This window comes from Miscanthus floridulus, chromosome 18 (genome assembly GCF_019320115.1).
Source record: "Miscanthus floridulus cultivar M001 chromosome 18, ASM1932011v1, whole genome shotgun sequence".
NCBI classification, from domain to species: Eukaryota; Viridiplantae; Streptophyta; class Magnoliopsida; order Poales; family Poaceae; genus Miscanthus; species Miscanthus floridulus.
In genome coordinates this window covers 12,508,211-12,580,260 of record NC_089597.1, presented here as the reverse complement: position 1 = coordinate 12,580,260, position 72,050 = coordinate 12,508,211, and the positions used below count along the sequence as shown (strand labels likewise).

The following is a 72,050-nucleotide window of genomic DNA, read 5'->3' as shown; positions in this document are numbered from 1 at the left end:
AGAGCTCAAGTGATGAAGATGATGAAGAAAGCCTTGCCCTCATGGTGAAGAAGACCACCAAGATGCTAAAAAGGCTAAACAAGAGTGGCATCAAGTTTGATGGCAAGAATAAGAAGTTCTTCACTAGCTCAAGAAGAAAGCCAATCTCCGAGATGGATTGCTACAATTGTGGCGAACTTGGTCATCTAGCTCATCAATGCACAAAGCCCAAGAAAGACAAGTTCAAGAACAAGGGCAAGAAAGATGATTCAAGTGATGAAGATGAAAAGAAGAAGAACAAGCCATACAAGAAGAGAGATGGCAAAAAGAGGGAGTTCTACAAGAAGAAGAAGAGTGGCAAGGCCTATATTGTCGGTGATTGGCTCACGGACATTGATTCATCAAGTGGATCATCCGATGATGATAGTGACGATGAAAAGGTGGCCGCCATTGCTATTGATCTTGCATCTTCACCACCACCATCGCCATCATCCTCTACACACCTATGTCTTATGGCCAAAGGTGAACGCAAGGTAACTAAGAGTGATGATAGTAGTGATGATGAACATGCTAGTGATGATGATAGTGATAGCGATGATGATGACTCACCTACTTATGATGATCTTGTCAAAATACTAAGAAAATATACTAAGATCATTAGAAAGAGTAGAGCCACAAATGAAAAACTTGATGCTAAAAATGACTCACTCTTAGCTAAATGTGACACATTAGAAAAGGCTAATGATGAGCTCAAAGAAACAAATGATTCTATATCATCCAAACTCAAGGAGCTCAAATCTTCTAAGAAAGAGCTTAAAGATAAAAATGATAAACTTGAGTGGGTGCACAATGAGCTTATCACTAGTCACAATAAGCTAAAAGATGAATATGCAACTCTAAAGATCAATTATGATACCCTTATTATTGCACAAGAATTCTTACCAAATGGGCCACATGTTGCTACTAACCATGTTGTTAAGATTGATATAGCTACCTCATGTGATGATTTAATTGATGAAAGCATTGAGCATGGATCTAGTAGCAAGGGCAAGCAAGTGGTTGAGTGCAATGACTATGATGAGTATGTCAAGCTCAAGAGTAACAATGAGAAGCTCATGAAAGATCTTGAAGAAATGAAAAGTCACAACACCATTGTGCTAGAAACTCTTGATCATGACAAAGAGGTGATCCTTGAAAATGAGAAGTTAAAAGAAGAAGTCAAGAAACTCAAGGAGGAGAAGAACAATGATCTTCTCAAGGAAGAGAACAAGAAGCTCAAGATGGAGAAAGAGCATCTCAAGGTGGGATTGAGCAAGTTTGCTAGAGGCAAGTATCTCCAAAGTGAGCTACTCATGAGTACCGTCATGAAGATGGATAGAAGTGGCATTGGATATATGGCAAGTGTAGAGAAGAAGAAGGCTCAAGCTCAACACCAACAATCAAAGCCAAAGCCAAAGCCAAAGAGATGTTTTGAATGTGGACAAGAAGGCCACTTTACTCATGAGTGTCAAACTCCACCGCCACAACCCTTGCCCAAGCATGCTAGACCCTTTGCTTTCAATGCTCACTACATGCTTAGAAAAGATTCGAGTGGAAAGATGAAAGTCATGTTCTTAGGTCCCCCCAACAAGAGTAGGCCTAAGAAAATTTGGGTGGCTAAGTCACTTGTTGAGAAGGTGAAGGGCCCTCAACAAGCTTGGATCCCTAAAGCTTGAATCTCTTGTGTGTAGGTGAACTACAAGACCGGTGGAAGTCATTGGGTTATTGATAGTGGTTGCACTCAACATATGACCGGTGATCCTCGTATGTTCACCTCACTAGATGAAGAGGTAGATGGACAAGAGAAAATAACATTTGGAGATAATTCAAAGGGCAAGGTTAAAGGATTGGGCAAAGTGGCAATATCAAATGATCACTCCATCTCCAATGTGCTCTATGTTGCTTCATTGAGCTTCAATTTGCTATCCATTGGGCAATTGTGTGATCTTGGCTTTCAATGCTTATTCACCGAGAAGGAGGTTGTTGTATCCAAGGTCGATGACAATCAAGTGATATTCAATGGATTTAGATACAACAACTTATATCTAGTTGACTTCACCTTCGAAGATGCAAACTTGAAGACTTGCTTATTCACTAAAACAACACTTGGGTGGCTATGGCATAGAAGGCTTGCTCATGTTGGGATGAGCTCACTCAAGAAGCTTATGAAGAATGATTTGGTGAGAGGGTTGAAGGATGTGAAGTTTGAGAAGGACAAACTTTGTAGTGCATGTCAAGCCGACAAGCAAGTTGCAAACACTCATCCAACCAAAGCTTTCATGTCAACCACAAGAGTGCTAGAACTCCTACACATGGATTTATTTGGACCAACAACATACAAGAGTTTGGGAGGAAATCTCTATTGTCTTGTGATTGTGGATGACTATTCAAGATATACATGGGTGTTCTTCCTTCATGACAAATCCGAAGTTGTATCTTGCTTCAAGAAGTTTGCCAAGAGAGCTCAAAATGAATTTGAAGTGAAGCTCAAGAAGATAAGAAGCGACAATGGCAAAGAGTTTGACAACACAAACATAGAAGCTTATTGTGATGAAGTTGGAATCAAACATGAAGTCTCCACAACCTATACTCCTCAACAAAATGGTGTAGTTGAGAGGAAGAACCGGACTTTGATCACTCTTGCAAGGACAATGCTAGATGAGTACAACACCCCCGAAGCTCTATGGGCGGAAGCAATCAACACCGCATGTTATGCATCCAACCGCCTATTTCTTCAAAAGTTCCTTGTCAAGACACCATATGAGTTGCTCAATGGGAAGAAGCCGGACGTCTCCTTCTTTAGGGTGTTTGGTTGCAAGTGCTACATCTACAAGAAGCGGCAACACCTAGGGAAGTTTCAAAGGCGTTGTGATATAGGTTTTCTTGTTGGTTACTCATTGAAGTCCAAAGCATATAGAGTATTTAATCATGCCACCGGCTTGGTTGAAGAAACATATGATGTGGAATTTGATGAATCTAACGGCTCCCAAGGAGCACATGAGAATCTTGATGATGTAGGTGATGAACCATTGAGGAAGGCTATGAAGAATATTCCGGTGGGAGACATCAAGCCAAAAGATGATGAAGATGATGTACAAGTCATTAACCAACCTTCTTCATCAAATGTACCACAAGATGGTGAAAAAGTTGGGAGAGTAGAAAATGAAGATACTCATATCTCCCATGAGCAAATGGCGGTACAAGCACAAGATGTTGATGCCCCACAACCTCCTCCTCAAGTGGTCAATAGAAGAAATACACCTCTCCTACAAGATCATCCTCAAGATCTCATCATAGGGAGTCCAACAAAGGGGGTGATGACTCGATCTCAAAAACTTACCTCATTTATTGTTCATCACTCTTTTGTCTCTTGCTATGAGCCTACCAAGGTAGAAGAAGCTCTCAAAGATCCGGATTGGATCAATGCCATGCATGAAGAGTTGAACAACTTCACTCGCAATGAAGTTTGGAATCTTGAAGAGCGACCAAAAGGTGCAAGAGTCATTGGAACGAAGTGGGTGTTCCGCAACAAGCAAGATGATCAAGGTGTTGTTGTGAGGAACAAGGCAAGACTAGTAGCAAAGGGGTTCTCTCAAGTTGAAGGTTTAGATTTTGGAGAAACATTTGCACCGGTTGCAAGATTAGAAGCCATCCGTATCCTTCTTGCATATGCATCACATCATGAAATGAAACTATATCAAATGGATGTGAAAAGTGCATTCTTAAATGGCTTTATTAATAAACTAGTCTATGTTGATCAACCTCCTGGGTTTGAAGACCCTAGATATCCTAATCATGTTTATAGGTTGTCCAAGGCACTATATGGGCTTAAGCAAGCCCCAAGAGCTTGGTATGAGCGCCTTCGGGACTTCCTTATTGAGAAGGGCTTCACCATTGGGAAGGTCGACACCACACTATTCACCAAGAAGCTTGATGGGCATATCTTCATTTGTCAAGTATATGTTGATGATATCATCTTTGGATCATCAAATGAAGACTCATGCAAAGAATTTGGTGAATTGATGTCTAAGGAGTTTGAGATGTCAATGATTGGTGAGCTTACATTCTTTCTTGGTTTTCAAGTCAAGCAAATGAAAGAAGGCATCTTCATCTCTCAAGAGAAATACACAAAAGATCTTCTCAAGAGATTCAAGATGGATGAATGTAAGCCAATCAAGACCCCAATGTCTACCAATGGACATCTCGACCTAGATGAGGGAGGTAACTCGATTGATCAAACTCTCTACCGTTCCATGATTGGAAGCTTGTTATATTTAACCGCATCTAGGCCCGACATCATGTTTAGTGTGTGTATGTGTGCTAGATTTCAAGCTAGTCCTAAGGAAACTCATTTAATTGCCGTAAAAAGAATCCTTAGGTATCTTAAGCACACACCAAGCATTGGCCTTTGGTATCCCAAAGGAGCTTTATTTGAATTAATTGGCTATTCCGATTCGGATTACGCCGGATGCAAAGTTGATAGAAAGAGCACATCCGGAGGGTGCCATTTGCTTGGTAGATCACTTGTGTCTTGGTCCTCCAAGAAACAAAATAGTGTGGCTTTGTCCACCGCCGAAGCGGAATACATTGCCGCGGGTGCTTGTTGTGCACAAATATTATACATGAAACAAACTTTACTAGACTATGGAGTAGCTCTAGAGAAAGTACCTCTTTTGTGCAACAATGAAAGTGCGGTAAAACTTGCAAATAATCCGGTTCAACACTCTCGCACCAAGCATATAGATATCCGCCATCACTTTCTAAGAGATCATGTAGCTAAAAATGATATATCACTAGAAGGTGTAAGATCCGAAGATCAATTAGCGGATATCTTCACTAAACCGCTAGATGAGGCTACATTTTGTAGATTGCGGAACGAGCTCGATGTACTTGATTTTAGTAACTTCACTAAAAATTGAGCTTGTGTTGTCCCTTGCATTCATTGTAATATACAACATGTTTAATTTGTGGCAATGCATATAGGGCTTGTCTAACATGGTTAAGATAACCGCCGAAAAGCGTGTGAAGAAGCTTAACCTTGGATCAAACTTGACAAGCAACTAGATTTACTTACAAGTATTACATATGCATGAATGTTGTTTTGTCGTTTTGTTCCATTTGCCCTCTTGTTGCCTATTTTCTTAAAAAGAATTATAGCCTAAGGCAAAAATATTTTGAAAAATATGAGGGTTTGAGAGAGGTCACTCACATCAGTCCCAATTGGTGTTTATTTGGATCTTATTCAAGTTGGGACTTGATTGGGAACAGGTAGCGCGAAGGAATGTTGAAGGATTGCTGTAAAAGGTGCACCGGACGCTGCACCGGACGCTGCTGTCCAACGTCCGGTCAGTTCACAGGAGGTGAACTGCTAATGAAGGAGTGACCGGACGCTGCGTCTGTGCGTCCGGTCAGGAAGGGTTCTGCGTCCGGTCATGGACCACCGGACGCGTCCGGTCGCGATTCCAGAGGATTTGGACCTCTCTGGAATCGACCGGACGCTGGGTGGTAGCGTCCGGTCGCTACCACCGGAGCGTCCGGTCAGTGGATCTCGCGCGGCTTTAAGACTTTTTTTCCGTTTCCTTTTCTGTCGCGTTTTGGGGGCTATTTATCCGAACCGTGTTTTTCTTCTTCCTTGATCTAAGCCTGAACCGCAGCCGTGCCCTAGCCCACGCGCCACCAAGCCGCGCCGCCGCTGCCTCGCCGAGCCGCCGCTGCCTCGCCGAGCCGCCGCAGCCTCGCTCGCCAGCCCTAGCCCGAGCAGCCGCATCGCCGCCTCCTCGCGCCTCTCCTCACGCTCGCGCCTCCGTGCCCCTGCCCAGCTGCACCGTAGCCTCCTCGTGCCCTGCAGCCGAGCCCCCACGCCAGCTCGACTCTGCAGCACCGCGCCGGCCACCTCGCGCCGAAGTTCGCCGCTCCACCGTTGCCAGGCTTGCTCGTCTTCACGCTAAGTGCTCTTGCCCTATCCTCCCATTGGTTGGTAAGGCGAGTTCTGTGTTTCAATCTTGATCTCCAATTGTGATCTAGATCAATTCTAAATGCACTGATTTCCAATTGCATTCAGGGCGTTTGACCTAACCCTAGCCCGGTTCCGAGGATCCCCCGCGTGACATCTTATCTCTTCTCGGTTCGCTGTTTGTCAGGTAGAAAGCCATTCGATTCAATTTCGCATCTACATTGCTTTCTCTGCTAGGGTTTCGTATCTATTAGACATATGGTATTTATTTGTATATCCATCTATTCTATCGTGCAGCGAGTCGGTTCCGTTGTGGTTCAATTGGCAGTTGGCAGTTAACTCGGAGCCAAGCTCGCGAGTAAGGATCGAGGCCAAGCCTCGAAAGCGGCAGTTTGACAGTTGATCTTCATCAGCGACAGTTCACCATCTTGTCAGTTCAGATGGCTCGCACCAAGAATGTTGGTGGTAGCCCAGGTGATGATGATCGGAGGCCCCTGCCTCGTCAGCCAGTTGGATCCAAAGGCAAGTCAACCAAGCAGCTGACATCCAAGAAGCGCAAGTACCCCGACGCCGAGACAGCGAGAGCAGCAGCTGTTGCAGAGGCCGCAGAGCGTGCCGAGAGAGGTGGTACCCGCAGCGGAGTTGTCATTGCAGATCAGCCAGTTTCACCCGCAGTCAGAGCTGCGATTGAGGAGGTTGAGCGTCGTCATGGTAGTCCAGCTGGGACTGCCACGTTTGCAGGACGACGGGCCACCATTGAGGAGGGTCCGTCAGCACAGCAGCAGCCTCCACCAGCAGAGCCTCAGCCAGCCCAGGAGACTCAGGAGAGTCAGGAGACCGAGCCGGCACCTCAGCTACGCCGCTCGAGTCGTACCAGTGCTGCAGTTCCACCAAGGCCAGTTACACGGCGCAGGGGTTCACGCCCTCCGCCCAGACCACAGGGTCCGCCTCCAGTGGTTCACCTCGACTTGAGGGCCGCTACAGCCAGGCAGGTTCAGCAGCTGCGTTTTGTTGAGTTTGAGGTTTGGTTTCCTCCGAGGAGGGATGAGAGAGTAGCTGAGGGGTTCTACACGCCACTGCAGGAGGATTTCTACAATGCATATCTTAACAGTGGGACAGTGTTCAGATCACAGAGGGTCTGTCAGATAGAGTCTATTGTGGCAGCAGCCGGAGAGGGCATTCGGCAATACTTGTCATATTTGCCAGGACTGTCAGATCTGATTGGACGGACAGGGATATATGTACCTTCTTGGGTCCGTCAGTTTTATGCCTCGCTCTACATCGATCCTCATCACAGATTCATTCACTTTGCTTTCAACGGCAAAGACCACAGAGTGACTAGTGGCAGAGCCAGGGAGATACTGAGACTACAGGAGCAGCCTATAAAGATGCATGAGGTTTGCTATAGACATCAGGAGCCTCCTAGGTGTCCTCATGGAGGGCAGGTGCCCCCTACAGATCTAGTGCGGCATTGCTTCAAGGAGCCGTTCGGTGAGGGGTCGAGCAGGAACCCCAGTGACTTGACTCCTACAGCGAGGATACTAGAGGCCATCATCAGGAGGACACTGCTTCCCAGGTTGGGATACAGGGAGGGCCTGACTCGCTTACAGCTCTGGCTTCTCAATGCCATCATGCAGATGACAGTGTTTGACATCTGGGACCTCCTTCTTTCAGAGATGGAGGATACTATAGCTGAGGGATTCAAGGGTCGCAGGCAGCTTCCCTATGCTCACTGGATCACGTTCCTCATCCGCAGAGTTGTGATTGATAAGCCCCCTGGCATGATGGATGAGTATACAGGTGCCACTACAGAGTTCCCAGCTTACAACCTGTCACAGAGGATCAGGCACGCCACTCCTCAGGCACCCAGTCAGCCTAGCCGTCGCCCCGATGTGCCAGAGTCTGCAGCTCAGCAGGACGAGATCATCAGAGGGATTGCAGCCACTGAGGAGGAGGAGCTAGAGGCACAGCAGGGAGTGAGTGAGTACAGTGACAGCTCTGACGACGACTACCAGCCTATACCTCAGATGCCTCCACGCAGACACGATGCAGAGGCCGGTAGCTCCAGTTCTGCTCCACCTGCTCCACAGACAGACCCCGCTCTCATTGCTATTCTTGAGCGGATGCAGCAGGATCAGACACGACAGGCACAGGAGACAGCTACAAACTTCGCACAGTTTCAGGCTCGTCAGGACGAGTTTCAGCGGCAGCAGTAGCTCCTTCAGCACCAGCAGTTACTTATGCAGCAGCAGCTCATGGGATTCATGCAGCATGTAGTGACAGCCATTGGGATCCCACTGCCATAGACTTCGCCCCAGCTTGCACAGCCACCCACCACTTCGACAACTCCAGCAGTACAGCCCATCGGGCTTCAGAGTCAGGGACAGCCTCTAGCTCAGTTTACCTCACCTCCTGTACAGGTGTCCCAGTGGTTAGCTTCACCTGGTGTAGCCCCGCAGTTCACTCCTTATCACACGGGTTTCTCACCAGAGCAGACTTCCTCGCTATTCATGCCTGAGTCGTCAGTCTCCAGGAGTCTTGGAGCATCATTCAGCGAGTTGACTGGCATGCCTACTCCGCCTCACATGCATTCTGCCGGTCCGTCTACAGCAGCTCCAGCTATTATGACCACTCAGAGGCTCCCCTCGTCTGTCGCCTCGTCAGATCCTACGACGGACATACTTGCAGCATCACAGGCAGCACCAGCCCCAGCTCAGACCCAGACCGTTTCAGCGACACTTCCTGCTTCAGAGGGTCAGTCAGTTTAGAGCTCAGGGTCAGATGATGATGGCGCCCAGTTCCATCTTGCTCCACGTACTTCAGCGCCCGACTCGTCCGCTGCAGCCCCGCCGACCGACCCTTAGGTTTTGGTGCTTGACGCCAAAGGGGGAGAGGGTTTGAGTATGTAGACTTAGGGGGAGCGAGCTTTAGGGGGAGCTAGTTATCTAGTATTAGCTTATTATATACATTTGGAGTTTTATTTGTGTGATACACTATTACTTATGCATTCGTGTGTTTACTTTCATGCAAACTATTATATATATGTGATAGTGCTATCTACATGGTTGTGATATTTGACATGTGTGACTTCTACCTTGCTTTATCTATATGTCATATCACTTGGGTAATGCTCATTTGCTATTGCTTCCGCGTTTATATTTCGAAGCAAATGAGCTTTGTTATTTGTACTCATGCTTAATTCATATCCTTTGAGTACATTGTGTTGGCTTGGGTCATATAAGCTTGACTAACTCTTTTTGTTCTTATTGACAAAAGCTTATATGAACCAAGCCCGTCAAAAACCTCACTCCATAACATACTCGAGGTGGTATTGTCATCAATCACCAAAAAGGGGGAGATTGAAAGCATCTAGGCCCCTAGTTGGATTTCGGTGATTAATGTCAATACAAGTTTACTATGACTAACGTGTGTTTTGCAGAGGCAATTAAGTTAGGTCATGGTAATGGAGATCGATTGGGCAATCGAGGTTGTCATGCCCCTACGATGGAAATCGTTTCGGTTTTCAAAGGATGGACGACAAGGTTAAGGATGACTAGTTCTAAGTGTCGATTGGAGTTGGAGAGACACTTAGAGTAGTTTAGGACTTTGTTTTTCCTTTGGCCGTACTATGAAGGGGGGTATGAACGGGTAGCTTGACCTAGTTGAGTCTAGTGAGTTAGGTGTGGTGCACACTTGTTAAAACTAGCTCTAGGTAGCTCCTATGCATGCCTAAGATCCTTTGGAGCAAACTTCATTCACATATGTTCGAAAGTTGGAAGTGAATGGAGGGTCAAACACTGACCGGACGCTGGCTCCGGTGCGACCGGACGCTGGCCGCAGGGTCCGGTCAGTTCGTTTGACTGAGATGGTTAAGTCTGTTGTGACCGGACGCTGGAAGGTCTTGTGACCGGACGCTGAGGGCTAGCGTCCGGTCGACTCCAGTAAGGGTCCAGACTTGGAAAAGAGTGACCGGACGCGTCCGGTCAGTGCTGACCGGACCCTGAGGGTTCAGCGTCCAGTCGAGTCCAGTAAGGTTCCAGTAAGGGTTTTATGCGACCGGACGCGTCCGGTCAGTGCTGACCAGACCCTGCCAGCGTCCGGTCGACTCGTTACTACTGGTTCGCGGGTTGAACTGACCGGAGCGTCCGGTCATCACGACCGGTGCGTCCGGTCATCCCGCAGAAGCTCATAACGGTTCGTTTTTCAGGCTGGCTTATAAATAGAAGCTCCACTCGTGAGTGGAGTATCCTTTGCTCATTCCAACAGCTGAGAAACACGTTTGTGAGTGCCAAGAAGAGCAAGATCCTAGTGAGGTGTTTGTGATTTGAGAATCCAAGAGAGTAGCCTCACTAGCAAATCAAGAGTAGCAAAGTGTGCATCCATCTTCTCATTAGGCTTCGCGTGGTCAAGTGAGAGTTCGTGCTTGTTACTCTTGGTGATCGCCATCACCTAGACGGCTTGGTGGTGATTGGGAGTTTGGTGTTCACCCGGCGGAGCTTGTGGGTGACCCAACTCAAGTTGTGAGCGGCTTTGGGTGATTCGCCGCGACGGAGTGTCGAAGAATCAACCCGTAGAGAGCACTTGATCCTTGCGCGGATCAAGGGGGAGCTACACCCTTGCGCGGGTGCTCCAACGAGGACTAGTGGGGAGTGGCGACTCTTCGATACCTCGGCAAAACATCGCCGCGTTCCTTTCCCTCTCTATTTACTTTAAGCACTTACTTTGAGTATTTACTTTGAGCAATTCAATACTTGTTTTACATCCATAGAATTGCTTGCTAAGAGTAAGGTTGGAACATAGGTTGTGAGTTCGTTGTGCATTCGTTTGATAGAAACACTTTTCTAGGCACAAGGGGTTAATTGGGCTATCCATAGGATTTGTTTATTGCAAGAGAATTTCGAATTAGCCCAATTCACCCCCCCCCTCTTGGGCATCTTGATCCTTTCAACGCTCTAGACAAATCAATCATTAGCTCCTTTTGTTTGTAAGTGATTCTTACTTTTATTTAATAAACTCACTTCCATGTGTACGTGTATATAATTATCCTCACATGTAACTTATATTTATATACAGATTCCAGATGTCAGAGCTCCAAAGAATACAAGACACTAGTGTTGGCTTCATTGATCCTTATATCGTATTTAAAACCGATATTATTGTCAAGGAGCACTGGGTATCTGAAGCACAGACGAATATCATGAAGTTCTTTGTGAAGCAGCACGACAAGACAACAATACTTTTTCCGTAAAACTTTGAGTAAGTGTTAATAATAATGTAGTCTACACATTTTATGTAATATCAATACAACTTATATGCATGTACGTGTGTGTATAAACCAATGCAGGTTTCACTGGATACTCATTGTCATTGAGTTAAACTCAAGTCGGTTAGTAATCTTGGACTCATTGAGAAAAGAGCGGGCACTATACCAAGATATGATAGACATTATCCAGGGGTAATTTTGATCTCTCGTGCACAACTATTATTGAATAGACTTTGCCATAATTTATTAACGATCGTACATTATTGGTCGCACAGGGTTTGGAAAGAGTTTATTCGGCAACACCGCAAGGATTGCAAGGCACCACTTAATGTAGTTGAAATACCAGTAAGTTATACTATATATACTTCCCCACGTGTTTAATTACTATATCGTACTTCAATTTATGTGTGAGATGATGAGAATAATCTTCTTCTCGTACAGTGGTGTTTGCGGCAGCAACCAGGTAATAACTTGTGTGGATACTACGTTTGTGAATTTATCACTACACACATAAGAAGAACTCCTGAAGATGTCCTCAGAGTACGTATATATCAATTTTTTATTTATTTTTAAATGAATATATATATATATGTGTATTAATACTTTTCCTTTTATTTCAAATGCAAGACTGAATGATTGAAACGAAGGGTCATGCAAAAAGACCATCTGAAAGCAGTTCAAGAGTCAATAGCAGGATATCTTCTAAAAAAAGTGCTAAATCCCAACGGCGAGTTCTACTTTGATCCTAAGTAACTAATGATATAAATTAAATGTTTATTGATATCATTATTTTCGAGAACAAGATTATGAAAGTGTTGTATATATACATATATATCTATAATATATATAGTTTCATACTTTATTCGAATATAATAATGCTCGAGATGAGAATTAGATGTAATTATATGCGTGCGTGTATTTATATTAGCAGCGTAGAATACGTACATAAAAACATATTATATATTAAACAAATATGTGTAACTGAACTGAAAACAAATTAAACAAAAAAAAGAAAAAGAAAAGGAACCTTTAGTCCCGGTTGGGTTACCAACCGGGACTAAAGGGTGCGGCCATGTTTGCTCGGCTGGAGGGCCTTTAGTCCTGGTTGGTAACACCAACCGGGACTAAAGGTCCCTCTTTAGTTCTGGCTAGATGACCCGGGACTGAAGGTTCCACCTTTAGTCCCGGGATCGTTGTCCCGACGCGGTAACCGGGACTAAAGGCCGTTACCGCCCGGGACAACAAGTCCATCCTGTAGTAGTGTAGAAGGTACCGACTCAATCACTCATATAGAAACAACGATATCCAATCCTCACGTGGAACAAAGCAAGTCTAAGGTTTCATTTGTTGCATGTCCACCATGAATTTCAAAGTGGTGTATGGTTACCAAGATGCAGGCCGTCACAACAAGTTTCCTCATCCTTGCTACCTCAAAGTAAGGTGGTGATGATCGCCGCCCCACACTTCTCATGGGTCAAGCAGCAAAGTGCCCAACATTTTCAATGATCTTGACAAAAAAATGGTGTGGACCTCGTGCCTAACGCACTACCCACATCAATATCATCCAACGCCCTCTCAATCTAATAGGCAACACGAATTTTCAGTCCTCTAAAATCTCAGCTCAACTTTGTTTTGAGAACCTATAAAAATAATGAATTATAGCCAAGAGAGGTGACTCTGCACGGAGTTTCATCTAATCTCACGTCCTCATGGAAGGTAGAAAGAGATATCAACCATGCAAAAGGGGCTACAGGGTCATGCAATCTTGAGAGGCCAAAATTGTAACACCCATAGTATTACAAGCTTGTTTAACACCTAAGTTAAGGCCTAAGAGAAATTAGCAAAACAAATTCTCGAGTTTTAAAAATTTAAAACACACATGAAATGATAAACAAACCCTGTGCGACTCACTTTTATGGTTGAAAGAAATCAAATAAATATCTAAGTTAATTTACTCAGTGCGTAAAAGTGCTAATGAAAATCCTAACAAGAAGAATAAAATAAGTAGTTTTAATTGTTTGATACGAAAAACAATTTCTATAAACAAAAATAAAATATAACTTGTGTATAATGCTTATGTAAAGATGATGAGCAAGTGGTGTAGATGAAAATGCAACTTTAATTTTTGGAAAATAAACATGTTAACTAATGTTCTTGGGAGCTCCAAAAATCAAATTGGAAATTAAAATCAACCTTTTCATTAAGTCGGCAAAGATATGAACTTATGTTAAAGTACTATTTTTGGCAAGTTATGTTAAGCAAAATAATTAAATAGTGCTTAAATGTTTTGTTCCTATGGTTTAGTATAAAGTATGGACTATTGCATGAAGTATTTGTTAGTTGAAGTTAACAAGGTTTAGGCCTTTTAAAAACGGTGACAAAAGAGTTCATGGCTACTTAGTCCCAACTGAAAACCCATAACTTTTCTAAGTATGGAAGGGTGGTAGACAATGCTATTTTGACGTTTAAGTTCTAACTAAAATACTTAAACACTAGTTTCTTGTTTTTGTATTGTTGGTTGCCCCTATGTGAGCACTTAGGCACGGTGTAGGTCGTAGGTGTGTCGAATGCCACGTTGCCCTCTTTAAAAATTGCTTAACTTCGTTGGGACATGCTGTAACCTAGTTGTTGGCGCTCTGTTCGTGCACCGGCGTTCAGTGCGATGATCTTATCTTGGTGTCTCTCCATCTTTCTCTTGGGCCATCCTCTGGTCGTAAGCATTGCTTCGCTAGTTAGCTGTTAGCACCAGCTATAGGTTAGTGGAATTGGTTGAGTCTTAATCAAGACACTAAGTAGTTTGGCTCGCTTTAAAAACCATGCTTGGCACCATTTCGGCCGCTGGCCCCGTGGGCGCAGTCACCACGCATGCGTGCGCTATTGGCGCTGAACTCAGGCCGTGGCCGGGCTATTGCCGTTGGCTAGCTCGTGTGCCCGGTCGGTGCCGCGCAGTGCCCTTGGCCTCACGTTGGCCATCTCGGCTGGCTATGGCCTGGCTCGCTATCACTATGTGCGTGCACCACCCTTTGGCCGCCAAGCCACGCGCGGGGTTGAGACGAGGCTGCGGCTATCATTGACTTGCCATCATGGTGCTCGCCTCACCCCTCATTTCACCTACCGCGTTGAGCCTCTAGGCAGGTGCCAATGCCGTCGCGTCTGGGCCAATGACCTCGGTCATAGGGGCGATGGTGATATCTCTCTACCGTGCTTGCCCCCACTAGCCGATGTCGATGCGCTCGCTTGGGTCTGGCCATGCCATTTCGAGCGCTTTGTGCCAAGCCTCTAGGTCTCGTCATCTGTGCGCACATGCTCGTACTGCTACCATCAATCAGGGTCACCTCATCTTAATCCGCTCAGGCTCACTCATGTGACCTCCCCACAACCGCACCCTACGCAGAGCCACCATTCCTTCCTCTTTCTAATGGCTTCGCAGAGCAATTCCCTGCATCAGTGGGTGGCATAGGTAGTCAGCTAGGCGCTATGTTCTCCTTAAGCCCGACCGATCACTACCAACTGGCAATTTGGCATTTTGCTCGCCGTTGGTCAGGTCCGCTGCCGAGCTAGTAGGTTGGGAGGTAAGGCCCGTAGGATTAGTAGCAGTTCAGCGGCTCGTACCCTTGAACTCGTCTTGACTTCCTCTGTCCGGTGCTCACGCTATTTTACCCAGGGAACTCGTTGGTGATGGGGTGACGCATCGGTGTTCGGCTCGGGGTGTCGCCGCTATGCCCGGGCGCACGTGGCTAGACCTCCTCGGCCCTCCCTTGCTTCAACCGTCACTATAGCGTGCACCACGGTGAGCTACTGATGCTTCCTTGCCATCTCTACCTTTCCATGAGGACGTAGGCTCGTCGGAACGCTCGTGCCACCGTACGGATCCACCATCTTTGGGGCTAGGGTTGGGTAGTACACCGTTGGACCTTCCGTTGCCTCCCACCATTGTGCGTTGGTCCATGGGTCGACGTCGGCCTAATGGACGCGTATTTTTGGCCCTTGGTAGGCCGGCGTGGCCATGTTGTGCCGGCCGGAGCCGCGCCATCATGCACAGCGTGTCGGGGACCGAGTCAGTGAGAAGGTAGGGGTTTTGGGGGTGCTCAATGTAAAACGTATCTCCAGTGCAATAGTGCTCGGAATCACCGCGTAGTAATCTAATAAGCTGGGGACTCTTTTGCAAAATGCGCGGACGTGCTCGCATAGCGGACCAGTTGGGCCGACCTGCTGACACGCGATCACGCCCCCGCGCGGGCTAGAGTGGGCTGCTGGGTTGAATTGTGGACGCTGGTTCTCCCTTTTTCTAAAACATTTTTAATTTAGTTTCTAAGGCAAACTCATAAATTCCATATAAATTTGTGTAGTTGACCAAAAGTTGTGAAACAAATTTTGTTAGGTTCCTAAAATCCTGATCCATCTGCCAGTATGTCTTGTTCATATAGTTTCATAGTATTTTCAGGAGTTGTCTAATGAAATTGAGATGCGTAATATTGTTAAAATATAAACTTGTAGAAATTTTTATGATTAATCAGTGCAAGTGTTAATTCTAGAAATTTCACAGTAAATTCCTAATATTATGAGGTGCTCGCTGTAATTTTGTAGCTCCATAATAATTAGTTTGCTAAGATAACTAAGGAGCCCTTGTTCGAATATAAATTAAATCAATGAAATAAAATAAAGAAACACCCTGAGATTTTAGAACTAAAACGCTTGTCGGGAAACAACGCCTTATTCGACAACATAGACACATAGCCTAGTACGTTAGCTATTAGGGCTAGCTTGTTAGCTTGAGAGGCGTCAACGTACTTTAAGAGTTGCGGTTGTCATTGGTTAATTACGTCTCTGTGTTGCATCCACGTATATAATAGGAACGATGATGGATCGTGGAGTCATCTGAAGTAGCAGAAAAGATAGTGCCTTGATGATCGTGTCACCACGACGGAATACTAACTTTTTGTTATATCTTACCCAGGCAAGCCTCAGTGCATAACCCCTATTATTCTACACTTTATTTTATGTTTGTGCATTAAGTTTTAAGGAGTTGAATGAAACCCACTTGCATATATATCCTTATCCTATGAGTCTTACTAGTATGGTAGGATCATGTAGCTGCTATGCTATAGGACCCCGGTAGAAGTCGAGTGATTACCTGTCACTCGCGAGAGATAGGAAAGATATTATTGTTATTATTATCATATTACTATCACATGGAATATATATGGATGATTATTGGAGACCAGGCGGGATTGTACATTGGATTTGAACTTGGTTAGGCAACTGAGCGAGGCTCCGGTTGCATTTATCCCACCTGAGTCGATTGAGGATTGTCCGTTGCTGTGGATGGTAGTCAGGTCACAGACTTATTATCCTGAGCACATACTTACTTATGAGAGCAGAAAGACTTGTTACTCTCTTGTCATGGGTTCCGGCTATTTCTATACCGGCTTTTAGGGGTGGGTACTAGGTGGAGGTCTAAGCACCATACTGAGATTAGGTCTCAGGTGTTGGGGCTTGGAGTCCAAGTTTGGACGGGGACCTGGACCCCGTGACAGGAGTGAAATGGGTTGGTCTCGTTTGTGCCTGAGGTACAAGCAAGGCATGTGTTTTAGGGTACCCAGCTGTGATACATTGATTCACGAATCGCCATTTCTGTGAACGGTATCGACTTGGCTATGGTCTAGCACCGTAGTAAGAACTGGAACATAGAAGGTGATAAAATAATTATGATTGCTACCACATGCTTGAAAGTAGCATAGGTGCTTACATAGAATAGTTAGTTAATGAACTAATAATGACTGCTAATAAAAGTTTGAATATAAGGATGCACGTTTAATAATACTTCTGCAGATGCAATAACCCACGAGCCAGACAATCTTGCATATCTTTGGAGTCTTTTACTTCCTCCTGTCAGATAAGTCTTGCGGAGTACAATTGAGTACTCAGAGTTTGTTCTACCCTGTTGCAGGTGACAGGAACGGTTGAGCTAACACTTGTGTGTGGAACCCTCCTGGTGGGCTCAACGAGGGTTTCCTTTACGTTGTGGACCTAGAGTTATTTGTAGCTTTCACAAAAAATGTTTTACAATGAAAAGACCTACAATTTGTCATTACCTCATGTACATAAGTGTTCACCGTGATGAGATTTAAACTTGTCATTAACTAACTTTCTTTTCCACTGAAACTCTGATCACATGTTTAATTCCGCTGATGCAATTGTCTTGTGTATAATTCCTCTATTGTATTAAGTGGTTTAAGAAATGGCTAAAAATGTTGTAAGCTTTATCCTCTCATTTATGATCCTGATGGAAAAATGTGGATTTTTGAGTTCTCCCTTGGGGTGTGCTCGACAGAACTGCATAGTTTGGTGCACTCTCTTGGCTATTTATTGTCTAATAAAAGACAAGTACTCTTGGGAGAGTATTAGATTAGGCGGTTTCTGCCACAAAAATGTCCAGTTAAATAGACAGTTTTAGTGACTACCTTTCTTTGGGAGTGGTGTAGTGAGTACCACTTATGGAGTGACATGATGCATGAACAATATGGTTGATCAGCATGGCCATTGAGTAAGGAGAGCATGACACTGTAATACCTCAACTCATTTATGCTCTGGTTTGATCCCATTGTGACTTATATGTCTATTCCGATGGAATTAGTCCCAGTTTGATTGTTTAAATATGTTTGGGTCAACTCATAATCCTTAACTATGGTTCCAAACACTTCTCCACAAAGCGAAGATGGAAGTGTAAAAGGTATACTATACAGGGGGCCGTAGTGATAAACTCAACAATAGAGGTGTTGCTACAAATTAAATTGTGTAGTAGTGATAAACTCGACAACTAGAGAAGCAAAAGAGTACAAGGCTTTTAAAGCCGAGCTGATAGTCCACGGCAAGCAACAACTCGCCCGGATCATGAGGGCACAATGACTGACTCATAAGCTAGCTCTAAGTGTTTTTTCATATTTTAATAGAAGTGAGAGAAAAAATAGCTCTTGATTAAGAACTAGGCTCATATATACACACATTCTAAGATCATGTGAAAAGCTATTCATGCTATAAGCTATATGATAAAAGTTAACAATATTAAAAAAAAAAAGTGAGCTAGTAACTAGCCTATGCGATTGCGGGTGCCTAAGCCATGCGCTCCACCAACCGTCCACTTGTTTGTTCACGCGTACGTCTGCCAAAAGGGCTCCACCATCTGACCACGAGCCACACCGCCTCCACGTCGTGGCCTTGCATGCAGATGCTAGCTTCTCGCCTTAATTATTCGCTAATGGCACATTAGCACAAACTACTAGCTGACTCTACGCGCATGTGAGTGACTCAATGCATGCCATGACTAATGACGTCAACCACAACTAATGACGCCGTGCCACAAACTGGATCATGCATGAAGACTAATAAAATAAAATGCATGACTACCAAAACTTCGATCCTGCTATATGCAAGATAATGACATGCAAGTGAAGATTAGTGCTAACATCTCTGCTGGGACCCGGCCCGCTGTAACGACGACTCTCATAGCTCACGTGGTGCCGGGAAGAATAGGACAGCGCGCTTTCGGCTGCCAGATGAGTAGATGACCACGGGACGTCGTCGTTCATGCAGTGCTGAATTGAAACGCTGGAGGAGAAAGCAGAGAAACTAGCATTTACTAGCATGGTCATCGAGTATGAAGAGCATGGAAGAATACTTTAGGGGAAATGATTCCGTAAACTAAGGAGGAGATTTTCGGTTGTAAGTCCAATACAACAAGTGTGATGCTCAGTTGCTCAGTTGTACTGTCTTTACCATTGTGGTCATTTAGCACCGTAGCCACTAGCATAAGCGTTGCTCCCACTCTCCCACAATAGCTATAATCTAGATTTAGTAGATTAGCAAAAACATTGTCACGTGAAACAGAGCACGTCTAAGGTTCCCATTTCAATTTAAATGTTTTGTGTGGTACCTGAGAGTTGTATCTCTCTTGACTTCTTCTTAATGGAACACATGCTAAGCACGTTCTCAAAAAAATTTTAAATGTTTTGTAAGTCCACATGAATTAGAAAGTGGGATGACAGAAGCAAACTGAATATTATGTATGAGGTAAAATAGTGTAGGGATACAAATATGCAGGCCATCATTGCGAGTTTCCTTGTTCTTGCTACCTCAAACGGCCGTGATGATGGACGCGTGACGCTTCTCATGGATCATTCAGCAAAACACCCCACCATTCTAGGTAATCCTGACAAAAACAGTGTGGTCCTTGTGCTTTACACCACTACCCACATCATTTACCAATCCTCCATCTGATAGGCCGCACCAATTTTCAGTTTTCTCTAAAATCTCAGCTCATAATAACTTTCTTTTGAGAGCCTATGAAAATATTGAATTATAGCTAAGAGACGTGACTGTATGCAGAGTTTCATCTAATCCCACATCATGATGGAAGGCAACAAAACATATCAAACACGCATAAAAGGGCTACATGGTAGTGCAATCTCGAGAGAGCAAAATGTCTAGTTAAATAGACAGTTTGTAGTGAGTGCCTTTCTCAGTGTAGTGAGTGCCATTTATGGAGTGACATGATGCATGAACAATTTGGTTGATCAGCATGACCATCGAGTAAGGAGAGCATGCCATTGTAATACCTTGGCCCACTAATGTTCTGGTTTCAGCCTATTGTAGCCCATGTGTCGTATTCTGGTAGAATTAGTCCCAATTTATTATTGTTTCAATAGGTTTGGACCAGCTCATAGTCCTTGTTATCTCAAACATAGTACCTTTTTGGTTAAACCTTTTACACGAAGAAAGAACAAAAGTGTAAGAGAGATGCTATACTATGCATATATGGGCCCGTTCCACATAAGGAGCCAGATTGTAAATAGATTTTTGGATGGGGTGTTATAGCCATTTCCTATGATTGCTTGAATTTACTTCACCATGCTTCGCTTGCTAGTTGTTAAGATCACATTTTTTTCATTCATGTATAAAAAGCTTTTATGCAAAATCAAATGCAATCTTTGCTAACAAACAAAATGCATTATCCTCGTATTTATATTGGGTAGGTCCTGTTGAGTATATTTGAGTACTCACCCTGTAATTGCTGAGTTTTGCAGGTACCCCCGCTCTAGTCTATGGCTTTTTCTACATGCCAGTCCTCTAACGACCAAGATTGGTAGAAACTGCCTTTGTTGACGTAGAATGCATGGAGAATGGCACGCCCATGTGTTGTATTAAAAAAAACTTATGTTGCTTTCGTTAAAAGACTTCCACTCATACTCTGTGATGTTGGTGTAATGAATTTGGCCCCGTTCGCTTGGAGGAATTTGGAGGAATCTGAAGGAATTTGTGAGAGGAAAACAATGTTCCGGATAAAAAAAGAAGTGGATCAAGCCAGGTTTAAGGGCACGCGAACAGGGCCCTAGGTACTCCTTTTAATGTGATGTGAACCTGTTATGGGTTGTAATAATCCTTTCCGTCCACTTGATCCTGGATGAAGATTGGTTTAGTTTACAATATGGGTAGTGTACTGGGATGACCAATTAGGTTCATTATCTAACTAATGATAGTCAATGAAAGACTATCTAGTTAGCTAATCAACTTGAGAGGGAGGAGATCCTGACGGACCTGCAATGAACAATTTAATAAGAAGATTAGAAACTCATATATATTTATACTTTCATAGTTGATGGACCTAGGTGACAACACCTCCTAAGAGCGTCTGCGTCTCTAAGAGTTTGTAAGACCCACTCCCAATCTTGAATTTTTGGCAAGGTTGAAAAAAAACTGCTCTCCAACAACTCATAATCTTTCACACTTGGGAAAATCGATCCAATGGCATGGAAATATACGCGTGTGTATTAATCGGCCAATCTAGATATGGGAGAATGTGGGGAAGAGTACTAAGGAGTAAGGATATGATTCTCAATGCAAATGTACAAGAGAAAAAATATAAAATAGTTGGGTGATTTAGAAATAGTCCGAGATTCTCGCTGCAAAATGTCTTCTATCTTTTAGGAGCGAGATTTTAAAAACAGCTAGAGCCACCCAACAAATATGTTTCCAACTTTTTTGAGCCACGTAGAAAACTCATTAATTTAACAAAAAAATTTTGAAAATTATTGGAAATGCTCTAAGTTAATAGATAGCAAATGCATGCATTTTACTGTCTATAAATCTGAAAATCCAAATAAACATAGATAATATGAGATACTGCATTCTACGAATCCCTGACCAGTCAATCCAAAGGGGACAATAGTAAATATAAAAGCAAAAAAGGTTGGGACTTGAGAGGTAATCATGTTCTGCTCATCTACTTTTCAGCCGGCTTGTAGTTATTTCAGCTTATTCTATCTCACAGAAACATTATTGAATCAGCCGAAATCATACGAAATCACGAGTACTAGCAGACCATGGGATTTGGAATGTAAAGTCTACAGAGGGAAACAGTGCTGCGTTTTGGCGCTATAGTTGTGATTAGCAAGGCGGGGCTGTACCAAACCGACCACGTAAATATTCCAACTGGCTTCCCTAAATGCAAACTCAAGTATCGCATTCACAACACGCGTGCATCCCACCGCGTCAGCATCCCACGTGGACAAAAAAAAGCGGTGCCGCAGGCGACAGCGGCCGCATCCCACCCGCCCCGTCCGTGTGGCGTGGCCCCACTGCCAGGCCCTGCCGGATCACGTGGGCCCCGCGCGGCTGTCCACGTGGACGGCGTGTGGGGGTGGAGCCCCAACGGTAACAAGGAACGGGGGCGGCGAGCCGGTCGTCACGTGCCGCGCAGCTGACTCACTCACGGCCTCACGCCTCTCCACGGGGCACGGCCACACGGCGTCAGAGGCAACGGTCACATTGACCACAGGCGGGGACAGGCACCCCCCCCCCCCCCCCCCCCCCCCCCCCCAACGGTCACATCCCGGACCACCCTGCACGCGCAGCACAGCCGTCCGGTCCGGATGCGACGGCGCAGGCAGCGTCTCGGGATTCGCCACCTGCCAGAACGGCCGTTTCGCTCCCCCTGGCCCGGGGCTTTCTTCTCCCTTCCCACCCTCCCCCTTCCACCAGAGAGAGAGAGAGGTGGGAGAGGAAGAGAGCCAGCCACAACAGAATAGTGAGAGTGAGTGGGAGAGGAGGAGAGCCAGAGTGCTCAGCTCATGGTGAGGCAAGAGGATCAGTAGCTGTAGGAGGATCATCCATTAGGAATAGGAACACGCATTGCATCCCCATCTCGATCTCCATCGCCATTGCATCGCATCCCCATATCTATCTTCATCATCCCCTGATTCCTGGTTTCTCGGAAAAGATTTCTTGTTTTTTCTTCCGTTTTTTTCGTTTGGGCAATGGAGGCGCTGGGGTTCGCTGCTCGCAGCTGGCTGGGTTCCGCCGTCGCCGCCGCCGTGCGGGCTCTGCTGCAGAGGGTGAGCCGCCCCGGCATTTCCGCCCGGTTTTTCTAGATGTTTTAGGCAGTTTCTTCTTCCTATACTACATTCTTTGATTCTTTTGTACTACTGATCCCCATTCTTTCCTGCATATACAGCATTGACATACACATACCCATCTCTTATAGTCATAGACATTGATTTGTTCTTTTCTACCCAAAAAACGAAGTACCTGACCAAATTCTTTCTTCCGAGAAACAAGATCCTCTGGTTTTAGAACGAGCTCTCCTCTTACGTTTGTACATCGATTCGTTCATTCATTCATATACAGCAGCAACTCACCTCACAAAGAAACAAGGAAAGAAAGATCCTCTAGCCGTAGCCAGATAGCACAGAGAGACAGTGAGGAGACCAGTGAAAGGGAGTGAGGAGTGAATCGTCAGAGAGGAGGAGATCCACGAACAAGACGACGAAGCAGAGCAGAGGAGGAGAGTAGGTCTCTTCTTGGCACACCGCGTCCGGCCACGTCTCCGGGATGTTGGCTGGTTTCTCCTTCTCCTCGTCGAGGCATCAGATGAGCACCGCCCAGCGATTCGACATCCTCCCCTACGGCTTCTCCAAGCGGGCGACCAACCGCGGCGACGGCCCCGGCGCCGGCGCCGCGCCGCGCGTCGCGGCGGCCGACGCCAGGACCGGCGGCGGCGCCGCCGCCACCTGCTCCTTCCGCGCCCACCCGACGCCGCCGGTCACGCAGGCCGTGTCCTGGGGCGCCAAGCCGGAGCCCGGCGGCAATGGCGCCGGCGCAGTCTGGGAGAGGAGCAGGGCCGTTAAGCGGGCCCATGAGGAGGACGCGGGCGAGGACTACGGCGCCCCCGTCGTTCGCGCCAAGCGGACGAGGATGGGCGGGGACGGAGATGAGGTATGGTTCCATCGATCCATTGCAGGGACAGTGCAAGCGGCGGGGTCCGGGGACGGAGAGGAAGCCGAGGAAGAGAAGGTCTTCCTGGTGCCGAGCGCCGCGGCTTTCCCCCACGGCATGTCCGCCGCCGCGGGCCCGTCGCTGGCCGCGGCCAAGAAGGAGGAGTTCAGCAAGTCGCCGTCCAACTCGCCGGCCTCGTCGGGCGGCACGGACGGCGGCTCGTCGGCGGTCCGGCCGGAGCAGCTCCACGCGCATAACGGCCCCCCGGCGGCGCGGGTGGAGGCCATGGAGCTGGTCGTCGCGCTCACCGCCTGCGCCGACTCCCTCGCCGCCTGCAACCACGACGCCGCCAACTACTACCTGGCGCGGCTGGGCGAGATGGCCTCCCCCGCGGGGCCCACGCCGATGCACCGCATGGCCGCCTACTTCACCGAGGCGCTGGCGCTGCGCGTGGTGCGCATGTGGCCGCACGTGTTCGACGTCGCCCCGCCGCGCGAGCTCACTGACGGCGCTGTCGCCGAGGACGACGACGCCACGGCGCTGCGGGTGCTCAACGCCGTCACCCCGATCCCGCGTTTCCTGCACTTCACCCTCAACGAGCGGGTGCTCCGCGCGTTCGACGGCCACGACCGCGTCCACGTCATCGACTTCGACATCAAGCAGGGGCTCCAGTGGCCGGGCCTCCTCCAGAGCCTCGCCACGCGCGCGGTTCCCCCCGCGCACGTCCGGATCACCGGCGTCGGTGAGTCGAGGCAGGAGCTGCAGGAGACCGGCGCGCGGCTGGGGCGCGTGGCCGCCGCGCTCGGGCTCGCGTTCGAGTTCCACGCCGTGGTGGACCGCCTCGAGGACGTCCGCCTGTGGATGCTCCACGTCAAGCGCGGCGAGTGCGTCGCCGTGAACTGCGTCCTCGCCGCGCACCGCCTGCTCCGCGACGAGACGGGGGCCACGATCGCCGACTTCCTCGGGCTCGTGCGCAGCACGGGTGCCGCCATCCTCCTCCTGGGCGAGCACGAGGACGCCCTCAACTCCGGGCGCTGGGAGGCGCGGTTCGCGCGCGCGCTGCGGTACTACGCCGCAGCGTTCGACGCCGTGGACGCGGCGGGGCTGGCGGACACGAGCCCCGCGAGGGCCAAGGCGGAGGAGATGTTCGCGCGGGAGATCCGCAACGCAGTGGCGTTCGAGGCCGGGGACCGCTTCGAGCGGCACGAGACTTTCGCCGGGTGGCGGCGGCGCATGCAGGAAGGCCGGTTCCAGAGCGCCGGCATCGGCGACAGGGAGGCGATGCAGGGGCGCATGATCGCGAGGATGTTCGCGCCTGGCAACTACAGCGTGCAGGCGCAGGACGACGGCGAGGGGCTCACGCTCCGGTGGATGGACCAGGCCATGTACACCGTGTCCGCGTGGACGCCGGTCAGTGATGCCGGTGGCGGAGGCAGCACGGTGTCTGCGTCCGTGTCCACCACAGCATCCCATTCTCAGCAAAGCTGAATGGGGGGAAGAGACACAAGGTTAAGTGAAGAAGAAAAAGAACACAGGGTTTTTCAGTGGTTCTTTTGCTGTTAGTGATCATTCGTTAGTTCATTATACAGTCTGACAATTCTTTTATACATTCAGAAGAACAAAAAAAAACAAAGGAGAAAGAAAGATTTGTAGCTTTGTTTTTATAGGTGATAGGATGAAAGATGCAATTGTTAGTAGTTGTAATTCTTTATTCTTTTGGCTGCTGAGTCTTTCCTGCAAAAGTTAGCTGCATAATGTAGAAGAAGCAAAGGAGTTGTAGATGTTGGGCTCCAGTTACAATACATCATATTATTATTTTTTACTTGCCATTCTTTCACCATGGGCCTTGTTTAGATACCCTCAAAATTCCAAGTTTTTTCACTCTCTCTCCATCACATCAATTTTTAGCCATTTGCATGGAGCATTAAATGTAGGTAAAAAAAATAACTAATTGCACAGTTTAGTTGAAAATCACGAGATGAATCTTTTGAACTTAGTTGGTCCACGATTGGACAATATTTATCAAATAAGACGAAAGTGCTACTATTCATCGGTTTGAAATTTTTTTCAATCTAAAGGCCCATATCTGTTTAGATATTTGTAACCTGTAATCTCTATTCCGAGTTGGGCAATGCTAAGGTAGGTACAAACTTTACCTGAGGAGGTAATATTTCAAATCAATCTTAGCCATTGATTTTTCATATTATATAAAGTACTTAATAAATAAAAAAATCCAGGAAAATGAAATAAAACCTTACCATCCCCCTAATGACGGGAGGAAACTTCCTTTAAATTTGAGACGTGCCGATTCCCCCTAATCAGTTAAATGTGAGGAATTCATGCCGATTCCTCACATGCTTGCCGATTCCCCCTAATCAGTTAATCACGGACTAATCACGCAGCAGATACGGAAGCGATTGTTTCCCTCTCCGTGCGCGCAAATTTGATAATTTTCGTATGAATTTGAGACGTGCCGAAAATTTGAGACGTTAGCCTGGGCCTATTGCAATGATACTTTTCATATGAATTCGAATTAAAATCAATTAAATGGTGCTATCCAAATTCGATTTCACACATATTTGATTTCTCTTGGTCAAGAAAAAATAGTGTCACTTCTTGGGGAGTCAAATAAATTCAAACTTGATCAAACTTATACTTATGACGTTGAGTAAGTATCATCGAATAACTATAAAATATGTTTTTATATTAAATCTATTTCAACATATAATGATTCATATTACTTTGTATACACACACGCTAACCAGGCTAACCACGTGTACACACACGCTCACCACACACACGCTAACCAGACTAACCAGGCTAGCCGCGTACACACACGCTACACAGGCTAACCACACAAGCTAATCACGTACACATGCAAATCCTAACACATACAAAATCATATGGTAATCAAAATATATCAAGTAAAAGTTATAAAATAAAAAAGATTTACCATATCAGTCAGAGATCACGTATGCATCAATCAAATCTAGAAAAAAAGATTTTTCTATCTAAAACTTTCCTTATTTATCATTTTTTATAAAATAAAGAATAAATAAATATACATTTCATCTATTACCTAGTTCATCGTGACCGTCCTATCGAAATCAATGAACGGCCCATAGTCATTTGGGGTACCGCAGCAAAGCCCTTCCGAGTTAGAAGGAAATGGAATCAAACAACTATGGTTTTCATTCATGAACATTTGTCAGGTGGGAAAACGGTTGCTCTTACTCTGTTGTTGTTGATGAATGGTATTGCTCTTGATAAATGGTATTCTGATGTCGGATATTTGAATTAATCAGAATGCATTATGATCTGGGTCTTGAATCGTGCTGTCATCTCTATTAGTGATCTATCTGTGTTATAGTGAGATTGCAATCACCATTGTCCGGGTCTGAAATGCAATGAAACTATGGGAATTATTGAGCATAACCACTCACATTTCTCACTGAATTCTCTGCCAAGCAACATTGGAGGCCCGTCAACGGAACCGGCTGAAAGATCAGCCCATAGGCATGCATAGTCACCGACGGCCGATCCTTGGCCACACGATGACACAAAGCCCTGAAACTGCGAGATGTGCCTTTTTTTACATTGCAAGAGATGTGCTTACTTAACTAGAAATCTAAGCTTTAATTAAATACATACAAGTGAGCACTAACTGTTGAGCCCATACAGCCAGACCCTTTAAGCAACCAAGAAGGTTTAAGGAAAACCAGGAACAGCACAAGTAAGCAGGAGTAAGCTGAATCATTATGCGTAGAATAAGCTAATGAATCATGCCATAAAATCAAGGGGCTATTTCAACCAGTCTGCACACACACATTCAGCCAGTCTTAACTCTTAAATTCTAAGATATATGAACTAGTATAGTAAATCAAGGGCACAAATACAATTCAACAAGTTGCTTCCGATTGTTCACCTGGATTGGATACACAAAATCAACTGTACAAAAGCTATCATAGATCGGCTTATACTGCTACATGTATACAAACCGCTCATCTACCTGTCATGATCGGCAAGACCTACACTAGGAGGAGGCAACATTCTAAGTCTATAATTAGTGGCTAGTAAAGGACAATAGACCGATTTGTTATAATTTAGCCTTAATAGATAGTTAGGCTATTGGGCCAGGCCCATTAGTGATTGTAACCCCTTTATATATACGGGGGAGACGCTTAATGAGAAACTAAGCAAGTTTAAGGTTAATCCCTTCTCCCTTCCCCTTCTCTCCTTGCGCCGCCCTTCTCTTCTCTTCCCAGCCGCCGCCACCTTCTCCAGCTAGGCCACCGCCCCTCCCTGCCAGACTACCAACCACAGCAGCCAAGCCGCCGGCCACCCTCAGCAGGGCGGCCACACAGCACGCTGCCATTGCCCAACCCCTCAGATCGGCCCCCATCCGATCCTGCAACAGTTGGGGATCATCAGGCGTGTTACATCTGGTATTTAGAGCCACGTCGTGATCAACTCCATGGAGAGCATCAGCGATATCACCGATCGTTTGGAAAAATATTCGAATTTTTTTTCTCCAATCAGGAGGAAGAACAAAAATATGTGCCACCCTCAAAACGGTCCATACTACCAACTCCTCCACCAGACCAGAATCCGCTTCACCGCCCAGAGCCGACCAACATCGTGCAGACCACTTCGCTGGAGGCACCCCTCCAATCCCAGCTCAACAAGGATTTCCAGAAAGCAGATCAACAACAGCCGAGGTGATCATCAAACTCCCACAAATTATCATTCCCTGAATACAACAAGAATGATGAACCTTCACAATGGTTGTACAAATGCAACAATTTTTTTGCTGCCTAGAATACCAAGGAGGAGGAACGAATGCATCTAGTGGCGTTTCATCTGCATGGCAATGCTCTAACTTGGTTCATTAGATGGGAACAGAAAATAGGGCATCCAACGTGGCCTCAATTTTCTCAAGCCATTGACAGGCGCTTTGGCCCACCAATACAACACAACGACCTCGGCGACCTTACTTCAACCCATCAGACAGGAGAATTGGATGACTACACAAATCAATTCCTCCTCATGGTAACCAAGGTAACAGGGTTGTCTACCGCTCAGCAAGTTATGCTTTATATAGCGGGACTGGCATCAACATTGCAAATAGACATACAACTTCAGCAACCACCTGATCTGGAATCGGCGATAGCAATGGCCCGTAAATTTTATATATCGGACAAACAAAAAGAATTCTCACATTCCTTATGCAATGAAAGACACGACATCCGGCCCGTCACAGGGATCACCACCAGCCAGACTATGCAGGTACAGATCTCCATCAACGGCCGTGACTTCCTAGCACTACTGGATTCAGGGTCTACACACAATTTCATTGGCTCTGACACAGCAGATGACCTTCAGCTGCTACGGACAAGAGCACCAAATTCCCTATCAATGACAGTAGCAAACAAAGACGACATTTCTAATGTGGGCATATACAATAATCTCAGAGTGCAGATTGACACTGAAATCTTCAATATTGATTGCTACAGCATCAAATTGGGAGGGTATGACTTCGTGCTTGGCGTCAATTGGGTGAGTTCACTTGGTCCAATCATATGGGATTTCAACAACCTCACAATGAAATTTTGGCGCCATGGACGTCAAATCATCTGGACCAGTTTGGGCAAACCGCGCCCTGATCAACCACGGCTTCACACACTCAGTCCTACAGCAACAATGGAGGCACTACTGACTAGTTTCTCACATCTCTTTCGGGATCCTCAAGGGCTACCATCCCAACGTCGATATGATCACCGAATTCATCCGAATGATCCCATAAACCCATAGTTGTTAGACCTTACCGCTACCCGCACCTCCAAAGAGCTAAATTAGAGAAACGGTGACGGGATATGCTGGCACAGGGCATCATAAGGTACAACACCTCTCCATTTTCATCACCAGTACTACTCGTCAAAAAACAAGATGGATCATGGCGTTTTTGCGTGGACTACCAAGCACTCAACGACAACACCCTCAAGGATAAATTCCCAATACCGATCATTGATGAGTTACTCGATGAATTGGAAGGAGCCAAATTCTTCACTAAATTAGACCTACGCTCTGGGTATCACCAGGTACGCATGCACCTAGATGATATTGAGAAAACAGCTTTCCGAACCCATCATGACCACTTTGAATTCCTGGTTATGCCATTCGGTTTGTGCAATGCCCCTTCTACGTTCCAAGCACTTATGAATGATATATTGGGTCCCTACCTCCGAAAGTTTGTCCTGGTTTTCTTCGACGATATCTTAATTTACAGCAAAACCTGGAACCAACATGTGGACCACATACAAAAGGTATTCTCAATCCTTCAAAAGAGTGCAGTATATCTCAAAAAATCTAAATGTTCATTTGGCCAAACAACGGTGGGATACTTAGGCCACATTATATCAGACCAAGGAGTGGCAGTCAACCCAGAGAAAATACAGGCTATCTCCTCTTGGCCCCAACCAACAACAGTGAAACAACTCAAGGGATTTTTAGGATTGGCAGGATACTACAGAAAATCCATCAAAGATTTTGGCGCCATTGTCAGACCTCTCACACAGCTATTAAGAAAGGACTATTTCAGGTGGACAGAATTGGCAACAACAGCATTCGAGCAACTGAAATAGTTCTCTCTACAGCACCGGTACTCCAGCTACCAGATTTTAATAAACTATTTATTGTCGAATGTGATGCCTCTTCGGTGGGATTTGGCGCTGTGCTACATCATGAAGCAGGACCAACCGCTTTCTTCAATCGCATGATTGCTCCACTGACATGCTAAATTAGCAGCCTTATGAAAGAGAATTAATTGGTCTAGTCACAACAGTTAAGCATTGGAGACCCTACCTTTGGGGCCACACATTTATAATCAGGTCAAATCATTACATCTTAAAGTACATCCTGGACCAACGACTATCAACAATCCCACAACATCAATGGGTCAGTAAGTTATTAGGATATGATTTCTCTTTGAATATAAACCAGGCAGACACAATATAGTGGCCGATGCTTTATCCCAGAATGAGACTGCAGCATCACTAATGTCATTATCAGAGATCCAATTTCCAATATTCAACCAGCTCAAAGAAGAAGTATCCACTAATGAGGAGGCCGCAAAAATTGTTGTTGTCATCAGCAAAGGACTCTCTCCATCTTGAAACTGCAGGATGGCCTCATTCTTTACAAAAGGCGGGTACATGTTCCTGCATCCTCTCCAATTCTTCACGATATACTTCACGCTATTCATGATGCTACTCACGAAGGATCAGAGAAAACACTCCATAGATTCAGACTGACTTTGCACACTCCCAAAGCGAAACAGACTATCCAACAATTCGTCAGTAATTGCGTGATATGCCAGCGCAACAAGACGGAACATCTTCATCCAACTGAATTATTACAACCACTGCCAATACCAGAACAAATTTGGGAAGATATATCCATGGACTTTATTGAGGCATTACCAAAGGTGTGAGGTAAATCGGTCATCCTAACAGTGGTGGATCGTCTATCCAAATATGCTCACTTCATCCCCTTGGCCCATCCATATTCAGCAACCACAGTAGCTCACACCTTCTTCTCAGAGATAGTTTGACTCCATGGATTACCCCACTCGATTGTTAGCGACAGAGATGTGGTATTCACTAGCAGGTTGTGGACAGAACTCTTTCGGTTGTTAGGAGTGAAATTGCAGATGACATCAGCCTACTACCCACAATCTGACGGTCAATCGGAGGAAAATTATTACTATGTATCTTAGATGCTTAACCGGTGACAAACCCAAAGACGGGATACGATGGCTTCCTTGGGCGGAGTTCTGTTATAATACAACATACCACCAATCCATCAAAACAACACCATTCAAACTGGTTTATGGAAGAGATCCTCCACAATTGAAATTGTACAAACCAGGTGATGCTATAATACAATCAGTTGACGATCTCCGTGATAGATTTTTGGAACAAACCAACTCCGCCTACAACAGTCTCAGGATTACTAAAGCAAGCACTATGACCGAAAGCATACTGACCGGCAGTTCAACATAGGCGATTGGGTATGGCTCAAACCGATGACTTGGACAGCAGTAGCAATAGCCACAATACGGAAAGGGAAGTTAGCCCCTAAATATTTTGGGCCATTTCAGATCAGCGAGTGCATCAACTCTGTTGCTTACCGCCTCAACCTACCTGCCGACACTCGAATTCATAATGCTTTCCATGTCAGCATGCTTAAGAAACACAATGGGCCACCACCAACAGAACCAGCACAATTGCCAACCCTGCATGAAGGCACAGCTGTTCCAGAACCAGAACTCATGTCGAAATCCAGAATCTACCGAGGCCAACTGCAAATATTGATCAAATGGAAGAACCAGCCAGCAGCCAAATCATCATGGGAAGATGCTGAGCTGTTTCGGGAAGTCTACCCAGAATTTCAGCTCGAGGATGAGCTAATTCTTCAGGCAGAGAGAGATGTCATGATCGGCAAGACTTACACTAGGAGGAGTCAACATCCTAAGTCTACAGTTAGTGGCTAGTAAAGGGCAATAGGCCAATTTGTTATAATTTAGCCTAAATAGATAGTTAGGCTATTGGGCCAGGCCCATTAGTGACTGTAACACCCCTTATAAATATGAGGGAGACGCTTAATGAGAAACTAAGCAAGTTTAGGGTTAATCCCTTCTCCCTTCCCCTTCTCTCCCTGCGCCGCCCTTCTCTTCTCTTCCCAGCCGCCGCCACCTTCTCCAGCTAGACCACCGCCCCTCCTTGCCAGGCCGCCGACCACAACAGCCAAGCCGGCGCCGGCCACCTTCAGCCGGGCGGCCACACAGCACGCCGCCGTCGCCCAACCCCTCAGATCGACCCCCATTCGATCCTGCAGCAATTGGGCAGTTGGGGATCATCAGGCGTGTTACACTACCATTAAAGCAATCTTATACAACACATGGGTGAAATCTTTCCTTCAGTAGATCTTATGGCTGCTCTATGAATTGAAGCCGCTTGATCTCCTTCATTTTCACCATCTTCCCACCACCTTTGCTTCACTATTATATCCAACCTATCCATAGTTAAAATCTCCAATGCAGGAGCATTTTCCACCATGTACAAAAGGAATTCAAGCTGGCCACTGGATCCTTCAAATCCAGTAATGAATAGGTCTTTGAGATAATTGTGTGGACGCTGCGGAAATCTCGTGATCGGTTCATCTCCCACATATAAAGGGGCAAATATGCTAAACTGCAAGTTGGAATAACAAAATTAAGACCTTTTGGAAGCTTAACAAGAGCTCTTTATGTACCCAAAAATCAAAGGCAGTAGTTTAAAGGGGAAAACAATAAATAAGAGGACGTGATGGAGAGAAATAAAACATTTCATCCTGATGATCTCTGAATCAACAAAGCAGACATGTTCACTCAATCAAATTTCACAATACAGTCTCTGAGCAAGCCGATGAATGCTGATATACACCTTGTTAATGATTTTACTAGTTACAGCAGTGTGCTTGGGAGTTATAACGTTAGGGCAGTGTGCTCGGGGGTCTCCCCTTTCCGGTCCCCATTATAACGTTAGGGCAGTGTGCTCGGGGGTCTCCCCTTTCCGGTCCGCATTCGAATCCTGGTACAGCTTCTTATTAGAATGCACCAGGGGGTGTCTTCCCCTCTATGGTCGAGTTTTTTTTTAACGATGTTACTCAATTAAAATTTTAGCCACTGAAAAAAAAATCTATTGAACAAACCAATAGAATGGTTTTCTCTCTCTTTCAAGACACAACAGTTAATTTCAAGCAAGGATGGTGCATTTAAACCCCAAGAAGCGTAAACAAATCTACAGTTCCATCTGCATCAATCAGCTCTCTCCTGCACCTTCAGTAAAACCTGTTGGGATATACTTGGTATCTGCTGTAACCTTTCTGTTGATATTATTGACAGATTCTATACCACTAGTCATTCATCCCCATCACACAAAAACGTTGACTGATCAATATTTGGTGTCGGCATATTGGATTCAGAGGAATATATGCTCTATGATAAAGCACTTCCTATCAAGCATAGATGGAGAGAATGCTCATTGAAGACATGTGTCTGCTATAGGAAAGTCTCTAAAATGCATCCAATTTTTAATTGACTATTTGAAATTAGGATATGGAGAAGGGACAAGAGATGAATCCTTAATGGCTGAGGCTTGAAATAGCTACTTCAGTAATATGAATTAGTAGTATAGTACAAATACATTATATGGCAGTGCCATGGAATAATAGTCACATATACATTAGAGGAAACCAGAGCACTTACATGCATCTCAAGCTTTTCAATGAAAGGAGCAGACCTTAGGAAGGAGATCAAAGAAAGGGTGCCAACATCTTCACTAAAGAATAACACCAATTTTAAGAACTTCAGGTGAGAAAACTTGCATCGGTGATCTATTAGACAGGGTAGCTGCAAGACAGTAAATCAAACATCACGGTGAAAAGGAGAAACAATAAATCATATCTGAAAGTGTAGAACAACAAACCTCTGGTGGTTTACAGGAAGTATCAAGGGTCAGATTCTCCACATTTATAAGCACATTAGCAAGTTCGGTGAAAACTTGCTCAAGAGCAACTATATAGATAGACACGTCTGCAGTTTTCAGTTTTGAAGATTTATTGAGGTCAATAGGCACTGGGCATCCATCGTACACAAAATGTGTGAGTTTCGCAGCATGTATTGCTATGCTTGTTATCTCGCAACATGCAACGTTCAAGTATAGCAGGTGTGGAAGTGGACCATTAACCTTTAGTTCATCACTGAGATGGCATCTAATAATACTCAACCACTCCAGGTTACGACACTTTGACAAGAAGATTTCAAGATCTTGTCCACTAACATGCACCGGTGCAGATCAAGCTTTTTAAGGTTCATGAAACCACTGAATTTCATTGGTGGCTAGATATATCCAAAGCTGAGTTGAAATTGCTGCAAACGGTATAGACATCCAATGTCTAAAAGTTCAAATGGAAATCTGTACCGATCGACACGACCGCGAAATTTTTCAGGTGTCAAATCAAAAGCTAGGGACTTTGTCCATGATGATACAGCAAAACTAATCTAGTTATTTAGATGTTCTACCAGCATGGAGTCAAAATCAATTTCTACCGCAAGCTCTTCTACCACTGTGCCATGGCATTGTGCCAAGACTGCATTAGTATTACTGATGAACTTTTGGATATATTGTTGTTTCCCACGCATACTCTTGCTACGTATTGTAGTCCCATCAAATCTCAGCTTGGGACAGACTGTCCATGAGCATTTCCATTTCCTTGAAAGAGCACTAGTTCTTACAACCTCTTTCAGAGATAACTTTGATAAGATTGTACAACGGATGTCCTGCGGAAGAAACAATATCATAGTAGCACACAGGCTTTTTTTTAGATAAAGAGTAGCACACAAATTTAACAATGTAATATGCAAACCAGAGAAACCATGAGAATTGAACATTAGCATACCTCTGGAAGGTTTTCAAATGGATCACTTGCTATGTCCTTTTTGTTAATTTGTTCATGATGGACGTAATAAGATACAAGAACCGTGATCAGAACAGCATACAATTGATTGTTCGCTGCACCCTTTTCATAGGTTGATTTACGATGGGCATGTTCTGAAATTGCACTGCAAAGGAGAATACGCCACAGTTGAAATTTGCAGTCTGCTGGCCCATCTTTAAGGTTTAACTTAGAACGGATGTGTTCTGATATAGCTCTCAGAATCAGAGGCCTACAACGTTGAAATCGATCACTGTTGCTCTGTCTTGGCAGATTTGTTTTGCATGGCAGTGTTCCATTGTAGTTCTTCCAAGCATGAGAGTCAGAGTGTTCCCCATTCTAGTGATGAATAAGGAGAGGTCCATGTTTAGATGTAATGTAATCTAATATTACGATAACAGAAGTGGGAAGTCGTATAAACAAAGCAAATGACATGTAGGCCTATTCAAGCAGGGTACTCCACAAAACAATTGTTTTACTGTAGGTACACCTGTACAGAAGTTTGGTTACCTTTGGACATCTTGGGCAACTAGGTGATAATCTAGTATAGTATAACAAAAGGCCAACGGCTGAAATAATTCAATGTTGGACTGTGCACTTATGTTTTCTCTTCAATCAGGTGTAAAGAAACAACGTATGGGGCAAATGCAATGATTTGTAACCTATGCATCTTCTGAAATAACATAACAATAGCCAATGGTAGGAGCCCATACAATAATTCCCCAATGAACTGGGAATAAAGTTGCTTACTTTACCAAGTAACAGTCCCTTAAAAATAAAAGCCAATGTACATGTTGAAGCATTTACTGACTCTATGAACTATGAAGAAGGTCCAGAAAGTTAAAACGTACTAGGGGAGCGCTAAAGCATCAACTAGTGTGAGCAGAGAATCAAACAGAGCAAGAGCAAGGCACTGTGAAGAAACTAGCAGAGCAGAGGAAGAACACGGAGGAGAGCGAGAGGGTGCATGGACTCACCGTCGGAGGTGGGGGACGGAAATACGGGGTCCAGCGGGTTTTAGAACGGCGCCGCCGGGCGGAGGAAAGCTGACGCCGGCTTGAGGAAGGGACCCGCCCGGCTGTGGCGATTTGGCGGCGGCGGGGCAGGGATTGCGGACAGGCGACGGCGGCTACGTATGGCCCGGCGCGTCTACAGCGGCAGAAAGACAAAAAGGAGCGCTTTGGTTGAAGGCAGGCAAATCGCGCCCGGATTCAGAGCTTTCCGCGCGCCGCCACGCACCCGAATTCCGAACACAGGTGGATCCGTGGAGGAGGAAGCCTAAACGGAACACAGGTGGCTGGCTGCTCCCCGTTCTGGCTCAGATGCTCGCAATCGTCCGTAGCCTGCGGGCGACGTCGCGGATGGGGAGGTCTAATCTGCTTCATCAACTGCCGGGAGAGATGACTTTAATACGTTTTTTTAGTGCTTATTAGATAGATACGTATGTATGACGTGATATATAGCGATTCCTATATCAATATCAATATCAATATATATTTTGTACGTATTTGATATAAAATAGATTTCAAAAGATTGTCTGCAGCTGCGGTTTGATGACGTAGCTAAACTATTAACAGGAATAATACTCGTAGATAGACAGATCAGAAAAGATTGTCAGTTGCGGTGAGGAGTAGTGAAATATATTGCACAAACAACTATACGTAACACTCGTCAGCAGATCTACATTTCCTAGACTGAACAACACATGCAGCTGCCTGCTTGTTCCTGTTGATCTCTGACGGGGCGCTCATCGCCAGGCCATGGCCGCTTGACGTGTCCTCCCAATCTGCTTCGAATAATTCACTATCAACATCATCGCTCATCGTCAAGCTCCAACTGAATCCCTCCTACCGGTGGCCACACGAATGTAGGCTTGGCGAGTGGCACATCCAGTGGCTTCACCGACTTGGCGACGATCTGCACCACCTCGGCCGGTTCGACGGCCGGGTTCGGATTGCAGCACGCCAACCCAAGGAGCAGCAGCCGAACGGCGTCGTCCGGATCGAACTCGCCATCCACCACCACCCTGCCCTCCTGGTGAAGCTTCCAAACCCAGTCGGCGAGGAGCAGGAACGTCGTCGTTCCATGGCGCTGCTGGCCGCCGCCGAGCGCACGCCGGCCGGTGACGATCTCGAGCACCAGCACTCCGGAAGCGTACACATCGGTCTTGCGCGTGGCCTTGTGGCAAACTGAGTACTCTGGCGCGATGAAGCCCCAGGTGCCGGCGACGCCCAAGTCCGTGTACGAGTCCTTGTTGAAGCCCACGATGCGTGCGAGGCCAAAATCGCCATGGCGGCCGCGGAAGCTGGAGTCGAGCATGACGTTGCTGGCCTTGATGTCGCGGTGGAGCACCATGTGCTCGTGCTCATGGTGGACGTAGTGGAGCACCATGTTGTAACGCCTGCTCCATCCTATGATTGCTTGCTCATTACCATTACGGAAAGGTGCTGGTCGAGACTGCCGTTAGGCATGTACTCATAGATAAGGAGGAGCTCCCCTTTTTGGTAACACCAACCTGAATAATATATTCAGTCATAATAATAAGTAAATAAAGCACGCTCAGGCGCAGAAATATATACATAGTAGTACGAATTACTATTTATATCATTGGTTAAACAAATACTCCCTCCGTCCTGTAATATAGTATATTTTAGTGGTCAAAATTTGTCATCAAATATAATACATTCTAAAGGACAAAAAAAACTAATTTTACATTAAATACTTTCCATTTATCAATCAATCACAATTAATCACCTTGATGATAGCGTCTGATTAGGAAATAAAATAAAGGTACATGCGTCTTTTATGTTCTCTCTTAATTTATTTTTAAATTCCTAAAATACCGTGGCCCAATAGCACTGTTCGCCTAAACGGTCGTTTAGCTCGTTTACACACCGTTTAAACGCTACACGGTGGTACACCGTTTCCGTTTAATCGGTTGTTTTGACCGTTTAAACGGTCGTTTTTCTCGTTTAAACACCCGTTTTGCTCGAATAATGGGCTAAACGGTAGGTGACCGACCGTTTATCGTTTAGCGTTTAGAATAACACCGCCCAATAGTGAATAGCGCAAGGTCAAGTCAACGCTCACAAATTCCACATCAACCACAAACTCGGTCACGAGATTGTCAAAAAAAAACACAGTCACGAAGCATTCATAGTTCCGACGTGTTAAGTGCTAGGCTGGACTGCTGGCACTACACATTGCCAAATGACAGGATCGTCCACTTCATCAGTTGCAAAGACACAGGCCTGTTCGCTTGAACTTATCAGCCGACTTATCAGCTAGAATCTACAGTATTTTTCTCTCACAACAAAATAGTTTCAGCAGGCTTACACTACTACACAAACTTTACTGGAGGTGGACGTTTTCGGTTTCCCGCAGCGGGCAAAACCGTCCGCCGCGGCCTAGAGGTCACGGTAAATCGTGGCTTAACCGCGGCGGGCGGCTTTGCCCGCCGCGGTTAACCGATTTACCACGGCGGGCGGTGTAACGTGCCCGCCGCGGTAAATATACTTTTACCACGGTGGGCACGTTACACCGCCCGCTGCGGTAAAGCTGAGGAAAAAAACAAAAAAAACCCAAAGCCCACCGGCGAGCCCATATCCCGAGCCCGCCAGCGAGTCCAATCCCAGCCCGCAACCCTAGTGCCGCCGGGATCTTCGCATCGTCGCCGTCGTCGTCCCTGGATCCGATTGCCTCCACCTCTTCACGCCGGATCCAGTCGGCCCCGCTGCCACCGGAGATGGGCAAGACCGGCCTCTACCTCCCAGATCAACCTCCCTGTATGGAAAGAGAGAGGAAGGAAAGAGGGAGTGAGGGAGAGGAGCTAGGAGAGATGGAGAAAGAGAGTGAGGTAGAGGATACGGCGGTGCCATTACCTCGATCTTGCCCGCGCCGCCAGATCCGCCGTCGCCGGAGGTGGAGGCAGCCCGCTGTCGCCAGATCTGGGCCGTGGATCAGCTTCGACACCGGAGAAGAAGGGGAAGGAGGCAGCCAGCCCGCGCGCACCGCACCGCCTCCGCCCGCTCGCCGCCGTGGCTCCACGCGACCTGCGCCGCCGCCCCACGCGCCACCGTCTCCCACGCGACCTGCGCCGTCGTCCCGCGCACCGCTATGGCCCCGCACGACGCCGTGGCCCCGCACGACCCGCCATGGCCCCGCGAACCGTCGTGGGCGCCTCCGTGCGCGCCACCAGAGTCGGGTGCCACCGCGCCCTACCGACGGAAGGAGAGGAAGGACGACGGGGAGGGAGGGGGTGCGACGGAAGGAGAGGGAGGGAGGTGCACGTGAGGACGACGGAGAGGGTGCGACGGAAGGAGAGGGAAGGAGGTGCGGACTTGTTCGGTCTTCGGTGGGAGGGAGTGGCTGAGGCAGAAAGGGAGACTGGGAGTGAAACCCTAAAGACTACGTATTTATATGTGAAGACGGCTATCGGGCTTCGTTGGGCCTTTTGGGCCACGGCCTTAACCGAGGCGGGTCTCATAGGACGCCCGCCATGGTAAATCCATTTACCGTGGCGGACGTCCTAAGACGTCCGCCTCGGAAAATACGGTATTTTTCGAGGCGGACGTCTTAGGACGTCGCCACGGTAAATAAAAAATGTCCACCGCGGTAAATCGTGGGATTTACCGCAGCGGGCAAAAATATGAGCCTGCCACGGAGTGCAAAAGTGGAACGCTGCGCAAAATCGTTTTTGTAGCAGTGTTATTAGCTGGCTTTAATACCAGCTGAACATGCCCAAGAAATACAAGAATATAGGTTGTTTCTTGCGGTAATTTTGATTTGTCCAATACTAATAGTACTTAAATAGTTCATTTGTTGTTGGCTTGTGGTAGAAAATGTGTACAGAAAACGAACACAAGGTGTGACTACTGTATCTAAACATTATGGTGATTACAGGTTATATATCATTTTGTATTTGGATCATTAATTTGATGCATGGTGCATTATATATATAGACTATGGAACAAAAAAATCTTCTCATGTGCTTTTTAACAAGAGCAACCATCTTCAATTTTTGTATATATTATTTACTTACCAAATTAACGTTCATATGCGATATCAATAGAAATATGGTATACACATACGTATGTGCTTCAACCCAAACATGATGAGTTAAGTTTGGCGTACAGAAATGTATCTAGTGGTCCGCCCTACCTATAATTTTTGCTAGAGTCCGCCACCCACAGTGACACCGTTTGAATAAATCTATAAAGGCGAAGACAAAAATTTGTTATGATAAGATCCCTCAACAAGGAGAGAATCATCCCTGCCTCCTCAGCGCATCTGTAGCGTCCAACTGTGCTAGTATATATGTACTAGCTAGTTGATGATAATGAATTGTAAAGTCGATCGATCTTTGCCTAACTGAATTAATTAAGAAGTTGGCGACCATGGCGTGTTGAACGAATAGAAGAACATACCGACAAGTGGCACGACGTTCTGGTGTCGTAGGCGGTTGATGATGTCTGCCAGAAAGTCGTAGGGGTGATGACGTCGGACTGGATGCTCCCGATGTTGAGGCCGATGTGGTTGTCGTCGGGGTCGTAGGCTGCTTCACCATCACTATACCACAACCAATATGTAGCGACTCCAAATCGGTCGCTATAAGTCGTTATAGCGACCGAACTTTATAGCGACCGATGTATAAGTCGCTGTAAGTGGCGTCGCTATAAGTCTACAGCGACCGATAGGGTTTATAGCGACCGATCGTTGGACGCAAATATTTATAGCGACCAATGATCTGTTATATGTTTTAGCGACCAATGGTTTGAGGATATCAAGCTTTTTAGCAACCAATAATCAGTCGCTATGAACTGGCACAGTTATGTATAATATTATTAATTTCATATTAACCAGATTTCAAACCTAATAAACATCCATAACATGTCACATTATTCATCAATCACATACATATGTAAACCATAGCTGCCCACAACACTCATCAAGCACATTATCTGATAAAGGTATCTCTCAAGTCTTCATTTAAGCCAACATTTAGCAATACATCAAGTTCTATCATCTTGATCCATGACAGGTCATCATTACAAAAGGAAAAGCACACATGCAACCTAGCTAGGTCAAATGGCAGGCATAAGTCATATGTTTGCTTGCACAATCTAACTAGATTCACTACAAAATGCCTCATCTCCATCAAAAGCAAAATGTCATCTGTTGGCTTCCTGGTGACAGCATCATGTACACCTCCAAGGCCTCCCTCAACCTGAAACATCAAGAAGGTAAGGACATACAGTAGCAACTAACATATATAGACAATAAGATTGATGTTACTAATGCATATTATATTGATAGAAGGACAGAAATCTTTAGATAATAATATTATTTCACACTCTTACATTGTCATGAAAAGGTAAGATCAACTGTCAATAGGCATATTCATTGACAAGGGAACAGCTGAAGATTTAAATGTGCACTCACTCAACCAATCAGTTAGCACACACACTTTGCGATGTGGTTGCAAGAGAAAAGTTCACTGATGGCGCACCCATGCTGAAATGAAACAAGTTCTGTACCCTGTACTATGTACTCCCTATTCGTGATTTTGTACCCAGTTCACTGTCAAGCAAGACTGCAAGAACAAGTACAAAATTCAACGCGCAACAAGTAATTCCGTGCGCAAATCGTGCAAAATCGCAGTCGACATGATCATGCAACCTATAACTAATAAACCCAGACCAAGGAAGTACAACAACTAAGCAGCAGCCAAGCAATTCGAAGCAAGAACAGGAAAGCTAGACAAGACAGTCCATCTACTCTGACTTGAGTGACGCTCGCAATAATAGCCTGAATCACAATATCACCAGGGAACCGTGTGACTGATCCTACTCCTGATCCTACCATTGCAATTCTACCAGCAATGACAGGTTCACATATTTGAGGTGTAATCAACTATGCAAAGAAAAGCTTAGTATACTAACAGTTATCTAATTTTATTTTTGGGGTGCTAATGTTCGAGGTGTAATTAACTACCACAATTTAGCAAATATGCATGAAAACTTACCATGGTTGGTTCCGCATTTTGTGTTGGAACACCACTTTTTTGTATGAGTTTTGATATATACTTCATCTCGTCGAGGGGGCGTCCTAGCTCATGACCCTACAAGTGTTTTAGCTTTCAATATAAATAATCTGTAGAAAATACCTATGTAAGATAGTGAAAAAAGATAACTATACCAATTCATGTCTAGAGCGAGCAAAGCTCTTGGTGTCTGATGTATGATGTATGGACAACTTAGCATGATTCGCTTTGGCAATTTCCGTGCAAACCTAAGTGAGAAATTATTAGATTATGCACAAATAGATGTATACAAGTTTCACAAGCATATAATAAGATTTTAATATCAACAAGCCTTACTTCCAAGTCAGGAGACATCCAATGAGTTATGAGATACTCTCAATCACTGTCATTAACTCTATCACCATACTTTTTCTTCAGTTGCTCATCTGTTAATTTATCATCAAAATACGGCTTCTTCAAATTTGCCTTAAATTCCTTCCATTTCTTTCCAGCAGTATTTAAAACCCAATACATACCATCAGCATGAATATCATATTTAGCCTGATTTTTCCATGGAAAAATGCATAATTAGTTTCAATATAGGTCACTGAAGTTTCAAAACTGTATGGTTTTGTATCAGATAACAGTCATTGCACATACTATAGTACATTGAGCAGGAAGATGTACCATCAAGTCTACCATAATATCGAAAATGATGGAGGGAATATAGCCTCAAGAAGGCTCAAGGTTTTAGCTATATCAGCCTCTAGACTGTCCATATCACTTCTTCAAATGACAGGTGAGCAAAGTTTCTTGAAAATTTTACTTATACGAATCACTCCTGTACTGACCATTTTAGGCAATATTTTTCTCACAGCAAGGGACAGCAAGTGTTGAAGAATAATGTGGCACTCATGACTTTTTAGCCCAAATATATTTTTCTCATTAACATGGATGTTGTGTCGTATATTAGATGCATAACCATCAGGAAACTTGACCCCTTTTAGTATTTCACAAAATAATTTCTTCTCATCGGGACTCATTATGTATGGTGTAGGTGGTAAATAAAATTGGTCATCAACTTCAACAGGGTGAAGATCACTTCTAATACCTAGAGCTTGAAGGTCCGGACGAGAATTCAAATTGTCCTTGCACTTTTCCATGGTGCCCAGGAATGTGTTAATTAAGCTTTCACTCACATTTTTTCCTATGTGCATGACACCGATATTTGTAAAGTTATTGGTTTTTACCTAGCATTATCATCAATCCATGTTTTATCCATGTTCAACCTTCACGCAAGACATCAACCAGATTTCGATATGAAATAAAAAACATATCATAAGCACTGAAATAGTCACATACTTCCACAACATGGAAAAAGAGAGCAACAGCTTGGGAAACAAAAACCTACCGATACAAACTAGTAGAGCTTGTCGACAAAATCTGGTCGGTAGTCTACCGAGGGGTATACCCACGGTAGTAGATAATCGGTAGAGGTGCGCGTGATAGGAACCGGATGGTGACATAAGCGCAGGGACAATAATTTAGACAGGTTCGGCCGTCTGATCAACGTAATACCCTACGTCATGTGTCTTTGGTGGATTGTATTGAATATGAGATGAATTCGAGGGGGGTCCCTACCCACCTTATATAGTCCGAGGGGTAGGGTTACAAGTCGGTTTAGACCCAGATCTATTCGGATATATGGTAAGTATTTACAAGAAATACAATATCTATCATATCCGAACAGATCTTCCTTCATCGCCAAGATGTCTTCTGATTGCCTTGCGGTGCACGCCGACCAGAGCCGAGCATCGTAGGCCTTGATCTTATGGGCTGGACCTCCCCTGGTGGTGTGGCCTATGTCCATTGCCATGTATATCTGGGGTTATACCCCCCACAGCTAGTCCTCGAGCGCCTTGTATCTGCTAAGCAACGTCGTCTTGAGCAAGTCCGAGCATTTTAACTTGGACACAGCCAGTAAATCTGGCAATCCGACTAGTTCAACTGGTAGTTCAATCAACAAGATAAAGTGCCAACCAGTTTAACTGGCGATCCGACTAGTTTAACTGGTAATCCAATCAGTAAGATAAAGTGCTGATCGGTTTAACTGGTGATCCGAGCGGTGGAAGTCGAAGCCGACCAGTTTAACTGGTATGCAAGTCTCGAACTTAGCCAAGTAAGGCTTGCCAGCAGGATGAAAGGAGCTCAAGTTTAAAAATTTTAAAAATTCTCCACCTTAGGTCAAGTGTACACACTTAGGCTTTGTTGGCGAAGTCAGATGATCATCATCCATGACTTAGTCAAAGAGGATGTTAGTATTGAAACATGTGCCGCAAGATGCAATGTATACATTGTAGTCTCCGAGCCTGACAGTAAGTGAAGAAGACACTTGGCGTCAGGATCAAAGAATATCGATGACTGAGAAAGGAAATGAGAACTTAGCCAACCGTTAAATTTGATACAAGCACCGTAAGATGCAATGTATACATTGTAGTCCACGAGCCTGACAGTAGGTGACGAATGCACCTGGGGTCAAGATCAAAGAATTACAACGGTCACTTAGTCAGAATAATTGAGTCCCAGCTTAGCCGAGCACATAGCCAGTCCCCAGCTTAGCTGAAGACCAGTAGGAGGAAAGACAATACATTCATCGCTAGGTGAAGTGTACACACTTAGTCCCTGAGCCTGCTGTAAGATAGAGCAGCATCTTGTAGCAGGATCAAAGAAACGAGTGAAGAAGACGAAATCCCTGTGCTTAGCACTGGACATTGGAGTAAAATTTGGAGAGTACCGAGCACTTAAAAATGGAGAAAAATTGGAGAGTGCTTAGCACTTTACCATTGGAGAAATTGGAGAGTGCTTAGCACTTGATCGGGTGAAGTTTGGAGAACATGGAGAGTGCTTAGCACTATACCGTGGTGAAATTGGAGAACATGGAGAGTGCTTAGCACTATACCGTGACTAAATTGGAGAGTATGGAGACTGCTTAGCACTATACCGTGGCGAAATTGGATAACATGGAGAGTGCTAAGCACTATACCATGGCGAAATTGGAGAGGTAAACCGATGAGACGTGGGGGCATTCTATCCCGAGATTCTTGTGCACGCTTAGGTATGTAGGCATCACCGAGGAGCCACTGCCGACCGCCCATAACGTAGAGCGCTACTGCTCGTGCATGTTTAGGTATATAGGCATCACCAAGGAGCCGCTATCGACCGCCTATGACGCAGAGCGCTACTGCTCGTGCATGTTTAGGTGCTAAATCGAGGACAGGGCTGCTTCTGGATAATGCAAATGGGAACGTGGTTGGTCGACGAATCGAATGGCGATAGAATGCGTTGTCTCAAAGATGTTTAGCATGGAGAAATAAGTAATTCAAGAAAAAATATGGAAAACAAATGGAGAAAACATCACGGATAAAATTATTATTGAAATGCATATATACGTAAAAAGGGTCATATCTTTTGGAGGACGTCTCAAGGATAGAAACGCCTAAGGTGTTCTATGTTCTAGGAATTAGGGATGTCAACGCCGTCTTGATCACAGAGCCTATATGACCCTGGTCGGGTCACAGCCTTGACGATGTATGGACCCTCCCAAGGTGAAGATAGCTTGTGCATCCCATCGGTCTTCTGTTTCCTATGGAGTACCATGTCGCCGACCGCGAAGGATTGCTCCTGGATGTTGTGGTTGTAGTATTAACACAGACTGTTGAAAGGTCCTAATATGGCTAGGGGCTAAATAGACTATTTAAATTCTATAAATCAACTAGAGCAATTTGATTAGTATGATAAATAGCGAAATGTAAACTTGCTCTAGCTTTACAAGGGTTGCAAGCCACCTATCCAACAATTCTAGTTGCAATGATTACTAGACACACAACTTGCTATGTTACTACTCACTAAGAGCTCTCAATCTTGCTACTCTAAAGAGCTCCACTAGATGAATTTAAATAACAAAGCAAGCTCTCAATTCTAATTACACTAAAGAGCTTGCCATAACTAATTTGTAAGAATATAAATGAGTGAGTAGGGTGATTATACTGCTGTGTAGTGGAATGAACTAATCACAAGATGAATATTAAATCAATCACCGGGAGAATACCGAATGGCAAGAGACAACCAATTTTCTCCTGAGGTTCACGTGCTTGCCAACACGCTACGTCCCCATTGTGTCGACCAACACTTGGTGGTTCGGTGGCTAAGAGGTGTTGCACAAACCTCGTCCACACGATTGAACACCGCAAGAACCTACCCACAAGTGAGGTAACTCAATGACACTAGCAATTTACTGGAGTTACCTTTCGGCGCTCCACCGGAGAAGGTACAAATCCCCTCACAATCACCAGAGATGGCCACGAACAATCACTAACTCATGACAATCCTCCTCCGCTGCACCAAGCCATCTAGGTGGTGGCAACCACCAAGAGCAACAAGTGAATCCTGCAGCGAAACACGAATACCAAGTGCCTCTAGATGCAATCACTCAAGCAATGCACTTGGATTCTCTCCCAATCTCACAAAGATGATGAATCAATGATGGAGATGAGTGGGAGGGCTTTGGCTAAGCTCATAAGGTTGCTATGTCAATGCAAATGGCCAAGAGGGTGAGCTTGAACCGGCCATAGGGCTTAAATAGAAGCCCCCACGAAATAGAGCCGTTGTACCCCTTCACTGGGCATATCACGGGGTGACCGGACGCACCAGTCATATTGACCGGACGCTGGACCTCAGCGTCTGGTCACGTGATGTGAGCCACGTGTCACTCTGTGTTCAATAGGAGCCGCCTGATCTCAACGGTTAAGTTGCGACCGGACGCTCTGCTCCGAAGTGACCGAATGCTGAACTCCAGTGTCCGGTCGTTTCCAGTAAGCATCCAGAGATGACATTTTTTGATCGGACGTGTCCGGTCACCCTTGACCGGACACAGCCAGCGTCTGGTCGGTCATCTTCAACACTTAGTGTTGCCACATCAGCAGGACCAGACGCAGCCTTCCAGCATTCAGTCACTAAAAGACCCAGCGTCCAGTTAGAGACCGACGCTAGCATCTTTGCTGCTACCACTGACCGGACGTTCTGGTCCTCCCGAGACCAGCGTCCGATCACTGTGTGACCAGTGTGACTAACTTATTTTCACCTCTATCTTCTTCACCCTTGCTCAAATGTGCCAACCACCAAGTGTATCACCTTGTGCACATATGTTAGCATATTTTCACAAATATTTTCAAGGGTGTTAGCACTCCACTAGATCCTAAATGCATATGCAATGAGTTAGAGCATCTAGTGGTACTTTGATAACCACATTTCGATATGAGTTTCACACCTCTTAATAGTACGGCTATCAAACCTAAATGTGATCACACTCTCTAAGTGTCTTGATCACCAAAATAAAATAGCTCCTATAATTTATACCTTTGCCTTAAGCCTTTTGTTTTTTCTCTTTCTTCTTTTCATGTCCAAGCACTTGATCATCACCATGGCATCACCATCATCATGATCTTCATCGTTGCTTCATCACTTAGAGTAGTGCTACCTATCTCATAATCACTTTGATAAACTAGGTTAGCACTTAGGGTTTCATCAATTAACCAAAACCAAACTAGAGCTTTCAACTGTCTAGGTACTTGGCCATCCGAACACATGTGACTAGGCGTTCTTCCTCAAGTCGGTTGACATCGTCTTGTCGTGCCTGATCGTTGTTCTCTTCATTATAGTTCTCTATCCTTGGTGCTCGGAAAGCAACATCGGCAAGTAACACGGCCTCTGATCCAAACACCAAGAAATAGGGGGAGACTCCGGTGTTGCGACTGGGTTGGGTCCTTAGTCCCCAGACCACAGCTGGCAATTCTTTGAGCCATTTACCTGGATGTTTCTGGTCCTTCTCATATAACCTCTTTTTCAAGGCATCTATAATCATGTCGTTTGCTCGCTAACCTGCCCATTAGCCCTAGAATGTGCGACCAATACATATTTAACAGATATGCACCGATCCTCGTAGAAATCCTAGAAGTCGCTGCCGGTAAATGTAGAACCAAGGTCAATGATGATACTGTTTGGCAGCCCAAACCTATGGATGATATCGTCGAGTAGTTCCGCTGCTTTCTTTGCTGTAGACTAGACAAGCGGTTTGTACTCAATCCACTTGGAGAATTTGTCAATAGCAACATAAACCCATCGAAATCCGCCTAGGGCGTTCTTGAATGGCCCGATTGAAAGCTCTAGTTTGGTTTTGGTGAATCAATGAAACCCTAAGTGCTAACCTAGTTTATCAAAGTGATTATGAAATAGGTAGCACATTCCAAGTGGTGAAACAAATGAAGATCATGACATGATGATAGTGATGCCATGGTGATGATCAAGTGCTTGGACTTGAAAAGAAGAAAGAGAAAAACAAAAGGCTCAAGGCAAATGTATAAGTGGTAGGTGCTATTTTGTTTTAGTAATCGAGACACTTAGAGAGTGTGATCACATTTAGGATCGATAGCCGTACTATTAAGAGGGGTGAAACTCGTATCAAAATGCGGTTATCAAAGTACCACTAGATGCTCTAACTCATTGCATATGCATTTAGGATCTAGTAGAGTGCTAACACCCTTGAAAATGTTTGTGAAAATATGCTAACACACAAGCACAAAGGTGCTACACATTGTGTTTAGCAGTTGGGAGCAAGGGTAAGAAACTTCACCGGCGGAGTGTCCTCCCGTAGAGTGTGGATAGTCCGATGGTGCCACCGGCGCCCTGTACAGAAAAGACAGGGTTTCACAGAGTGGACCGGACGCTGGCCTCAACTAGACCAGCGCATTCGGTCAGTAGAAGCAGTGAAGATGCTGGCGTCGGCCTTCGACCGGATGCTGGGTCACTTCGTGATCGGACGCTGAGTGGGTGCGTCTGGTCCCGCTGATGTGGCAGCGTAGAGAAGAAGAGAAAGGACCGGACGCTGATGCTGCATCCGATAGTGACCGACCGGACGCGTCCGATCACGAGTGGAACCTTACCAGAAACAATCGGATGCTGGGGTCCTGCGTTCAATCACTTTGAGCAGCGCGTCCGGTCATCACTTGACCGTTGGGATCGGACGCTTAGTATTTGAAGAGAGGGATGATGTGGCAGCCATCCGTTGACCGAACGCTGGTAGGGTGCGTCCGGTCGATCTGACCGGAGCGTCCGGTCACCCCGAGCTATGCCTAATGAAGGGGTACAACGGCTCTATTTCATGGGGGCTTCTATTTAAGTCACATTGCTAGCTCTAGCTCACTCTCTTGGCCATTTGCATTGACATAGCAACCTTGTGAGCTTAGCCAAAGCCCTCCCACTCATCTCCATCATAGATTCAACATCTTTGTGAGATTGGGAGTGAATCCAAGTGCATTGCTTGAGTGTTTGCATCTAGAGGCACTTGGTGTTCGTGTTTCGTTGTGGGATTCGCTTGTTACTCTTGGTGGTTGCCGCCACCTAGATGGCTTGGAGCAGTGAGGATCGTCGAGCAGAGGTTGGTGATTGTCTCCGGCTCCGATCATGGTGATTATGAGGGGTTCTTGACCTTTCCCCAGTAGAGAGCCAAAAGGTACTCTAGTGAATTGCTCGTGGCTTGTGTGATCCTCATCTTGTGTTGGTTGTGCGGCACCCTATTGAGGGTTTGGCGTGTGATGCCAATTAGCGCGTGAACCTCCAAGTGAGTGAATTGCCACAACGAGCACTAGCTTGCCAGCAAGCAAGTGAACCTCGGTAAAAAATCATTGTGTCATCATTTGATTCCGAGGTGATTGGTCTTCATTGGTATCCATTCTTGTGATTGATTGGCTCATTTCTCGATACGGCGGTATAACCATCTTGCTCACTCTCTCTACATTACCGCAAACCAGTTGTCAAGCTCTTTAGAGTAGCTAGTTGTGAGAGCATGTTAGTTTGGTTAGTGTCGACAGAATATCATCGGCAGTCCTTCAAGGGGTATCCCACGAAGGTAGATTGATCGGTAGAGAAGCGTGAGATCAAGAACAAGAAGGTAACAGACACACACGAGTTAGACATGTTTAGGCCGTCAGTATGACGTAATACCCTACTCCTGTGGTCTGTTGGTTTGTATTAGTTACCGTATGATATTGCGTGAGTTTAGAGGGGGTCCCTGTCCGCCTTATATAGTCCGGGGAGCAGGGTTATAAGTCGGTTAGATCTGAGAGATAACCAGAAAGTAATAACTGATTACAGAAATTTTGGGATCATACATATCCTAACAGATCTCGTAGTATCTTCAGGATATGTTCCAAATGTCTTGCGGGAGACGCTGAGCAGAGCCGTGCCCCGCAAGGCTTTGTCTTGTGGGCTGGGCCGCCCCTGAGGGCACAGCCCATGTGGTCTATCGTGGGTATCCGGGGTCGTACCCCCCACGGCTAGTCCCCGAGCGCCTTGTACCCGTAGTGCAACGCCATCTTGAGCTTGTCCGAGCATGTGTGAACACAGCCGAGCAGTCAAACTCATGGTCCGACCACCGTGATGACTTGCTGAGCAGTTGCCGAGCAGCGTGAACTATCGCCGAGTAGTGTGAACCAAATACGGCTTGCCATAAGGGTGTAAGGAGCTCAAGTTCAGAATCGAAAACTTCCTCGCAGTGGACCAAGTGTGCCCACTTAGAGTCCGACCACGAGAAAAAGATAACCTTCTTCAGCTTCAAGAGGCGCGGAGTCTTCCAGAATAAAACAAGCACATTCACCGCAAGGTGAAGTGTGCCCACTTAGTCCTCGAGTCTGACAGTAGATGACGTAGTCATGTGATGCCAGGGTCAGAAACAGAAGAAAAATTAAAGACCAGCCGAGCAGGCAGCCAGTCCCCGGGCGTAGCCCCGAAAAGCACGCACACCGCAAGGTGAAGTGTGCCCACTTAGTCTCCGAGCCTAACAGTAGATGACGTAGTCATGTGGTGCCAGGGTCAGAAACAGAAGTTAACTTGGAGAAAACAGAATGGCGGAGAAAAAACCGGAGTAATGGCTGTACAGTAGTCATTACGGAGGCGGAGGTCGTGCGGGCGCAGACGTCGAGAGCTCACCGGAGCCGTGCCACGCTGGAGGAAGACACGGAAGATGGGGTGATGTCTGAAGTTTCCTGGCATACCAGCTTGGGGACAAAGCTGGGTTTCGAGGGGCTCAGGGGGAGATGATGTCATGCACAGGAAGAAGACACGGCAGATGGGGTGATGTCTGAAGATTCAGGCCATTCAGTGTCTGTTGCCAGCGAGGACTGTAGCCGTCAGGCTGTTGTCGAACAGTTACTTTCTGCAGCTGGGATTAGTTAGTCGCTCAGAAGCCGTTATGCTTCTGTTAGTCAGCTGTTAGGCGGTGGCCTGTGTGGCGTGTATAAAAGGTGCCGAATGCAACTGAATCGTTATCGATGATACGAATACAGAACTCTGAATATCCCTGTATCCTTCGTTCCTCTTCTCTGAATCCGGTTCCAGTGCCACAAACAGTCAGGGCCTTGATCCGGGCCCTCACAAGGGGCTGCCGGCCTGCCGCTAAATGGTTTAGGCCTTTATTTAAAACCAAGCGCCCTCCACAAATTAAAGAATGAGTCCGATATCGATTAAACTGACCAAGACGAGCATGCAGGTTCTCAAAGAAATGCGCAACTACCATTTGTCGATTTTCGTAAGGCATCACGCATGTTAATTCTCCAATCTCCACAAAGGCCAGTGAGAACATTTCATCAGGTTCGACTGACCATGGAAGCCGCTACAAAACGGCTTGCAATTCCGTTCCAAGAAACTACTAACACTAGCATCACTTGAAACTACCTGTAACACTTTCCAGAACATCACGGTAAGCCATACAATGGGTGGCATGCTAGCCCAAAATATGAACCAGCTTGCAACTTAGCACATACAGCAGTTCTGAGACTGCTGTGCGTGTGGAAAAATAGACGCATGGGCGTACAAATACACACGAGATGCATACATTACCAAACAAATTCGGCGATAAACTCTCAAATGTAACAGCAGCCAGGTCAATAATATTCATCAAGTCCACAGATTAAACGGCCAGCCTGCCTCAAGATACAAATCAGCACATTACAAACAACTTCAGCGATATTAGGCATTACGCCTGCGGGATGGTACATATGTTTGGACCTACCATGTTCAGCTAGTGCATTCTGCCAAGAAAACATCTAGCGAGACCAGGGTCGCAACGCTGGAACCACAAGGTCCAAGCTACCAATCCTATTTCTATGGAAGTATGGAGTAATATCTCTGGAACGATGATCAAACAAACAACATCCCACATGGGTGTTCGCTGCGAACAGGCCTACAAAACAGTGACAGAAGAGATTGATTAATGTTATCGCCGCACGAAAACTCTGACTTCAGTTCTTTGAGAGAATATGTTGAATGAGAAAATCCGTGAATCACCTGGAAAAAGGAACGCCAAGAACTTATCGCCTACCACGACCGCCACCAGGTCCTGAATTCCCCCTTGGACCCGTAAAACGAGCAAACTGCAGCCGCAGATTGGGTGAATTGCGATCATGCTCATCAAACTTATAGCCTGCAAAATCAACCATGGAGCCTTGTGATTAGCATCATGTCAATATTGCACCTATAGTAGATTATGGATGCAAAGTGAATTAACAAACAGCCCACGGCAGATAGGAACAACACTCTATTCAACATATTCTTGGAAAGACGGCACGGCAAACTCCGCATTACCAATCTTGCTACAAAGGTTGGAAACGAATGCCAGGAGAAATCTGGGCATTGGTCCCTTTTACATGGTCTAAGTGGCTCCAATCATCCACCTCTCTTAGCAAACAACACAAAGTGGACTGCCCCCACCCCACCCTCACGGTAATATACCAGATACTAAAACCTGGTGGTCAGACAAAGGACAGATATGGGCAGTCCCAATGGATGGTTTCCATGGCATTAATTAAGGTGCTAAGTAAGCAAAACGCTGATGCGGCATTGGAGTTAAGGAGGAGAGATAAAGAAATGGTTTCTTATACGAGCAAGGCTAATAATATAGATGACTGCTGGCTGTATGGAAACTTACAGCCAATCTATCAGCCCACTCGTATAATAGTTAGTCAGCTTACAGCCCACTTGTTTGTCTCACAGAACTTCTTGGTTCCTGCGCATAAGCTGGCTGTAAGAGCCCACTTCTCTTTTCTCTCCTTCCCTCTCTCCTCCACGTCAGCCTACAGCCTGCTTACAGCCCCTTATTATACTTGCTCTACAAGAAACCATGTCTACACGGGAACCAAGATAGCAAGAACTGTGATAGGTAGATGATAGGAGAGATAAGATAGATGATTGGATTAAAATTTTATTTGCAGAAACTATCCATTGGGAGTACAGTTTCTATGGGTAGTGTCTATATTAATTGGTAGGTATGGAAACTATCCCATAGTTTCATGGTTGGAACTGCCCTAACTACTTAACTAGCAACGGTGCCAGTGAAGTGTCAGTGACGCCAAGGGTGTCCCCATTATTTCTGTTGTTGTCTTGTAGAAAGTCTTGTAGAAAAATGTGAAGCCCCTGGTCAGCACAATAAGCTTTATCAAATGAACATGACTCTTATCAGATGGCAAAAGCATCAATAACCGATTGAGTGATCATGTGGCAGAAATTTTTCCTGAACTTTAGAGTAGTACTACACTGACAAGATTTACATATCTTCTTTTCGAATAGCTTTGGTTGGCCATTACTTCTATAGCAAAATAAAGGATAATTACTTGAAACTACTGTATCCCAATAAGAGGCTCTTGGCCTAAGGCACCAAACTACCACCCCAACATATGCCTATGTGGATGTGGATCCTGAAGGAAAAAAGTAGCACTCGGGATAAAAAATATAGATAGAACAAAAAATCAAGAAAGAAATAGCTATTCCCTCCATTCTATGTTACTTGTCATTTGGACAATCATTGAGACATTGACAATTGGCAATACACACCTCTGAGCAATAGTTTATCACATCATACAGTAGAAAAAATAATCAAATTTAATCCCATGAAAAAACAATGAGTTGATGAATGTAATAGTATCATTTCCATGTAAAAACTACAAATATTTATATGTACAGTGGTGTTCAAGGTTTTAAAGGTTCACTACGTGCTTTCTAGGAAAAGACAGAGAAGGTAGGTTTCAGCTCGAAATTATGCATGACAAACTTGAGGCATTCATGGAAAATGGATTCTGATTAGACCAATACCTGAACATTGTATTCATAGTTTTAACATAGAAGAAAAAGGGTGGAGTATGACTTAATGCAACCAAACTTTAGTAAGTAAATCTGATCAATGGCTTAATGTCAACTTCACATAGTTCAGAAAGTATCTATGCATGTCAAGTTCATCAGTTTCACCTTGCAAAGCCTCCATGGCAATAGCAGATTGTGTAGGTTCCGCGAAATCAACAAAACACAGGACAATAGGGTCACCACCAGGCTGCAAATAGCGAAGTAGTCAGAAGAATGAATGACAATAAAAAAAGAGACAAAGGCTACAAAAATAAGTAGTTCGCTTACATGTTTCGGTTCTTTGTTTACAAGCCTAACCTCACGAAAGCCAACAAATGGTCGGAAGATGTCTGGGGGAAGTGAAGGACTAGCTATGCTTGATCGCAGTTATGCAAATAAATGTTTAGAAAAAGAGAGTGGCGGAAAAGATGTATATATCTAAGGATACGTGAAACTTCTCGACGTGTACAGCCAGTTGGAATGCCTTCAATATATAAGGTGTTTGAGGCATCAGGTGGAAGGGGTGGCTCTGGCATTCCACCACCGAAACCAATATTTCTGCTATCCATACCCCTAGCAGCCATCATCGAACGATCATCAACTGGGTAGCCAGCATTGCCACCCACAGCAGGCCTAATAGGTTCTCCAGCAGGTCCACCACCAAAGGATTGAATTTGCTGAAGTTCAACATAAGTATTAGCAGACTGTGTTTGAAAGACGATTATGCAACAATCTAACAGTTGATACCCCAGTACGAAGAAAACGTTCGTAGGATGCGTTAAGAGCCTCGGTATCTCTAGCAGGACGATACCCTGCCCTTTCTTCATCACGTGGATAATAGCCAGTCATGTCAGGTGCACCGGGTACATCTATGCAACGAAAAAAACATAACAGTAAATATAGAGTTCAAGCCAAAATGCTGTCCAGATTTTTGTGGAACACCTATATACAGCTAAGTTATCAACGATAGTACGGTCTAGAGTTGTTCGTGTTGCAATCACTTTCCTCGATTACAAGTTGTCTCACAGTCTCAGACATTAGCTCATGCTTTTTATCGGTTACAAGGTGACTCACAGTCTTAGAACTACATTAGCTCCAGACTCCAGAGGTAGTAAAGCCAGTGTGACAGAAAGAACTTTTGTTCCACGGTACTGCAGTTTTGGTCTGTACATGCCTGCACGTTGCAGTATGATTTAACCTTAAGCATAAATAGACAATCTAACAGCCTGTTTGGTTTGGATACCCATCCCCAACCACTTGTGGGTCGGTGAGGCATGGAGTCATCTGACTTTTTTTTGAGGAATGTGTCTGTTCCTTGGGTATAGCCCACGGGAGTCTCTACGTGGAACAACTCCGTGACGGACAAGTGATTCCACAGCGTAAACCAAACAGCAGCATACGCCATGGAAGGAATGGTTCGGTGATGCAAACCAAACACGCTGTGAGTGACCAGAGTTTGCTCACGCAACTTGCAGTAGACAAATGGTTCGAACATCCGCACACTGCACCTTAAATCATTTAGCACCTAAACTGCATACGTGAATCTACGAGTGGGTTTTAGGTGCATCCTGAATCTACAAGTGGGTTTTAGGTGCGTCCTAGATCTACGAGTGGGGTTTAGGTGCACTCTAAATCTGACAAAACCCCAGGCGACCCATCAGTGGTACTGAAGAGATCGTGACAGATCCTGCAAGTAACCATTTTGGATCCGGTCCCGCAGCTCCGTGGCACCGAATTCAAGACAGAAGCCTGACGTTTCCCTAGCCCCTACTTCCGGCAGGGAGTCAACACAGACGGCATCACCTCGACGCATCGTTGACAGAGGCAGGTCGAGCGAAAACAACGAGACCGCATCAGGCAGTACAGGGCGGGCGGGAACAAACAATTAAACGGAACCGGCGCATTGCCGTGAGGCGCGGCGCGGCGCCGCTTGCGAACCGCTAAAACCCTAAGCGCCCAGCGGGAGCGGGTAGATCGAGCGGGCAGGCAGGCCAGCAGCGCGCGGATCATCAGATCGAGGGCGAGGGAAGGGAAGAGGCAGGCGAACCTGAGAAGTCGGCGGGGCGGGGTCGCTTCATGGGCTGCTGCTGCTGCCCCAGGGCGGGGGCCATCTGCGGTGCGCCGCCGCCCATGCCCGGGTGCGCGACGCCCCCGCCGGCGGAGGGCGGCGGCGGCTGCTGCTGCTGCTGGCGCGGGTCGGCGGCCGCGTACCTCCAGTACGCGTCGGCCATCACTCCCCGGGAGGCTCGAGCCTCGAGATCCGTCCGGGAGCGGGAGCGGGAGCGGGAGCGGGGCGCGGGGCAGTGGAGGACTGGAGGTGGTGGAGCCGCGGCGGACGGATGGGGAATGACGTGTGGGGGGAGCAGGCACAGGCAGAAGCAGACGAGAAGGAATCGCGTGCCACTGCCACTGCTTTTGCGACGAGCACTTTGGAGTGGACGGGTGGGTTGGTGGATCACGCCAACGGGCCACGATTGGTGGTTGAATTTTTTTCCCCCGACGGCCTACTGATGCCTCGCGGAATTCGGGCCTTTGCTACTGGGCCTCAAATGTTGCACATCCCTCAGAAGGGGGAAAAAAAACCGCCGTGGAGCGTGTCACTGAGATAACAGAGACGGTACAGAAATTTAGTGAGACAGAATAAACTCAAACAAGCTGAGCCGAGTCGAGCCGAACACGCTGAGCATCCCCAAAGAAGAATTGATCTTTTTTGCATGGAGTCGAACGTTGGATTTCAAGGTCATTTGCAATTTGCAAATGCTAAAATTGATCCTGTTCGAATTCGACTATGATAATGCTCATCGCTTCAGAAAACTCAGTTTGAGCCAATACTTTTGATTCACTGCCTTGGCGGCGGATCCATCAACCTGTTCGTTTGGGGGCTTTGGGCTACTTCCGATTGTAGGCTGGCTGTGGTTGCATAGGAAGATAGGCTTATAAAACAGTACTCAAACTTTGCTGGTGCAATCACGCTTGAAAGAAGCCGAAGCGTGTGCTCGTTGTTTTTCTTGGTAAAATATTCACTGCAAACCACATCTTCGATACAATCGTGAAAACCCTTTGTAAAATCATTCTTAGGAGTTTTCAAAAAAAAAATGAAACTATGCACACCAAGTATGGTTTTAATGTGGTTTTCATGGATTGCACCGAAGATGTGATTTGCACTGAATATTTTGCCATTTTTCTTTATCCTTTTTCTCTTCCTATTTCTTTTTTTTCCTTAATTCTTCTTCTCTGTCCGTAAAAATATTTATGACACCTGAGTGAACATATCTCATAAACTTTGGTGTTCTTTACTAGTACAAATTTAAATTTGAAAAATATCTTAAAGTAATTTAAAAAACAATTTATTTCCATTCCCTTGCAAAAAAAGTGTCGCAAGAGATGAACCGGGCAGTTAGGTCAGTCTCTATGGTAAGTTTCGTAGCGTTGTTTCCAAGAATGCCACGTCAAACAAATATAAAATGAAACTCGAATGAAACAACCACTCTCAAATACATAGTTTCAATTTAGAGTTTCATAGATATTTAATTCTATGACTCACTACGAGTCGGTAACTGTGTCAGGAGAGATTCATCCCCCATGAAACTCATTTCTTCTCTGTCTTCTTAAATATGGTTCCACGTCATAAAAAATGCCTACATGACACATTATTAAATGTGAATGAAACTTGGATGAAATTTTCATTGAGAGCAAGGTCAATAATAGAGCTAAGTGCTTGGCTATAAGTCAAGTTATAAGAGCCAAGTCATACAATAGGTGTCTCCTATTTGTTTATTAAAAAGTTTATTATTATTATGTGATACCATGTCTATTTTTTCTTTCCTACTCCTCGCATACACTATTGTTTGTGCTCGCAGATGTCTATGCTTCAGTGCCCAGCTCGGTGCTAGAGTAACAGCCAAGTTCTCCTATCTCTCTCATCTTTTCTCTCCCCCACATCAGCAAAAATGCTAACTAGCTTGGCTATAAATCCATTATTGTACTTGCCCTGAGACTGTCCTTACTAATACTAATGTCCGGGGCTAAACTGTCTCCAACAACCATTGCCCAAAATACAAGACATAATCCATGTTTGGGTAGGTAAAGGGTTTAATACATATTTTTTGTCTTCTCCAACAACAAGACACAAAAGAGAACTCTTTCTATAAATGGGTCTACAGGAGAGAGGATACTAAGATTTGGCTTATACCTCTCCTGACACCCAAAATAGGTCTTCTGTATAGTTATTCTGTTGGATGATATAGGTATTCTGTTGGAGCCCTATTTTGAATTTGGGTCTCCTATTGGAGACAACCGGAAAAAAAAGACAAAGTAGTAGGAGTACCGTAGTCTGTCGGACATCAACGGCTCGAAGCCCGATGGAATGACGTCAACTAACCCCACCCGTTGCCGGCTGCACAGGTGAAAAGACAAAAGAGGTCGATCACGTCCATCCACCGCCGACGGCCGTGATCAAAACTCAAAAGGCCCTGTTGACATTCTCGCCCAGAGCTGAAGAAGCAGGGAGGGTGGGCCGGGGCCCATCGGTCGCCGTCGTCCCGGTCCCCGCCCACGTGCCCAACGGAGGAGGCCCAAAAGATTTTAGAACTGCAATTAACTTTTTAAATCCCTCTAATCAAAGAATTACATTGTTCAAGGAATACTGTAATGTTAAGGGTGTTAGACCTAGAAGGTTTGGCTTGAATATGGATGTTAGATGGAATTATACTTACCTGATGCTTAAACACTTGGTTTCATACAAGAATGTATTTTCTGTGTTCATTAATTCCCATTATGGTTCACAATTATTGACTACAAATCACTGGTATTTTGCTGAGAAGTTATTAGAGTTTCTGGAACTCTTCTATGACTCCACTATTGTACTGTCTGGTGTTTATTATCCTACAAGTCTACTTGTTCTGCACCATATTCTAGAGATTGCTTCTCATTTTGCATGCATGTGAAAAAGATCATAATCTGAGAGTTATTGTATATCCTATGAAGCTTAAGTTCCTTAAATATTGGTAGGACATACCTCTGTTATATTCATATGCATTCATTCTTGATCCTAGAGCTAAGATGAGAAGTTTCTTTAATGTGCTGCAATTACTTGGTGAATACACTAGTTTCGAGTATAGTTCATACTATGCTGATGTCATAACTGAATTGTATAAACTGTTTAACAAATATGAGAGCAAGTTTGGTGTAGCTAGGTCTCAAAGGGTTGCACAACCATCACATCATACAGGTAAGAAAAAGTAGGCATGGGGAAGAATCTTTGGCCGTGGATCAGGTGTTGTTGGTCCTTCCCCTCTCCCTGCCACTTTATCTTCATCTACTTCTGCAGTTTGTGAGCTATTAGCTTACTTAGACAGTGACAATGTCACTTCTTATGAGGATGATTTTGACCTACTTCTGTGGTGGCGTGACCATAAGCTAACCTTTCCAGTCCTGCCTATAATGGCTAGAGATATCATATTAGTTCCTGTATCTACTGTCTCTTCAGAGTCTTGTTTCAGTTTGACAGGTAGGATAATTGAGGAACAGCGACGTCGCTTGTCACCAGAGACTGTGGAGATGCTGACCTGCTTAAAGGACTGGGAGTTAGGAGAAAAAAGGAAATAGCATGTTGTTGACAACTAAGAGCTTGAAGACTCATTCCAGAACTTGTACCTTGATGAAGATGGGCCTACTGGTGGTGCTCCTGGTACTTAGTGAGGTACTGAGGTTGAGACTTGACTTCTAAGTGTGTGTGTGATCTGTGACTGTGAAAGGGTGTGTGTGACTATGAAAGACTTGTTTATCATTTGAACAATGGTTAATTAAGAGCTGGTTGCACTCTTTTTTCTTTTCTAGGGTTTTTCACAAGGGTGAGTTTTACCTAGAAATGTTTTTAATGAGGCAGCATTGCACTAAACATCTCATTTTGGTTATTTCTATTGTCTGTCGGCTTTGGACTTTGATTCTGTGAATATATGAAACTGTGATCTATGAATGTATCAGACATTTGGACTTCAATTCTGTGAATGTATGATACTGTGATTGTATCGGACATTTGGAGTTTTGGACTTTGATTTTGTGAATGTAAGAAACTGTGATGATGTGAACTTTGAATGTATGAATTATGAAACTTTGATTCTATGATCTGTGACTATGAATGTGAACTGTTATCTGTTTGTGAATGCAAAGAGTAACAGGCCGTGGGCTGGCATGGCCCGTGATTCTGGTCATGCTTCGCGGGCCGGCCCGGCACGGAAATTGGCCCATAGGGCCATGCCTGGGCCGAAGGCTAGGCCCATGGCCCTGTGAGGCATGGCCCAGGAGGCACGGCGTGCCGTGCCAGCCCGTTGGCTATCGGGCTGTGCTGGCACGGGCCCATGCCGTGCCATGCCGGGCCGACCCGTTGGCCATATATAGTTGGCCCATCGGCCGCCGCCATCCTGGTCCCCGCCCACGTGCCCAGCGGAGGAGGCCCACGTGGCATTGGCTCCGACTTGCTGTTAGCTAGCGCCGTGCATCGTGTCTCGTGCCCGCCCATGGAATGGACGAACGGGAACGGTGAATTGCTTTGATTTTGTCCTATGTCTATGTGGTTGGGTGCGACGCCCTTGCTTGCAGTCGAAATCGAATATTAGATACTCCAAGCTGGCAGCAAACAAAAAATATATAATTCTCGTTTTAAAAATGCAAATCGTTTTAGATTTAACCTCATCTGTATGAAGAAATACAAATATTTATGATAACAAATACATACGGAGTACCGTTTACTTAACATAATCTTTATAGGAAATATATCTAGCAATGTAAGTGTTGATATTATTCCTATAAATTCAGTCAACATAAAAAATGACTTGATTTACTCAAAAAAATGACTTCATTTAAATTAGAATATTATTTTTTTGGAACGAAGAAAATACTAGGTACTTCGTCTGTTTCAAATTATAATTAAGTCATTTGGACTTTCTAGATACGTAGCTTCTTTATGCACCTACATACTACGCCATGTCTAGATATATAGCAAAAGTCATGTGCAAATGTCTAGATATATAGCGGAGAGAATAGTTTTTAAAAAAGGTACTAGGTACTCCCTCCGTCCATATAAGAATGTAACTATAGAAACCATGCCAGTCAAGGTAGCTTATGTTTGACCAACTTTACAGTAAATACTATTAGGATTTATGTCTCCAAACAATTTTTTTATGAAAAAATAGATTCCATGATGAATCTAAATCTAATGGTACTTATTTTATATCATGAATGTTAGTATCTTTTATACAAATTTAGTTAAAGTTGAAACTGTTTGACTTCTCGAAAACTGAAAATTATATTCTTTTGTAGACGGGGGGAGTATGTGATTAAACAACACCTGTGACTCATGCTAAGTTGCATTGGAGGAAATTAAAAGCATTGTCGATATATAGATATGCACACAAACCACGTCCTTTTGCTTTTGTAAATTAAACACAAGGGAAAATTATCGGTTGGACATCCAAAGTGATGGTCATTTGCTGGCGGACACTCACTTTGAAGCATTTTGTCAGAAGACACTCTGGTTCGTTGAAATTAGGCCACAGGACACCGCGGCCCGGTTTCAGCCATTTGAGTAGAGAGAAAACTTCATTTTGTACATCCGGTGCCCCTGAACCGCACTTGGGTCCGCCCCAAACCTGGTCTAGTTGGACCCATAAGAACCCGTCCGTTACCCGGCCATTAACTGTCTCACTCTCCTTCCTCGTCTCCATGATAAAGGCAGCGGCGACGGTCGTGGGTGGGCGCATGGGCACGGTGATGGCGGGCTAGCATCGTCGACACGAAAAAGCAAGCAGAGGTCAGTTGAAGATGGTGACAGGCTCAGGCGCTTCGTCCTCGATAGGTTCGCGTGGAGCGAGAGAGGCTCAGCCGTTGTGCCCTTTCTGCAGGACGACGACGGTTGTGGAGTGGACGTCGAGAACCCAAAATAACCCAGACAAGTAGTTCTACACTTGCAAGAATCGTGACTGGGTGAGTTATTTGCATTTCTTGCTGGCCCATTTTGGCATTTTCAAATCGGATCTAGGGTTCATCCCAATGTTGTGTTCTTCGGCGTGATCAGGGCAACGCGCAGTGCAGTTTCTTCATGTGGAAGCTAGTGGGCGCAGGAGATGGCGTGGGTGCTGCAGCAGTGATGGCTGGCTTGAAGGCTTTAGGGAATTCTGTGTTGAACCTGAACAATGTTGTAGTAGCTCTGAGGGCTGATGTGAGTAGAATAGCTGGAGAGCAGAGAGTTCTTAGGTGGATGAATGTGGCCAGTGTGTTTGTAGGAGTTGTATGCTTTGTTGCCATGTGCATGTTATTGTATAACCAAGCATGAACTTAACTTTGTAATGTTTATGAAATGAATGAAATGTAGTTATGTGACATTGCCCATGTTAATAATTTTTTAGCATGACCAACTTGAATAAGGCCAGCAACATACAACAAGTAACAATAGCCTTGTATTCACTATATTACCAAGCCTTCAAGTTCACAAGAATACATTACCAAGTTCACTACATTACCAAGTTCTGCCAAGTTCATATGCCAGATTACAATACCATGTTTAATACATTACAATACCAAGTTCTGCCAAGTTCATATGGCACAGGTGGCTCAAAAGCACATAAAATCACACAAAAGCACATAATTCAAAAGTTTCTTCTCTTCCTGTGTTGCTTGAAGTGCCTAGACATCCATTAGGGCCCTCTTGCTAGTCACTGTCCTTGGGCTATCTGCCACTTGCTGTTTGGCCTGCCTCCTAGTGACCGAGGAGTTTGGAACCCTGCAAGTTGAAACATGTGGTTAACGTGTTTTAAACTAGTCATGCCTTTAAACTAACTAAAAAATAGTGCCAAGAGATGGATCACTTACTGCATAGTTTGATAAGGAGGTGTAGGCTCAGCTGGAGTTGTCTTCTTCTTCTTACTACATAGTTTCCTCTTCTTCTTCTTAGATGGATCATCTCTGGTTTCTATAATCTCAACCACTTTTGACTTGTAAGTCCTTTTCTTCTTCTTTGGTGGTGCAGGTGGTGGTGCATCAAGGTCTAGGATAGTTTCATTGCAGGTTTTCTAGAGGTGGCCAAGTCCACCACACATTTTACACCTTCTCGTGCCCTTGCTGGTTGACCCACCCTCTTCAACTCCAACCATCCTTCTCTTCCTTGGTCTTCCTGCTGCTCTATTGCATTTAGGAGGAAGGAGTTTGAAGCCAATTTCCACCTTTTCCCATTCTTCCTTGCCTAGCATAGGAGGCACAACAGTTGCATAAGCTGCTTTGAACATTTCTACAGAGTAGTGATGGTCAACAAAGTCCTCCAATTCAACTCTTCTTGTGCCAATGAAATCTATGGCATGCACACAAGGCAGACTAGTTAACTGCCAACCTCTACAAGTGCACTCTTTCTTGTCCAGATCAACAATGAACCTCCATTGGACTACGTCCTTATTCACTCCTACTTCTCCCACCATTGGGCCACTCTTGTGAATGGTGTACTTCAGATTTCTTCTCTTGTTGTGTAGTTCCTTCATGACATGAGGCAAAATCTTGAACCCAGACAACTTTGAGGCCAGCTGCCTCCTTGTGCAAAACCTCTCCATGATCAACTGCCTTATCTTGTCCATGAGTTCTACAATAGGTAAGGACTTCAGCTCCTTCATCCAATTGTTGAAGGTCTCAGCTATGCTGTTGGTGACATAGTCACATTTGCTTGTTGTGCTAAACTTGGACCTTGCACATAGTTCCTTTTAAACACTTCTCCCCTAAATCTCTTTTGGAAATTCTTGACAAGATGCCTCATGCATTCTCTGTGCTCTACACCATTTCTGAAGACTTTGGTAACAACCTTCTCTATTCCTTTACCTACAGTTAGCAACAAAGGAAACAATGTCAGGCTGCATGGGATGAAACACTGCATCAAACAATGAAGGAAACATACCTGCATCAATTGAAATAATAAGACTAGGTGGGGATCCAATAGCCTTGTGCAGCATCTTCATGAACCATTCCCAATTCTCATTGGTCTCACTGCCAAATACTCTATAGGCCACTGGAAACATCCAGTTGTGGCCATCAATCCCTATTACAGTTGCTAACTGCCCCTTCCACTTTGTTGTTAAAACTGTGGAATCAATTCCTAGATAAGGTCTACAACCTTGGAGGAAGCCATCAATGCATGGCTTCAGTGCTACAAACATCCTACTGAATCTTCTCTTCTTATCAACAACCTCCCACTCAATCTCTACAACATTGCTAGGACTCCTCTTCTCCATCTCTCTCTTCCAAGAAAACATATGTACAAAGTTGTCCTCCCATCCACCCATTACCTTATCTAAGGCCATTTGTCGGCCGTCCCAAACAACGTCGTAGCTCACCTAGATGTAGTACTTCTCCTCCAACTTCTCCTTCAAGCAAGAGGGCCCTGATGGATGTCTAGGCACTGCAAGCAACATAGGAAGAGAAGAAAGCTTTTGAATTATGTGCTTTTATGTGCTTTTGAGCCACCTGTGCCATATGAACTTGGCAGAACTTGGTATTGTAATGTATTAAACATGGTATTGTAATCTGGCATATGAACTTGGCAGAACTTGGTAATGTAGTGAACTTGGTAATGTATTCTTGTGAACTTGAAGGCTTGGTAATATAGTGAATACAAGGCTATTGTTACTTGTTGTATGTTGCTGACCTTATTCAAGTTGGTCATGCTAAAAATTTATTAACCTGGGCAATGCCACATAACTGCATTTTATTCATTTCACAAACATTACAAAGCTAAGTTCATGTTTGGTTATACAATAACATGCACATGGCAACAAAGCATACAACTCCTACAAACACACTGGCCACATTCATCCACCTAAGAACTCTCTGCTCTCCAGCTATTCTACTCACATCAACCCTTAGAGCTGGTACAACATTGTTCAAGTTCAACACAGAATTCCCCAAAGCCTTCAAGCCGGCCATCACTGCTGCAGCACCCACGCCATCTCCTGCGCTCACTGGCTTCCACATGAAGAAATTGCATTGCGCGTTGCCCGGATCACGTCGAAGAACACAACATTGGGATGAACCCTAGATCCGATTTGAAAATGCCAAAATGGACCAGCAAAAAATGCAAATAACTCACCCAGTCACGATTCTTGCAAGTGTAGAACTGCTTGTCTGGGTTATTTTGGGTTCTGGACGTCCGCTCCACAACCGTCGATGTCCTGCAGAAAGGGCACAGTGGATGAGCCTCTCTTGCTCCACGCGAACCTGTCGAGGATGAAGTGCCTGAGCTTGTCGCCATTTTCAACGGGCCTGTGCTTGCTTTTTCGTGTCGACGATGCTAGCCCGCCGTCGATGTGCCCGCGCGCCCGCCGCCGCTGCCTTTATCGTGGAGACGGAGAAGGAGAGTGAGATAGTTAACTGCCGGGTAACGGACAGGTTCTTATGGGTCCTACCAGACCAGGTTAGGGGCGGACCCAAGTGTGGTTCAGGGACACCGGATATACAAATAAAGTTTTCTCTCTCCTCAACTGGCTAAAACCGGGGCGCAGTGTCCTGTGACCTAATTTCAACGAACCAGAGTGTCTTTTAGTAAAATGCTCCAAAGTAGATGTCCACCAGTAAAGGATCATCACTTTAGATGTCCGACAGACAATTTTCCCTAAATACAAAGATGTGTGCTAGTGCCGCAGCTAGGTGCAATGCGATACACCAACCACCAACGCGTCCCGGCATCCAGTATCTAGATTCCCTACTACCACATATTCCAAAAAAAATGGCTTAATAAAATGAGAATATAAAATGCTGTGTTGCTCCACTTTGAACTCCAACCAACACGCCCAGGATCTCAAAGACACCATCATCGCAATCACCCGAATTATTCTCCGTGCAGGCCACTTACAACAAATCAAAGTACCAGTAGTGCTCATTGCACTTAGAGCTTATTCTTCTTCTTCTTCTTTCAAAAAGTAATCAAGGACGCTTTTATATATAGCTTATAGTATTTACAAACCCCACTATCATACCTATCTCTTCATGTAAAATCAATATGAAACTAGTAGCTCCATAGCACATGTAATTATAATAGTTATCTCTTCACAAAAGCTATATTTTCATGCTAGTGAGCCACGCCATCTATTAACATGTGTTTAGTTGTTCACGTCAACTTGCTACACCATACACTAACATTCATTTGTGACACATTATCCCTTCATGTAAGTAAATATTAGGGTCATTTAGGCTGGACTCCGGGTTCTCTTTTGGGGCAATTTCTCCGGCAAAAATAGCTCCGGTGGTAGTTTTGTAATAATTTGTATCAAGTTCCTGAAGGGGAGCCCATAGAAGCCATTTTTAGATGATCATTTAGTACAGCTCTGGGCCTCGGTTAAAAAATGGTTCTAGCAGCTCCTCCGTGCTCCTTGCGTAAGGAGTCGTTTTTAGATGCTCGTTCCACATGGCTCCTGTTCTTGGTAAAGAACAGCTCAGGCTCCTTGTAAGAGCCATTTTTCGATGACCGTTTGACACGGATCCGTGGTCTAATTTCATTCCAAATTATCCGTGATTCCTAATTAAAGCAACCGCTTATCGGTATCTTTCGAAATGAGTAAGAAGACACATCATATTGCCACGAGTAAGAAGACACATCATATTGCCACGCGTCATATCGCCAAATGTTTCCCAAAAATATATACCCCTCTGGCAAGGCTTCCAAAACCAGTCCGACTTCAGCATCTCATGAAGTCATACAGAACAGGGGTGCCAAGAAACCACTTCACTCGCTCTTTAAAACCACCAAGGGACCGTAGCACCTTTTGAATTAGGAGCCGAAACAAAAAAAAAGCTTCTATAAGCTTTTGCTCTTTGAAATACTTTATAAAACCATTTGGCTAATAACGTTTTCACAAAGTGCTTTGCATTGACTCCACCAAAATAATCAAGAGCTGAAGCCAGTTTATACCTAGAGCTCTGCCAAAAAAAAAACTATGTACAGAATGTTTGCCATTGGCGTCTTGTAGCAGTACTCATGGCGAGCAACTACGTACCAAAAACGGCCGAGCATGAGAAGGAACACATATAGGATTGGATTCACCGCACCCACTTGTGTACATCAGTTCACTTTTGTACAGCAGTGTCCCCCGGCTTCACGTGATTACGTGAACGCTGGCAGCCAGAAGCCCCCCAGACGACCTGGCGTCGTCGGCTCGTCGCCGCAACGTTAACGCCGGTGGCCTGCTGCTGGGTTGCATTGCAGCGAGTGATCGAGCAGCGGCCAGTGCACCTCGCCCGGCTGCCTGCATCTGCATGCCGCCTCTCGCTTTCTCGCTTTTGGGCGGCGCTGACCAGGGGTCCAGCACCTGCTTTCCGAGAGCGAGACAGAGACAGCATGACGACTACGCAAGTGGCGATTGGCAATCCGAGCCGGGACGACGTTTTTTTTTTTTGGCTACCAACGACACGGTTTGGTATGGACTTAATTGGGGCAACTTGTGAAATGCACGTACCTCTCACTTGAACCAATCCAGCAAACCAGCGAACGCGCTCGTAGCGCGATGGCTACGTCTCCGGTTGTGGAGCGTGCCCACAGGCTCGATTCACAGGTGGGATGAACGGGTGTCGTAGGGTTTTTTTCCCCCACATATGTTTCATGTAGGTTCTGGACATTTACGTAGCGCTACAATGGAACTACGATGTGTTTGTTCTCTATGAGGCTCGTGTGGCTTTAGTGATCTCCAGAAGAACGTTTGAAGTGTATAGGTTGCACCTTCTAAGGATGTGCATGTAGAATGGTATGAGTATATTATGTAAAGCACAGATACTACAATTTATACACTAGGAGTCTACGCTAAGAAAACAAAATCCAGCAAACCAAAAGGAGGCGATGGACGATGCCAACCACCAATCGGCGAGAACACGTACGTAGCGTAGGTACGCTCGCGTCACCGGTTACATCATATCGATCCGGCCCGGTTTTCTTTGGTCCCGCTAGCACTCAGATTTTCACTTTGCATGATCAGTAAAAGATCATTTCGCGAGTGTTTTGGCCTCAACTCGTTACCGTGCGTGATGCGTTAATAATCGTGTTGGGGACAACAGCCTGTAAAGGGTTAAGTCCAATTTACATCCTTCAACTTACAGCAAAGTTCGGATTTCAACCTCAAACTTCAAAACCGGACAACTTTGACCCTCTAATTCTCAAAAAAGTTCAACTTTCGACCTTCTGGTCGGTTTTGCGGGTGAACAGTAACTTTTGATATTTTCGAGAGCGCCGAAATTTTATATTATTTTTTCGAGCATCTTAACTTCCTCAAATGAAAAAACTCAAAACTACAAAGTTGTAGATCTCATCGAGGTCTACAATTTACATATAAAATTTATCTTCATCCGACATCGTATTGAAGGGTTTTCTATTTTTTAAAATTTGAGTCTCATCACGCGATAAAATATGATGCTGAAATTTTATATTATTTTTTCGAGTATCTTACTGTCCTCAAATGAAAAAACTCAAAACTATAAAGTTGTAGATCTCATCGAGGTATACAATTTACATATAAAAATTATCTTCATCTGACATCGTATTGAAGGGTTTTCTATTTTTTGAAATTTGAGTCTCATCACGCGTGAAACAATTTTGTCGCGTGATGAGACTCAAATTTCAAAAAATAGAAAACCATTCAATACTATGTCGGATGAAGATAATTTTTATATGTAAATTGTAGACCTCGATGAGATCTACAACTTTGTAGTTTTGAGTTTTTTCATTTGAGGACAGTAAGATGCTCGAAAAAATAATATAAAATTTCAGCACCATATTTTATCGCGTGATGAGATTCAAATTTAAAAAAATAGAAAACCCTTCAATACGATGTTGGATGAAGATAATTTTTATATGTAAATTGTAGACCTCGATGAGATCTACAACTTTATAGTTTTGAGTTTTTTCATTTGAGGACGTTAAGATGCTCGAAAAAATAATATAAAATTTCGGCGCTCCCGAAAATATCAAAAGTTACTGTTTACCCGCAAAACCGTCCACAAGGTTGAAAGTTGAACTTTTTCGAGAGTTGGAGGACCAAAGTTGTCCTGTTTTAAAGTTCGAGGTTGAAATCTGAACTTTGCTGCAAGTTGAAGGGTGTAAATTGAACTTAACCCGCCTGTAAAAGAAGCCTATTAATTTTCCTAAAAAAGGCAAGTACCACGTTGTCCACTACGAATGGCAACCGTATATTTAAAAAGATCGTACGTCAACCGGGGCCTAAACATAACTCCTGCTATCGAGAATATAGCGCTAAGTAGTAAGTAAATAAATGGATAAAAGACATATACCGAGATTAAATATATGCGTAGCTAATGAGGACGAGGAGCAACTTGCAATGCTGGCGACTACAGTTTAGTCTTTTTGTCACATCAGATGTTTATTATGAGTATTAAATATAGACTGATCATAAAACTAATTACATAAATGAAGACTAATTTATGAGACGAATCTATTAAATCTAACTAGCCTATGATTAGCGAATATAATGCTACATTAGACATATACTAATCATGAATTAATTAGGCTTAATAAATTCACCTCGAGATTTAGTCACGTTTTATGCAATTAGTTTTATATAATTACCTCATGTTTAGTCCTCCTAATTGATATCCCCTTAACGAAATACACGCCTAAGCGCATTCTCTAAAAAAAAAGATATCCAAACATTCGATGTGACACGAACTAAACTTTAGTCCCAGGAACACCCCTAAATCAAATCCAACAAGCCAATTCATTGTTTTGTTTCCATTTTGCATATCGTTGTCCCATTTTATTAGGAAGCTATCTTTTGTTCATCATAAATAATCTCCGACAGCAATTCCTAGAAGTGACGCAGGTTCTTTTTTTGCAAAAGGCTGGATATCATAGTTGTCCATTACTAAGGCCTTCATGAAATACCAGAATTTTTCTTGGTTTCTATTTTTTTCTAAAATTTCTTGTGAAAATAAACTGATTGATGTGAAAATTCTATACGATTTATATGAAATTATAGCTTCCAAAAGAGTCATAATAGACCATTCAAAAATCTATGTCAAACATGTCATATACATAACTCTTGCCATCGGAAATATAGTGCCACAAAAAGGCGAATGATTATGTCGGGTATAGTATGTAGCTCATGAACGCGCGCATCCAGCTTGTCTAGAGCACCCACTTGCATTGAGGATGAGGACTAAGGGAGGAGCAACTTATAATGCTGACTCCTTAATCGATACGAGGCAACACCATTTCTTCTAAAAACACATTTACATCAACTAAACACATTTACAGAAAAGATACACTTGCTTTATCCTTCTATTATCAGAGGGTGTTTGGTTCCTATGGACTAAAGCATTTTGAACTAAAATCTGCACTTTAGTTGGACTAAACAGCCAAACACTTGGACTAAAAGTGGACTAAAATTCTTTAGTCCTTTAGTCCATAAAACTGGACTAAAATGGACTAAAAGGTGTTGAGGACATCAATGCCTCTCATTTATTGCCCTCTCTCTCCACTTTAGTCCACCTTAGTTTAAGGAATCAAACACCACTTTAGTCCACTTTTAGTTCATGGACTAAAGTGAACTAAAACTTTTAGTCTATGGACTAGAGAATCAAACCGGGCCTTAAAAAAACGATTTCCCCTCTCCGTACTTTCTCTCGCAAAGTCGTTTCATGAGCTAGAGCTAGTGTTTGGGGGAACTTCACCTTATAAAATAGAGAAATTAAAAGTGAAACATATTGAGAAGCTCTGCCAGAGAGGCGCTAAATAGGATAGCGGGTGAATGTAGCTGTTTGGTCTTGAGCAACCTCTTTTAATACTGGTAAACTAATCCATCCAGAAAATCACCAACTAGGCTATATAATTTGAGAGATTGGGCCCTGTCTTTTTTTGTTTGTTCCGCTAGGCCTTTTGTGTTTGCATTCTCGTGTGGGGCCAAGAACTTGATGCAATAATAAATTTGTTTGAAAGCTTGGGCCCTGTTTGTTTACAGTACACCGTACTATTTTCGTTCAACATTGCACTTAGCTCCATTATTGCGTGAACTCTTTTCTTGTCGCAACGGTCCCAACAACAGCGCGGTCATTGTCATTTTTATGGATTACAAATCAACCATTATTTAAAAAGGTAGCATACACATGCCTCCTAACGGAGCCTAACTAGCGTAAATGCCAACTTTACACATAACCCTATTTTGTAGGACTTTCTCACTCGTCCAAAACAAACATTTATAAAAGAACCATACTTAAAAATTGGTCAAATACAAAAAAAGAATCACTAGAGACAGTTTTTTGACAACTGTGAACACCTATGACACGTGTGCTCTGGAATTTAGGGTGCAGTGTGCTCTGGAATTTAGGGAGCACACCGCACACAACGACGTAGCTCATGAGTCGACAAAGATACTTCTTGTGTCTAAAAAAATTGCAATTCTTACTCCACAAGAAGTCAAACAATTTCACGTTTGACTAACCTTAGAAAGGTTCCGTTCGCTTCGCTGAAAAAACAAGCCGAAATATTATTCTGGCTGATTTGTTGTGAGAGAAAAACATTGTCCTTGCTGAAAAAACAAGCTGAAAAATACGAATTATAAGACAAGCGAACCTGACCAAAAAATACTAATGCTTGTTTACGAAGCCAAAGAAATATCATTAGTATTGGTTATACAATATTTTTTTATAGTTGACCTTATTTAGAGAGATAAATATAAATATTTTATTTTATAAATTTGATTAAATTTTAAAAGTTCGACTTGTCTTAAATCAAC

General features: G+C 44.8%; 2 protein-coding genes and 1 pseudogene across 2 annotated transcripts; 1 reads left to right on the top strand and 2 right to left on the bottom strand.

Moving 5' to 3' along the window:
* The first annotated feature begins 22,289 nt into the window (after positions 1 to 22,289).
* On the top strand, positions 22,290 to 25,289 carry LOC136521685 (protein DWARF AND LOW-TILLERING-like). The gene has a single exon (XM_066515442.1). It carries the CDS (start codon positions 23,121 to 23,123, stop codon positions 24,990 to 24,992), a length of 1,872 nt encoding a protein of 623 aa, XP_066371539.1. The 5' UTR covers positions 22,290 to 23,120; the 3' UTR covers positions 24,993 to 25,289.
* Positions 25,290 to 32,260: 6,971 nt separating this feature from the next.
* LOC136523304 (uncharacterized) lies at positions 32,261 to 37,430 on the bottom strand (annotated as a pseudogene).
* A 14,548-nt stretch (positions 37,431 to 51,978) lies between these two features.
* Positions 51,979 to 56,678, bottom strand: LOC136520500 (nuclear speckle RNA-binding protein A-like). Its single transcript, XM_066514042.1, has 7 exons — positions 56,333 to 56,678; positions 55,033 to 55,154; positions 54,734 to 54,962; positions 54,574 to 54,635; positions 54,412 to 54,493; positions 52,459 to 52,594; positions 51,979 to 52,354 (listed from the first exon to the last, which is right to left on the bottom strand). Exons 1-6 carry the CDS (start codon positions 56,514 to 56,516, stop codon positions 52,482 to 52,484), a joined length of 792 nt encoding a protein of 263 aa, XP_066370139.1. The 5' UTR covers positions 56,517 to 56,678; the 3' UTR covers positions 51,979 to 52,354; positions 52,459 to 52,481.
* Between the last annotated feature and the right edge of the window lie 15,372 nt (positions 56,679 to 72,050).

What these genes read in the sequence shown, in the direction of transcription:
- LOC136521685 (XM_066515442.1), top strand. Translation starts at nt 23,121, where the DNA reads ATGTTGGCTGGTTTCTCCTTCTCCTCGTCGAGGCATCAGATGAGCACC.
- LOC136520500 (XM_066514042.1), bottom strand. Translation starts at nt 56,516, where the DNA reads ATGGCCGACGCGTACTGGAGGTACGCGGCCGCCGACCCGCGCCAGCAG. An exon ending in AACGTTTTCTTCGTACTGGG is followed by an intron (nt 54,963 to 55,032) that starts GTATCAACTGTT and finishes GTTGAACTTCAG; the next exon opens with CAAATTCAATCCTTTGGTGG. An exon ending in TGCCATGGAGGCTTTGCAAG is followed by an intron (nt 52,595 to 54,411) that starts GTGAAACTGATG and finishes TTGATTTTGCAG; the next exon opens with GCTATAAGTTTGATGAGCAT.